We start from the raw sequence: 72,089 nt of genomic DNA, 5'->3' as shown, positions 1-72,089 counted from the left end.
AATTGTGAGCGATTTTCGGTCTCCTAAATATGTTTAGATAACTAAGTTTATCTATTTTTAAAATTAAGCAAATTTCGTTTTGCTCTATCTATTTACTTTGGCTTGAGAATTTCAAATTATAATTTTCTACTCAAAACTTTTGATTGGACTAAACTGTTTTCATTTTCCTCAAAACTTACCAACTAAAACATTATTTTTCGCAAAAAATAAAAAGTCACATATCTTCCTTTTTCAAACTTTAATTTCGCACCCTACAATGTTTTTCTAACTTCATTCAATGTTTGCTAACTTTCTGCTAAACTTTTAGAATGATTTAATAAATTCATCAGAAGTCCGAAATGTTGGATGTAAAATGAAAATTTAAGGGTATATAGAAAACAATTATCTTTGTTTTTATTTATAATTGCAAATTTATTTATATTTTTAAAATTTTACGTAAGAAGTAGTGACATAATAAAAGCTCATTTCCTTATTTTATATAGAATAAAAAAAAGTATTTTGTGGATAAAAAAACTTTTTTAAAAGTAATAATTTGTTTCACTATGTGCGTTGATACATTTACAATCACTCAAATTCGTACTCTCTGAACACAACTGATTTTATTAATTCATATTTAATAATTTAGTTTATATTATATTTAAATATCTTAATTCAATATTTGATTATTATTTGAAGCAGTTAAAAAATTATACAGACATAAAGTGCAAAGTAAACTCTTCCTTTTATTATAAATAAATGTATCTAAGTGAATGTGAGAAGAGAAGCCATCAATAATAATTAGCCCTAATTTACGTGAGACTGTCCTTTTATCATTATAATTGGAAAGATGTGATGAAACTTCTTGGTATATATCACTTTCATTACACAAGAATATGAAGCACCAATCAGATTAATTCCATATTATTTTAGTAATGCATTTCAAAATAACAAAACAAATATACAAATTTGAATGCTTTATTCCACATTTATGTTTCAAATGTGGATAAAAATTAAGCATATGATTGTATGAGTGAACCATATACAGTTCAGAAGTTCTTTTTAGCACTGCTAAAAGGTTTGAAAAGTTGTGAGTAAAGTCTCACACATGTTGTCCCCATAATTTGATCATGAATGACCAAATGGAGTGAATTGTTGAACTGATTTTAGGTTTTGGCAAAGTAGTTTCCAAATGACAAACATGAACACTCATCCTGCTTCTTTTTCCTGCGCAATCCAAGAATCACTCATCTGGGCATTACGTAATCAAAGAAAGAACCATTCAACGAAATGAGGTTTCACCACTTTAACCTTTCACCTTTGGTCCCACTCTGCTTGCACCATGCACGAGGTTTATCTCATCACCCTTCCACAACAATAATTCATATCCCCCTTGCTTCAACAAAATAATATATGAGAGAGACTGCATGATCATCATAAATAAAGACTTACATTATTCTTCTTCATGCTTTCTGTAAACATTTTCTTATCATAATTCCCTTTTTAATTATAGAGCATACATAGTAAGAAGGACAAACAAAAATAATGGTCTATTTCCAGCCATTTTTCAATTCACCCATTATTTTAAGCATAAAGGAATATCTTTTCCTTCCTTCACCTTTTTGAAACCTTCCAAAGCCCTCTCTCTCTCTTTCTCCTTCTCCAGGCTATTTCTCTCTCCTCTTTCTCCCCCTCTTATATATATATAGAAACACACCATTATTATCGTTATACTGAACCCATAACAAAGATTGGCTTACTTGAGACTCAGACCAACTGACACAGAGAGAGAAGGTGGCAGAGCAGACATGGGAAGGGCTCCTTGTTGTGACAAAGCCAACGTCAAGAAAGGTCCATGGTCACCTGAAGAAGATGCTAAACTCAAGGCTTATATTGAGCACCATGGTACTGGTGGCAACTGGATAGCCTTGCCCCAGAAAATAGGTATATATTCATCAATCAACACATGTCAATTAAATATTGTTGCAGATCAAGCTTCTCAATTACGTATATATAATGATTTAACTTTCCAATCTTATTTTAGAACACAGAAATGTTTAGGTTGTTTCTTATTGTCTTTGTATGTGTGTGGTTTAGGCCTTAAGAGATGTGGGAAAAGCTGTCGTCTTAGATGGCTAAATTATCTTCGACCAAACATCAAACATGGGGGATTCTCAGAAGAAGAAGACAACATCATCTGCAGCCTTTATGTCAGTATTGGAAGCAGGTAATTAAATAAGTTCCTTAATGATCTGCTGAGAAAGTTAATTTGAATTTGTTATTCTAGTTAATTAAGGAATCTCTATTTATGTAGACTAGAAATCCGATTAATTGATCGCTTAGAAGTCGCTGATACATGCAGGTGGTCAATTATAGCAGCACAGTTACCAGGGCGCACAGACAATGATATAAAGAACTATTGGAACACGAGGCTAAAGAAGAAGCTTCTTGGGAAACAAAGAAAGGAACAGCAGGCTCAAGCTCGCCGTGTCAGCAACAATCAGCAGAAGCAAGATGTGAAAAGAGAAACCGAGAATTTGATAGCAGCTTCTGAAGTCATCAATCAAGTCCCTTATTGGTCTGCAGAATATTCTTCTGTGCCTCTCCCAGTCACTGATGTTTCCTTTCAACACTACGGTCTGAACAATCAAACTTCTCTCAGGAACTTGATGGTTAACAGACTAGAGGGAATTAGATTTTCCAACGATCATCATCAGCATCAGCAGCAGCAGCCATACACCAATGCATGTGAAATTCCCTCCCTGCCAAACCAGGTTTTTCCAACCATGGTAAATCATGTGGCCGTGGTGAGTGATGAAAACAATAGCGTCACTTATCAGCCATCAAATATATTTCATGGGTTTGAAAACTTCCCGGGTGATTTCTGCGAACTGGTCTGCGCGAACTCGCAACAAATGGATCGGTCAATGGAGGGTTTTAACTACGGAATGGAATCCATGGACGTGATGAGCAATGGTGGTAGCAGCAACACAACTTCAACGGAAAGCACTAGTTGGGGTGACATGAACTCTTTGGTCTACTCACCTTTGGTTTCTGACTATGAAGGTTGCCGACAGGGAAATCCTCGAGATGTTGTTGCTTTCGAAGAGTGTAACTACTTTGGAATGCAGATGCAATAACAGCACTGAATACGAGGTGAAAAAAATTGGTATCTGCGAAAAACCCTAATGAGTTGAGTTTAATTCGCTTACATAATTTGTTGGTTTGGTAGTTTGTTTTTCATTGAAAGTGTTGCGAACATGTTCCAGCACAAGTGTTTTGTTGAGGATTTATTTTCTATATATGTATAACCTTATGTATATGGATGGTACAGAAGGAAAGAATCTTAGTAATAGTGGTAGAGGCTTGAATTCCTATAATGTGTCAGTTTTGTACTGCAGCTGGATGAAGTGCAGTTTGTTTGGATACGTGCATATGTTTATACCACAAGATGCAGTTTAATTATGGTGATGTACTTGGATTGAAGAATGAGGGAGGAAAATCTGAGTTTCTATTGATTGATTTGTATTTATCGCAAAGTTCATTTGAAAGGCGAAGGAAAAGCTGTGAGAAGTTTGAAAGGTGCATAACATTTTGGCTGTGAGTTAGTTAGCTTTAGCAAGAGAGGCATCAATTATGTGGCTGCATTCTTTTATAGTTTTGTTGATGTCTGGTATTTAGTTGGCGTACATCTCATGTGACTCCAACTACAAACTATAGAGCATTAAGCCTCGTTGTCCCTCAACTTGGATGCCTCATAAAATCCGCCTCACAATAACAACACATACTTACTTGCAACTAAAACTATGCACACGTACCCACTATCTCTTCTTTTCTTCGTCTTCATACATTTATTCAGACGACAACTAAATTTTGATAAATTTTTTACAATAATATAAGATGATATCTTTTAAGTAATTTTAAAATATATAGAAATGAGAAACTACTTAAAAGATATTATATCAAGTCGTAAGAAAAAATTGTTAAAATTTATTGTTAAAAACATATTTTTCCATTCAAAATCAAAAACCCTTCTTCTAAATTATTCTCTCCCTCTTTCTTCCTGCATAAACCAATTACTGTTTTCCAAATGTAATCAATATCCAGTTAAGCTCGAAAGTTTTCCATCAAAATCAATGGCCTTACGTAACATTATTAAAGTTACAAGTGATACAAGGAGAGAAGTTTCAAGTTTTGACATAAACCCTCAAAAGTACTTTCCAGTTCTAATTTGAGAAAAACAATTTTGAGAATCAGCGCATTTTTCAGCATTTTTGTGCAACATTTTTCTGGTTATGATTTAGAAAACAATTTGTTTACTCATAGTCTTAATAATTTTGTAAGTTGGACAAAGAGGTGAAAAGGTACAAGTTTGGACAATGAAGTATTTATGTTATTTGTTAATCATTAATTTTTTACGATGTTGATTTGTCAGTTTTAATTAAACTTTTTCATCAACAATACAATTTTGTTTCATATATGTAAAGATTAAAGATTTTACTAAGAGTATTTAATTTTGAAATGGATGTGTGGATTGGTTAGAGTTGATAACACAATTGTCAATCATTAAACTTGCGCACCACCAAATGTTTAAGGTTTTTTTAGTCCTTTTGTTACTTTTGTCATTGATAGTGGCAAAGTTGTTCTGGTTGATGTGATCCTCCGTGCATGGTTCCTTCGTCGGTAGATAAGGAAGACCCATTTTCCAAAGTGTCAATGATGTCGTAAAACTTTTTGTTTGGCTCACTTTGGTTTCTTGGGTGATTTATCAAAAGGGTTGTTTTGGCTTGTAACTCATTAGAGAACCTTGTTTAACTTTTCTTTGTTATCAGTCTCCCAAATTTTAACTAAACAAGTTTTCACAAAAGTTTTTTCTAAGTAATTATTAATTATTGTATAACTAATATCGGTTTTTAATAAATATTCTTCAAATTATTTGTGCGCGAGAGAATTTGATGAGCAAATATTTATACTTAGTTTGTTGATGTTTAGGAAAAAATAAAATTATTAATTTACGTATTATTGCTTGAAAATTATCGCAATTTACTATTATATATAGAACTTTTGGAATGGTGAAGACTCCATGAATGCCTATGACAAAGTGGGGAATGGCTTCAATTGGTGTCATGGTGAGTAGTTTTTATAAGACTTTTATTTGACTCCTAATACAAGACATCTAATTGTTAATGATAAAATAAATAATGAAACTCACAATTTGACATTTGTGTACATGTACTATTAAGCATGACTTTTATTCACCATTTTATTCAGATTATTCATTTCTTCCAAAGTGAGGATTATTTAAAGCTAGCGAACCAAATCTAAGAAACCAATATTAGAAAGTGACATTCATTTTGGATCATCCCTTTAAACAATTAATATTTTCTTTGGCGGTTTAGGTGAAATCTCTACCTTTTTATTAAATAACAGATTTATAGCCAGATTTCTTCGAATGCTTATTTAATGTGAGATTATATCGCTATAATTTAAGATCCATTGCGACACATTTTTTAATAATTTCTTCAAACATCCTCTCTTAATTATTTAAACTTATAATTATGAAAAAAAATCATTAAATAAAACACGAAATCCATAAAAATATATTTTGTATGATAAGGGTTTTACAACAAAAAAAATACTCTGACATATAACTTATATATTGGAAAAAAATATTATGCGTTATTCTGTATAAACCATAATATGTTATTGTGATGTTGTAGTTTAATGTTTCTTTTTCTAGTATTTGGAAGAAGAATATGTGTTTATTCCGAAAAAAAAAATTTCATAATGGAAAAAGTTGTCCAAAAGTTTAAAACCTATTTTCTTAGATGTAGATAAATAAGTTATTCCAACTATATATAGAATTTGTTGTTTGATATAAGAAATTTTGTGCGTTTATTTAATATCATAAATAAATGTCTTCGAACGGTATCTTGAATATAACAATTTTTTTTCTTGTACTATGTATTATTTTTTTTCACTCTTATAAAGAAAAATTAGGATATTTCAAAAGCAAGGGTCATAGTACCGTATTTTAATTTACCTTTTAAGAATATCGATAATCTTAATTATTATAAAGAAAAATAAAGACATTATTATTGACTAGTATAAATTATTATTTTTTATTTATTGCTGCGAAATAAATTATAATACTTAAAATTATGATTCTTATCTAAGATACTCTTATAATTTGAAAAAAAACATTATGTCATAAATTTTGAATATTTATGAGATTGAGCACACCCTGCAACTTACTGATAGGTCAAAGCAGGCCAACCCAACATTTGAATGATTGTTTCACAGCTGAGTGAAGGAGTTGTTCCAATGAAATTACGAGCATTTAATGTTGACTTTCCTCCTCAATTCGTTTGGTATGAAAAGCTTATTCACAATTGTTTAACGTTTAATTATTGATGTTGCTTTCCCACATAATCTTAGAACTGATTTGATATTGATAGTTGATTTGTCAACATTAGAAAACTTCAACTGCAGCTTATCTAACTTTCAAGCCCCTGTTAAAATTATTTTTTTCTTTCAAAACATTAAATAATCATAATTAAACATAAACATTTGACAATAAGGTAAAAAAATAAATATTAAGTCTATCGATCTTAGAACCGACTTTTATTAAGTCAACTTTTTTATTCCACTAATTTGCTTTTCAATTAATAATGTGTCGAGTATTTCCTTTTCGTATATTTATTTATATAAGCATTATTGGCTTGCCCATCATTAAAAAAAAAAAAAAACATGCATTTTATTTTTCAATTCAAGCTATAGACTTTAAACTAACCAAAAGTTAGAAAGTTTAAGTTATGTGGTTCACTTAAGTAAATCACAAAAATAATATGTCTAGACGTTGTCACTAATGTTACAAATTTTAGAAAGAAATAATTAATTTGGTCTTCTATATGGTTCTTTTGTCATACATTACAAGAAATTCTTCCGTTAACAACTAATTTTAGTGACAAAAATTTATTAGTCAATTTAGTGATCAATTTAGATATCAATTTGTAAAATTAAAAAATATTGATTACTTAAATAGTCACTGTTATAAATAAAAAATTATTTATTGTTCTCTAAACTTTATCTACCAAGGTTTATTTAACAAAGAAATTAGTTTATAATTTGGTCACTGAATATTAACTACCAAAGTTTCGACTACCAAAGCAATTTAGCTTCTAAATTAGTCTTTAGTTAATGAGTGGCTAATTATAATTTTTTATTCATAATAGTGACTATTTTAGTAACCAATAATTTTTTATTTTTAAATTGATATTTAAATTAGCCATTATAATGACTAACAATATTTTGTCATTAAAATTAAATATTATTTAAGAATTTTCTTGTGATAATAGTTATTGATATAAAGAAAATTAGATCAAATTCTAAATTTTATTTAACTGTAAAATCAATATTTATCTTTCATTTTTATTGTTAATTCGAGAACTTAAGTGACAATATCATATGTATATATTGGGTCAAAGTGATAAAAGAAAAAAAAATCTACAACCAAACAAAACATAAATTAAGCACTTTTGTGATTTTTACTACTAAAAATTTTCATATTACATAAAAATTTTCTTACAAATTTATTGAAAAAATTTGTAAGAAAAGACTTTTTTTCTGCTATTTTTTCTAAGAATCTTAATTGGCAGGTAATTCCTTTGTGAATAATTATTTCTTACAAAATTATAAAATTCATAAATATTTCTTTTAAAATTTATTGTAAAAAGTGTTTTATACAAAAAAAATTGACAGCAATTTCCTGAAAAAAATTTTTATAACAAAATTTATAAGATTTTCGTGAAAAGAAATTTCAAAACAAAATTAACAGAAAAAAACTAGTTTTTTTTTATAGTATTTTACTTAGTTTCAATTCAATGTGGCTGAAAAGATAATAATATTTTTCAGAGTGATGAAAATTAAAGGTATAATTAATTAGAGCTTTTTTGTAGGATGGAAATATATGAATATGAGAAAAAAAAATAAACCTAATTTTTCTCCATTTTATTTATATATTTTCACTAATCTTTCTATTTTTTTATTTTTCTATTTCTTTTCAATCGAACATATTTAACTTATACTTTATCTCTTTTACTTTTTACTCACTTTTTTTCTGATCAATTTTATTTTTCTTCTTTCTACCAATAGAAGCTTATTCCTAATTTTAGCTTGAATGAATTGGCGACCTTGAAATTGTGATTTATGAAATTGATACCAACATGGAGTATTATAACCGGAAATCATAGGGAAAGGTTTTTTAAGCTTTTCTTATTCAATATTTAGGAGGATGTATTAAAAAAAAGTGATATTATTTATTTTTTAAAATAAAAAATAAAAATGTATAAAGATAAATAAATTTAAAAAATATACATCCTTCACATGTGAACTTACCTATCTATTAAACCTTCAATTAAAATGATTCTCCCTTATCCCATGAACAAACCCTAACAAAGCATGATGTACCTTGTGAACAAAAAAGACTTAATAGACCAAGTTGTCGCTTCAGCCAATACATATTCGTGGACAAAAATGTACCGTCTTTACCGACGAATCTCCATTCTATCCATTACCTCCGACACAACATTGTTACAAACGCCACACCATGCATATACCTAGTTTCACTCCTTAAACTAATTCACATTTTCAACATTCCAAACCAACAGCAAGAAGACAAATGAATAAAAAAGGAGATTATAAATGAAATATTGAAGGACTCCAGCTTTCAAATTAATTTATTTTATGCGTCCTATCCGCGCGCAAGCAGATTAAAAAATAATAGTATAGCGTAAAGTTTACGATGATGAAGGAAGGACATCAAGAAGTTCTGGGTGACAGTTTTTGATGTAATTCAGAAATGGAAGCGGGTTGGGTAAGAAGTGCCATCAAGAAGAGAAGAAAACAATGTGGAGTGAACAATAATGGTTTCCCCACCAAATCGCTTTTGTGAATATTCAATTGAAAGGTTGATGAAGTGGGTAAGAACTCAGAGCATAATCCCTTGACGAGACCAACCATTTGGGAAACAGATTCAGAGCATACCAACAAACCTTTTCACTTTCTTTTTTCTTCCTATCATTCAAATTAAGATATGCTTTTAAATTTATAAGCCACATCAATTGTTTCAATACCATGCCATCACCATAATAAAGGCTCCATTAATTAAATCAACAAACACAAAGTGAGCCTTGATTGAAGCCTTCAGTCTCTTCAAGCCACGACAAAAAGCCCCATCACCACCTTCCTGCAAGGTTTTTACTTTTCATGCATCACCACCACCACATTATCTAAACATTTTCTTCTTCATTCTAATGTTTCTTTCATCATTAAAAAAGTAAATTTATTGATCCCTCGTTTCTCTCTGTCTATATACTATTTGTTTCTAACAAGAACAACGCTGAAATTTTCTTTTTGTCCATTTTCACGGTGGCAGACCCAAGAACCTATGACATGGTGATGGTGATGCTAACTAAAAACATTTCCTTATTATCTCTCACACACATGCACAGATTAAAACAAATATTTAAAAATTTAAGTTCCAATATGGAGATCTAAACTATGCTTTCGTAACACTGTTACACTTTCTCATTCTCTACTGGCTACTGTTAATATTCAATTGCATGCCTTCCGTGATTACCTTTTACATGTGTTTTTTCTAGGATTTTAATTCGATACTTTTGGCAATACTATTCTATGAACTAAATCTTTTCGGGGTAGACTCATTTAAAATGGAGTGACAAACCTATGTATTTCAATCTAGCTCAAAGCGTTTTTTAAAGTTTACTGTGAATATCAATTTCATGAACAACTTACTTATAGAGTTTGTTTTGACAAATAATCCTATGAATACTTTTACTAAAGAAAAGAATGCAATTATATTTTTCACAAATTAAAATTAGTTTTTTTGCAAGTTAAAAATTGAGAACTTCGATAAGGTGTATCAGAATTTTTATAAATTTATTTATTTTTTATAAATTATTTAAATATATAAATCAATTATTTTCCTTTTCTCTTCTAAATTAATTTATGAATTTTTAAAACAAAATATATATATATCGAGATCCCACTATTGTAGAAAAATCAAACAAACTAGAAGACCCTATCTTTACAAAATCCAAAACAACGATGCTAGTCAAACCTCTAATTCTAAATTACTAAAATAGGTCAATAATTCATGGGCTGGGTTGGCCTTTGACCCATTTAGAGTTACTAAACTGAGCCCGATCCAATATTTTCTAGTGGCGCCTTCTCCCTGCACCTCCAAGAAATCTCCTGTACCCCCAAAATTGACGCTTATGCCCTTATTTAATATACCGTGAGAATGGGTGAAAGTGGGTAGGGACGCAGTAAATTTCATTTACTGCGTCAATGTCCCTGCACCCCCAAAACGTTACTATACATTACTATTAGTATTCTTGTACTCCCGTTTCTTCTCCATCCAGTGTCTGCTTTCATTAAAATTTTTGCTCAGTTTCATTGTGGTTCGTGGTCCTGAGAGCTGTCCTTCAATCGTTCACTCTCTCTGTAGTGGTCCCTCTTCTCTTCATTCGTTCATTCTGTCTGTGGTGGTCCCTCTTCTGGTTTGTATGACTTTCATTTATTTTTTTTAAGGAATCCTATTTTGTTTATTCTGTTAGTGAGTATGCATTATTGTGATTGAAGGTTGATTCTTTGAAGGAAGGTGTTGTGAGTAACTACCTTATCTCCTCTCCAAGTGGTACTTCCGTCAATCCAGGTTAGCCTTCATACCACCTTAAGTTCTTTGTAAACGGCATTTGTTTGAAGCGATTGTCTGCGTTTCAAAACGCAATACAAAAGTTGTTTTTCAAAATGTATGGGAAACGGATTACAGAATCCGTTTCATAAAAAAATTTGCAAATTTTTGGAAACGGAATACAGAATCCGTTTCAAAATGTTATGAAACGGATTCTGTATTTCGTTTCATAAAATAATTGCAATTTTTTTTTGTGAAACGGAATACAGAATCCGTTTCAAAACGTTGTGAAACGGATTCTGTATTCCGTTTCATAAAAAAATTGCAATTTTTTTTGAAACGGAATACAGAATCTGTTTCATAACGTTTTGAAACGGCTTCTGTATTCCGTTTCCCATAAATTATGATTTTCACATCCATTACAAAATTACATGTATATATATATATATATATATATATATATATATATATATATATATATATATATATATATATATATATATATATATATATATATATATGTTCATTACTCATGTTCGTAGGTGGTTGTGGGATGCTGTAAGTCAAGAATACATTTGTTTTTGGTGTACGTTTGTTAGATGATAAATGAGAGTTGATAAGGAATCTGTTTCACAATATTTTATGAAACGGAAAGTGTATGCCGTTTCGCATAAATTATGATTTTTTTCTTACACCCATTCATAAAAAAATAACACGATCAACCCATTATTTTTAAATCTTACTTTTAAATGTTAGTGGTAAATAAACCTTGCATAATATTCTGTTAAAAATTACACCCACACCCCATTTCTTTCTTCTTGATTCCATTTCCAGTTCTGTGCAAAGAAAAGAACTCGTGAATAAGATTGTTGGCATGCATGTACGTGCTATCATCGTCTTAGAAATAGAATTGAATCACTTATTTCGTTGAAATTCCCGCTCCTTATTTGCATGGATGTTTTGTCCGACAGACCAAACACTTGAACAGAAACCAAAATTTTGTTTTTCCAAACGGATTACATAATCTGTGTCTTAAAGATGTGAAACGGAATATCTATTCCGTTTCATACTTGGATTTTGTGTGTTGGTGTGTATATTGTGTTATTGGGGAATTTTTATTGTGAGTGAATGTATATTGTGTGATTGGTGAATTTTCTAACGTAAATCATGCAATCAATATCAACATGCAATTAGTTTTCAATTTTTGATACGTGTTGCATTCACTCGTTTTCTGTGATACGTGTTGCATTCTTTATGCATTTAGATGGGTTATTTACGTATTAAAATTTCTTTTTTTATTATAGTTCATTATGAAGATCATCATTTTAGTTATTTGAGTTTCTTGGATTCTCAAGCGGATTCTCAACAAAAGGGAGGATGTGGGTGGGTGTTGTGTTGTGTGTGTGGGAGAAGAGAGAGAACAGGGAGAAGAGGTGTGGAGGATGGAGGTCTCTACACATTAAAAAAACCCTAGGTCAAAGATTCCAAGGGCAAGGGCAGGGGGTGCAGAGCAGGGAATCTGGTTTTGGGGGTGCAGTGCGGTGACTCACGGGGTATTTGGGGGTGCAGTGCAGTAAAAAATAATAACTCATTTTTTAACTATGGACAAAGACGAAATTAAGATAAGTTTTGGGAATATAGGAGAAATCATTGGAGGTGCAGGGAGAAACCCCCTTTTCTAGTTTTCAGTTATAGGCCCTCTACTTGGAATTTTCATTGCCCATTCATAATTGCGCTTTTCAGATAATCATTTTGTGATAGCATGAAAAGATTTTGGAAGCCCAATCATACCGACCTGCGACGGCTATTTCTTCCTCCACCATTCTAGTTTTTTCATACACCTCTGTAGAAATGTTGAAAAAGTCTAAATTATTCATGTTCAGAATACAAAATCTAAAAAAATATATTTTAAATTGTACTATTTGAAATGTATCTTTATATTTTAAATTTCATGATTTAAAAATATATTATAAATTACTTCATCTAAAATATATTTTCGAACTTCGACATATATTAAGAATTTTTTAATCACAAAATATAGAATGCATTTTGATATTATTTAATTTAGAAATATATTTTAAATTGTATAACACAAAATATATTTTTAGAAATAGAAGTATATTTAAAATTATACATAACAAATTTCCAACAGTATTGAATATTTCTGACTGAGAGAATTTAAACTTTTCCTATGGATAGACAGAAATAAAGTATATAAGAGGAGAAATAAAGAAACTGCCACGGTCAACATAGCCAATAATATAATGGGCCGAACTTATGCGCATCCACTATAAAGGACATTACGAAAACGGTACCTTTATGTTGGGCCGAGCTTGATTTGAAGTATGGGTCTTCAAAAGAAAATATCACGATGCTGTCTGTTTAGGGAAAATAGACAATGCTATCCATAAATTTTGACAAGGTATGTAAAAGGTATTAAAAAATTATAATTCACTAACTATATATCACAAGATATTGCTATAATTGGTTCCACAATTCTATATTGAGTAATGCAAAGCTTGATTTATGAAACAAGATTAGAAAACATGGTATACAATGGATGGCGAAACTATGGCATTTCGTCATCATCTTTGCAGTACTTATCTCATCATTTCTATATAATAATCCAATATTTAAAAAAAAAAAAAATCCATCTTCAAGTATTGAAGTGAGATACACGGGATAAGGTACAGTGTCAGTGAATATAGACACAACCTTGCTCTTTCTCTGTCATACAAATTTTAGGTCTTCAAAATGAATTAGAATTGAATTTTGTGGCAAACGTTGAGTTTTTGCTTCTTCTTTTTTTCTTCTTTGAATACGGCATTCTAGTTTGAAATAGTGCAATCTCCTATTGATTGTGTTGTGAATAGAGAAATCCAAAATGTTCACTTCCACATTAAAGTTCGAGGAAAAAAATCATGCTTTCTCTTACTCTACATGAAATATATATTTAAAATGCAGTTATTATATATATAATACTTTACAAAATACTAGTTAACAGAAAAACTTATCCTATTCGATTGTGAGATGCCTTTTAAATGTATATTTGCACGAAAAAATTAGGAATAATTTTGTATGATATAACATATATTGTCAATTTACAATGCTCAAATAATGGAACCATAAATAATATCCTATTTCGTTAATATTATTTTTAATATACACGTACATAAAAAATAAATAAAGAAAACCATAATAAGAACATGTGAATAATTATATACGATGTCCAAGGCCATAATGGTTTAGAGGAATTATATACGTACTACCATTAAATGCTTGGATCAATCATAGAACTAATAATTGTAACTTAATTAGCCGTCTTAAATATAAATCTTGAATACTCCAATAAAAAGCTTGGTCATCTCTTTTAAAGAAAGTTTGTATACTTCTTTTTTGTCGACTCTATCTCATTTTTTTTTTTGCTTTCCTTTTTCAACCCATATCTTTTTGCGACTTTCTAGTTTTACATTTTACCTCTGTATTACGTATCACTGTGCCAATTCAGGTTTACCCGTCCGTTAATTTATAATTTAATAATGGTAATAATAGAAGTGATAGAGAAATAGGGTGAGCATGGTAGAGAAGCAAGTGATTGAAAATGACATTAAATTAAGTCCGACAATGATCTTGCATGGAAGAAATTAGGTTTTGGTTTTTGGCATGACTATAGATTAGTATAATGAGAATGTGGAAAAAGCAAAACAATTTGAAAAGAATGTCCGAAGTCGACACACACACACACACCCCATGGCATGCACCGGAATCCTGCAAACCCTAAAGTTTCTTGCACCTTCTGTAACATATCACTCCCAACCGTACTCAAATTAATTAATTAATACCCGCAAAGGAAACATCCCACTCTTGCTCACTGACCCACGGTTTTCCTTTTCAGTGCACAGCAATAAATACTCCAAACGTTGAATCTTATAAGCACCTATTTCTTGACTCTATACCTCCCCTGCAATGTACCAATAACAATTGCAAACATTACATGCTGCTAATGGCGATGCAAGTTCAGAGATCCAAAGAGATCCACGACTATATTTTTTCCCTAAAGAGAAAGAATCGATTCATAGTCTTCCTTCTCTGCTTTCAACATAAATGAATGCAATGTGGATGAGACCTGCACTGTGCTGTGTGAGCTAGCTTGCAACTTAGTCATGGTCATGGTTAACTGCATTCGCACCAAGAAAAGTAAACTCAAAAGGGGTACTTTCTTTTTTTCTTACATGTCTCAGAACCACTGAAAGCCAACCAATGAATCACAATTTTGACTAACCAAACCATGCATTATTGCCACTTTTACGTTTTTCAAAAACCCAATCTTTTCAATCGTTCTACCCGAGGGTCTTTGTCCAAGTCCCGCTAATGAAATTTTAATTAGTTTATTTTAAATTAAATTACTAATAATGTCAGTGGTACATATATTTTTTCACACACCCTTTGTTTAAAAATGTCGGGTTAGTTTTATTAAACAAAACTATCTATTGTTTTTACAAGAAACATTAAAAAAATTATTCAAAAATATGTTTATAATAATATTGAAATATATAAATATATTGATATGGAAAGTTTGACATATTTAAGTTAATTTCATATTATCCCCAATTAATGTTACAGGACGACATTTTGTAGAAAATTCGTTTAAAATTCACAAGAAAAATCTGCATGGCTCAACTTATATTGTACAAGTTTTCTAATAGCATAACGAGGACCTAAAAGTTATAACAAAATTACATGATGAAGTATTAATTAATTAACAAAATAGTGAGTATGTAAAAGGTAATTAAGTCAACTACAAGGAATTGATGTTATCAAAACAAAAATTTAAAAGATATCAGCATAAAATTATCTAAAATCATGATCATAAAGTTATTAATGAATAACTATACTTTTTTTTAAACTTATACTCTTTAAATAACTAAAATCATTAATAATTAGATTATAAGGTATTTTAAACATTATATGAAAATAACTTCTTTATTAATATTAACTAGTTTTTTTTTCCAATAATTATATAAAACATTTATAAATGTTTGGATAAAATGTATCAATCAGTACTTCACACACCTAGTAATCTAAATGAGATCTATAAATTTATTGTGATAAGATTTTATGTTGGATGGTGTCAATTTTATGCAATTTAAGTTCAAGTCTCATTAATATTATATTTTCTTTAAAATATTTATTTTGATGAGCAGCTAAAAAAAATCATATATGTTTAGATTTCTTATATTTTCTTGAAAGACCTTTTAAACAAATGTGTCTCATTCCTTGATGTTCCCAATAACAATAATATTACTCACAATACTATTAACTACAAATTATCTACTCCATCTATAAATGGTAAGAGCCTCTTTTATAAGTTCACACATCATTGGCATTACATCACTAACTTTTCCTACCTCTGGTTATCTATGTATTAGTTCAAAATGTGGCACTGAACAAGTAAATTTATTTTAATAATTTGCACCATTATTTAAAGTTTGTATGAAAATAAGGTCATTTGAAGTTCAGGATAAAAAAAAAGAAAACGAAAAGATGTTGTTTTTTAACAAGCAAAAGAAGAACATAGTTTTCCGTTAATTTTATGTTTTATAATATGGTTTGATTTTGAAGTGATTGGAGAGTGAAATAGTCCCGACACCGGAGAGACAACGTAAATTAATTTGACGAAGAAGGTAATGGATAGGGTGGCTCGCAATCGCATCGCATTAAAGAAATAAAAGAGACAAAATTGGATATATTATCATGGTAACCAAAAACGAAGACAGTGTTGTAATTGATCAATCATTCAGTGACATGGCAAGGGTGTATCTAGCAGACCTATGGGTCCCAGGATTAGGGTACTAAATTTCTTGCGTGGGTTATCGGTGAGAGAGCATAATTATGCGAAGCAAAGAGCCATGTTCGATTGACCCTTCTTGTCTCCGTCTGAAGATGATTCACCTGTTCACTTTGCTAATTACCTTCTCTTCTCTCCCACCCTCCACATTATTCAAATTGTGCAGTGCAGGTATTCTATGTTCCCTAGCATCTGCTACATCATGTGAAACCCACATGTGACTTAATGTCACCCATACCACGTAATCAAAATTGTCACATCTAAGCCAGCCCCAAATTTTTAATTATTAAATTCATAGGATAAAATCTCATCTATGCCTTTCATTCTCAATTATTTTACATGCTTTTCTTGAAGGTGGAGGATAATTTATCATATTCAATATTATTCAACTACATCCATCATTTTCCATACTTAATCGGTGTAATCAGTTTGTGTTTATCCTCATCATGTAATTTATAATCTACTTTTATTTATAACGGATCTTTAATTTCATTTTTTTATAAAATATTTTCTTAACTCGTATACAACCAATCCAAAGATATTATTCTACATGATTTTCAAAATTTCCTATTTATGGATTAATCACTTTATCTTGCATTTTGATAAATTCTTTGTAGAGTAGGGGTAGGGAGAAGTCTACGTGAGAATTTATTGAAACTTACTTTCCTCACTCTTGCATGTTCTTAATGCAAGATGAGTGATTATAACTTGTGATAGATTGATATTATGTGATTAAGAATTGAGTAGAACATAAATAAGTAAAAAAAATCTTATGTACGCTTTACATGTATGCATAGGATAGTTTTTATAACTCTGTGAAATTTTATAAAAAGATGAAAATAATATTGGTAGATAAAACTATATACTATACTGGTTAGTTTTATAATTGATGAACAAGTTTTTTCTGAGTAAAAGGTTAAATCACACCAAATACTTTATTTTTAGTATATTGTTTATTTGTCTATAAACAAAATATATTATATCAAACCCTAACATCCAAGATAAAAGGGAGCCACGGTGAAAGAAGTTCTCCTCTTTTTAAAAAGGAGTGAAGACTTGAATGAAAGAAAAAATATATGTAATAGTTGTGAGTAACCTTAATACTAGAATAAAAACCTTATTATCATGGTGGTTTTTTTTTTTTTTTTTTATAATTGCATATTCATCTCAATGAGATTAGATAGTGTTATGTGTTGCTTATGTAGGTTTCTTGTTCACAAAGTTTTATATACTTAATTTCACGTTAGAGACATTTCTCTGGTTATAAGCTTTTATCTAAGTGTTCTCATTCATCATAATAATTACATGCCCAAACTTTGTACATCATCCTTTGTCTGAATTCATTAAGTTTTTTAACAACATATCGTCATTCAATTGAATTCATAAGCTTATTAGATGTTATTTACTAAACAAATTTATATATAATCAATTTAAATATAATTCATTTGCACAATTAATTAAATAATTGACTATTCTAAGCATAATATTTTTTTTTTCACTTTTATTGTTATATTTAATTGATTATTTATATAAATAATCAATTAACAATGCATATGTGGTCATACTTACTCGATATATTTTATTTTTACTAATAATAATCAATTATCATGTAAAAAACGATTATTATAATTTAAAACAAGTTTCAGAAATAAAAATAATCAATTATCCATAAACTATATTCAATTATGTTTTCTTCACATTTTTATGAGTATTTATTTTTCAAATATTTATGAAAGTATACACAAAGATACACCACCCATAATTCTAAAAGAGTTACAAGCAAACATATACATATTTTAAATATAAATGCATACTTATTTCATTACAATTAAATCTGATAGAACGCTCTGCTTTACAAAAAAAATGAAAAGAAAATTATTTTGTACATAACAGTTATAGAAAACAAATGGAATCTCTCCACCTTCACCTACTCTAAAATTTGGCTTACTGGAGGAAAAATAGAAAAGGTTTCCAAAAGCACATTTATCCCTCGATCATCAAACAATAGAAAATTTGGACACACGATTTGACCAATGAATTCTTTTATTAACTTAAGGATAAGTGTGAAATGAGGGTTATATATATATGTAAGTAAAATAGCAAATAATTTTTATATAAAATCTATTTAGATTAATTATATATTTTTATTCATAATAATAATAATAATTTTAATAATTAATAATTTTTTATTTTATAAATTGATATTCAAATTAATTATTATAATAATTAAAAATTTTGGATCACTAATTAGTGAAATTTTTTTTAATGAATTTTTCCTAAACATGTTCAAGGTTTCTTTATTGTTGTGTGAAAGCAAATTTTCAATTAATTATATTATTTTGGATAAACTTACCTAACAAAAAGCTTTTTAATTATAAGATTGATTTATGTTTCACAACAACTCGATATTTTCAACCTACCAACCATAATTCCATGTTCCAACTTCTAACACGTTCATTGGTTTCTTGAAAAGTGGCTCGACTAAAAGTTGCTTGAAGAAAGTTCGTAGATCGTACGATAGGAGTGATGGCCAGCACATACACGATACTACAAACACCGCGTAATTGTTTTGTTTCAACACAATAACTTTTTCAGCAGTGATGATTACTCTCACAAAGTTCAACAACTAAGCAAGGCGTTTTCAACTTTATTTGTCGTTGAAAACACCTCTAGCTTTTTGTCACGAGTTTCTGATAGCTTGCGTACTTGGTGACCAAGTATAAAACATTTGCACGATTCACCTTTTAACAGTCACATCTATTGATTTTTTTCTTTATTTTTAATTTATCTCATATTATTTATATGAAATAAATAGTTTTAATTACCGATAAAGTAATTAGTAATGGTTTAATGCTTTCATAATTTATTATATAACAATATTAGCAAATAATTTCTTTCACCCATAAGTAAAGTTATTTATTCTGTCTCTTGTGTACATGAATCAATAAAAAAGAATAAGATAGATATAAAAATAAAATATGTATTTTTTTATCACGCGTTTTTCTATACCATTATATGTTTGCAATATTATGACGGCAATTCAAAGAATCTCACAAATTAAAGGAAGATAATGCGAAACATTTTTGCTAAATAGTACTCTCGTAATCTTAGGAATGTCGGGTGCATATCCCCTCTATAAATTAATCAGACTAAATAACAGATTTAATAAATATAAGTCTGTCAATTAAATGAATGTTGTTTCATATACATATAGTGTTTAAAATTGTATAATTCTTCTTTTAAGTTTAGAAATACTCCAAGTCCAACTTTCAAAACAACAGTTTTTATTTTCCCGTGGCCCCACATAACCTTTAATTTCCTCCTTTGTAAACAATAGAAATAAAAGTTAAGTACCTTTGTTTGACTAAGAAATCAAGTTGGTATTCACCCCGTAAAATGGAAACAAACAAAAATATTTATAAATGCTATTTAATTCATTATATATATTTTTCAATTAGCATCGCTTTCTTTTATTTTGTAGTTATATGAGAAATCAAACATGTGATGTGTTTAGAAGAGAGAAAGAAAAGATGGAAGAAAAAGAACATGTATAATAATACGTATTTTATTTGATGAAAAAAAGGAGAAAAAAATGATATCTAAAACATAAATAGTTGTTTTCCTTTTCACCTTTCTCTTCAATACCAAAAATGGTGTGGGTTATTGACTTTCTGTTCTCTGTCTCACATAGTAGCTACAACGTGTTCACTCCTACTGATACGCCTTGAAAACTGATAGCTTGTCAGTGAAAAATTCTAAGAGGATCAGTGAGTGAGTAATAACGGTGTCAGTGTCGAGGGTCCAGAATTTATGCTTTGTTGAACTTCCTTAAATCTTTTGGATTCATACGATAAAATAAAAAATACCGTGTCAGCGTCGGCAGAACCAATGGTGTGTGACGCTGATCTTGCCGGTGCTATTATATACGATACATATGTAAGCTTTGAAGCAATGTGAGTGTTCACACATATACATAACATTTTTTTTTCTTTTTGTCGACGTTCCCACCTATGTACCATATATATCATTCATTACTAACTAGAAATAAACTCAGGCTACACTAATTGATAATTCATAAATTGCACATTTCAAACTTTTCATCCAAGGTACACTAATAAGATTTTTCATGCCTAAGGTAACGATGATTGAGATGGAAGTTGTACAAACGATGGTAGCTCACTAACTAAAAGACAACACTTTACATCCACATGGATAGAGTGCTCGTCTTCTCTAGCTACAATTTCATCATTTAAAAAAAATAGTAATAGTAAATAACAATAACTATAGCTACGTAGTTGTAACTCCACCAAGAATATTCGGGGAGGAAAAAATAATAAAGTTAATTGTGCGTGCGTTCAGACTTAGCACAGTTCACGTCACCGCCGGGCTATCGTTCTTCTTGTTCACGATGTTCGCGAGAAGATAGCCGGAATACCCAATTGGAGAGTGACTTTCTTCTTGAAGACTGAACTCTTTTCGTGGTGCACCCGTTGTCGTGAGTTGACTCTTGGACGAAGGTCTTCAACCGTTTCATGGCTAGGTTTAGAGTTTCTTCGGACATGTTAGCAAAGCACATCCGGAACCAGCCAGGTTCGGTACAGTGGCAGGACGACCCTGGGGATATGTTTAACCGAACCTCGTAGAGTATCTTCTTCCAGAGCTCCATCTCAGCTTCGAATGTGTTGGAATGGAGAAGGTGCCTCATGTCAACCCAACAAAACAAGCCTGCATTGTTGGTCTTAAGACAACTAATGCCTGCTTTCTGGAGGCCTGAAACAAGGTTTCTCTGGCGTCGTTTCAGCCTCTTTAGGTTCTCAGAGATGTAGTTTTTAGTGAATTTCTTATCACCCAGCATGGCTGAGAGGAGGTACTGAGTTTGTGAGGAAACCAAGCCAAAGCTTGACATTTTTGTCGCAGCCGCCACAACGACCTCGTTTTCAGAATAGATTGCGCCCACACGGAATCCTGGTAAACCCAAGTCTTTGGAGAGACTATACACAACGTGAACACGGTCCCAAACATTGGTACCACAATCTTTAAGGTCATTTCTGTCCTTAAGGATTTCCATGATGCTGACGAAGCCTGGGGAATTGTAAACGGTACCGGAGTAAATCTCGTCGCTTATCAAATGCATGTTTTTGTCTTTGATGAAGTCAACGAGAAGATTCAATTCACTCCGGGACATGGTAGTGCCAAGTGGGTTGGATGGGTTTGTGACCAACACGCCTTTGACTCTGAGATTGCGCTTCTTCGCGTCTTCGTAAGCCAGTTTCAAAGCGGCTTCAGTGATTTGGAAGTTATTGGAGCTAGTGCATTGTATTGGAACGATCTCCACCCCAGTTCGCCACTTGAGATCTCTATCGAATCTGCACAAGCGCAAGCAACATCAGAGATATGTATGGGGAGCAAAAAAGAACTACCACGTGGTTATGTGTGTATGTGTAATAGGATATATTGTCTTTTCTTACGTCAAATTTTAGGAAAATAAGATCATGTTCAAATAGTGCATTTGTCTCTCTCCTTGTAGACAATAAATAATATTTATGGAGAGAGATTGACACAACATTTAAACATGATATGTTATTTAAGATGTGAGATGATGATTCCTGTTTGTGGGCATTATTTATAGTATTGCAAAAGAAGCATGCAGAATGTTATACAAGTTACTATCGAAAAAGATGAAATTAATACGCACCCAGGGTAATAAGGAGTGGGAAGGAGAAACGCATCTCCTTGTTCAGCAAGACAAAACATGAGGGTCTCGTTTGCTGACGTGGCACCAGCTGTTAGAACAATGTGGTCGGGATCAAAAGTCACTTTGTTTCCTCGAATCTCTGCCATGAAGTCCACCAATGCCTTCTTGAAGGAAGGGAGGCCATGGTAGTCCTGAAACAGAGCAAGCTCTCGGAATATGGATTTGCCATCGCTCTTGAATCCCGCCACGTCAGGGTTTTTAGCGAGCCAAGACTCTAGGAGATCGAAAGAGAGCTGAAAATAATGACAAAAAATTTCATTAACTCACCACCTTAATTATTAGGATGTCACTCGATAAAGCTTGATAAGATGGCATGTCGAAGCTGTAGCTAGATTCATATTACGCAAAAGCGTATACAGTGAATTCTGCTTCTTTGTTTCTTTTCGGTAGTTCTTTTTTTGTCTTTTTATTGATTATTATTCATAATAATAGAAGGTGACTGTGCGCATCAAGAAACAATATTGTCACAACGAGAATTAATTCCTAACCTGATTCTCTGCGAGACCCATCTGAACAATTCCTTCGGGATTCAGAAGCTCATCGTAGGGGTTTTTCTCGTATTCCTGCCATCCTAGGAAGTATGAGGAATCTTGGCCATGAGAGTTGCATGTGGCTTTTGTAGACAACAACTTCATTTTTTGTTTTTTCTGGGTAAGAGTGGGAAAAGGATGAAAGAGATGTCTGAGATTTGCTATCAGAAAAGAAGTATGAGGAAATTAAATCAAAGCCCCTGGAAAAGGAGAAAGGCTGAAGCAATAGAGTAGCTTTAAAAGCGATTTGAAGAAAGAAGGTGTATGAGAGAGTATAAAGTGAAGGTTCTAAATCCTTTTGTACTAAAATGTTGAAGAGGATTGGTGGGGGAAGTAGTGCACAAGGCATGGTATTTATATGTAGCAATTGGTGGGGGAAGAGGGATATAGGTGGGGTCATGTATACATGCCAAAATCACATTGGCACATAGGGCCACGTGATGTTAAATATGACACTTTTGACCGAGTAGTGTCTCTTTGCTTACGAGGAGAGAGAATTGCTTACTAGAGAGATAAGAGGTGGCAAATCCTTCAAATGAATGTGTTAACTGTACGCACTTTCCCCACCGCCCATCATTCTGTCACTTTAAAAATTATTAATTAGTTATCAAACTTCAAAAATATATAAATTTAGTCACTTTTACCCTAAAAATCATCATTGAATATTAAATTTAATCATTAAAAAATAATATACATATATATGATAAGTTTTATACCTTTATAAAACGACTAAAATTACAAATTTTAAAAAATTGAAAAAATGAACTTAAATATGATAAACGTACTTGAAAAAGAAGTAAAGAACTGAAAAGTAATTTTTTAGTATTATGAATAGTAACAAGTGTGTTGCATGGGAACACCCTCGCGTGGTATACAACACAAGACATCCTGAGATTTTTTTTCTTATATAAGTTTCCATTACATAAATTCAATTGTATTAAAAGGGGTAAAAAAAAAGAGAAAAAAAGAAAACAAAAATGGTGTAAGGTGATGGGAAGGGAATACAGTAGAGTGTGTAGCGGCTGTATATGAACAGCGTACCGACAGGAAATTACATGGAAAATGGGTTGAGAGCGAGAGGGTCCAGAAAGCTGAATTTGGATCCTAGGGTACCCACAGCATGGACCGCATTGCTCCCTGGTTGCCCTCTCATTTTGTCGGCCAATTTCTTCATTCATCCCAAATCACCTCTCTCTGTTTCTTTTCTTAGCTAGCGTCTTCTAATTTTTGCTGCTACCACCTTGACACATATCTTCCTTTCCTACAGATACTGTCACGTAACCATACAACTAAATCAAATACCAAAATCTGGTCAAACTTACCTTTCTCTCTCATCACCACTGTTACCATTCTACTGGATTACCCTCTTCCTCATTTATCCCTTTCACACTTACCGTTTACTTATTTACCAATATAACACAATACCAAAATTCAATAACCTCTTTTGAATCGCTTCACGCTTTTTACCTATTGTTAAAGTGAAAGCCAGATCATCCAGTTTTAGGTAGTTAATCTCTCTCTTTCTTTGTAAAGTAATTGTTTGATGCAAAGAAAGAAAACCTAACTGGGTTGGTAAAGTAGTTAATTGGTGCGGATCCACGAGTTATCCGCGCATTGATTTGTATAGCCCCTAGTTTCCTTTTATCCTTCTTTACATTATTTTCTTTTTTTAAATAATTTCATTTTCCCCTCTATTTATATCTTTTTCTAATCATACCATATATTTTAAAAATCTACCATTTTTAATTCTCTCTCTCTCTCTATATGGATAGAGAGTGTTGATTAATATTTTCAATGTCCATAAATCATTTTGAAATGGAGGATTTGAGGGTCTTTTGGCAACTGTACAAGCTCTTTCCCTCGTGTGCTCTCAGCTGGAGTACAACTCTTTCATGGTCAAAAGGATTTGAAATAAAGAGTTTTAAATGATAATGATACATTGTGCAGTAAAATGTGTTTTTGATGTGTGGATTCCTACCATTTCATTCAAAACCATGAAAAGGCTAAACAAATTAACCATATCAAGTACCAAATTAGACCTTGTTCATTACACAGTATTTGTCACATACGCGACTAAAGAATGCTACCTATTATTGGTATAATAAACTATAGTAACTAACTATATTAACAGAGTTAAGATCTAAGTTTTCAAATAAGAAATCTTAATTAAACAATCTTACAGTCTAAACTAATTTGTTATTGTTTAAAATATTAAACTATTGTTATATTAACTTTTTTAGATTGGGGATAATTCTTTACCATTAATTAGGTTGATTTGAAACAGTAAGCGTAATAAAAGTTTACACTAATTAAGTTAGACTATAGTGATATCAGTACAGGACATGTTTGACTATACAAAGTATAGCAAGGTTCAAATCGTACACTCAACCAAATGAGAATGGATAACTAAATTTGACATTTTGAAAATGAGTTCCATCTCCGACCAATTTTATGCAAGATCGTGAAAACTATGTAATAGACTTCCTTTATATCACATTTTTAGTCAATGACAAATGACTTCCTTGCTAGGTATTGTTTTTCTGTCTCTTTTTAAAATGATGCATATCACAATTTTAATGAATATAGTAGTAATTATTACACTAAGTCCCGATAATGAAAGTTTGAAAAAGTAAAACCCCATATACCAGTTTTTAAATTAGGTGTCCATTAAGTTTTCAAAACAATTATTTTGTTTAAGAAATTTTTATATTTCATGAAGTTTTTTTTTTTCCTTTCAAATTAAATAATTTACAAGAAATAAGTTTTCTTTATAATTTTTGTAGTCTTACTAAAAGGTTCTACAAAATATAAAGAATTATAAAAGTTTAAAGATTTAAGCACATCATTTATAAAATATCTATAAGATAGTGTTTTGGTGGAAATTTTTAATATTTTAGAATGCATGCAAGTATACTATTTTATTTATAGTTTGTGTGTCAATGAGATAATTTATGTTGATAAAGTAATTTTAAGTTTTAAACACTATGTAGATAACATAAACTCAAATTTTACTTCATTATCAAGTACTTATTTTAAAAACTTATATCTAAGTTAAAAATGAGACAAATGCTTTATGACTTTTTAAATCCATGTGCAATATATATTTTTTAATTATAATTTTTTACCAAATTTTATATATTATCGCTCTTATGCTTTCAAAACACACTGATAATAATTACTTTTAATGTTTTAAAAATATATTAAAAACATTTTTAAAATACCAACATCAAAGTATTTTTAATGTTTAACAAAGACTGACATAAAAATATTAGTAGACATAAAAAATATCAGTAGAGAATCTGGATTATATTTATTTATTTATTTTATTAAAAGAAACATGAGTGATAATTTAAAATTAACCTAACTCTAAAAAAAGAAAGTTAACTCCATTAAATAAAAGCAAGGAATGAAATTTGAAAGGGAAAGATGAATGAGTGGTATAGAATAAAGACAAAGTAGTTAAAGTCCCCACCCTTTAATTTCACTCCGGCAATCTAGAATTAATAATGTGAATTAGTGCATTGAGGAATTAATAATGCGAATTAATAATATGAATTAATAATGTTGTCCAAATTGAAGTTTGAAGGACAAGGGTGGGAATAGGGTACCCCATATAATTCTTTCCCAGCAAACAACAACAAATTCGGTCTTTCATTGAGGTAGAACGAACTGATTGATGCAATCGATTATATTTTAACTCTAACAAACACAACTCATGATCAAACCAGTGTTACATGGATACAAAATCAAAATCCTTCCAATTTTGTTACACCCAATATTGGAACACCCCCAAATCAATGAATCATTATTAGTAAAAATGCCAAAACATATTTTCTTCTTCATCGCGTAGATGCCTCTGGAAGGTTTTAAGTTGCTCTGGCCAATAACAAACAACTATTCTTTTCAAGAAAATATTACTATTTTTTAGTGAAAAATGTCTTTCAAACCGGTTTCTTTTTCTATCTTTTGAATTGAATCCAAAATTTTATTTAAGAGGAATAAATTTAATATAAAGGATGACATGTTAAAAAGTAAATTTTAAATTTAATTCAATTCTCACCCATTTATATACAGTCAAATTGATTTATTTCAGAATTTCCAACCATATAATACCTGATGCAAAATATTAAACAACCCACGAATGTGTAAATTTACGAACTTCATGTTACAAATGTTTCAATCTGGATATGAGAAAAGAGTAGCCACATAGGTTAAGAATTTGCCTAAAATGTTTGCAAACACATCATGCTAACATTAATTAGTTCATTATTCACTCACCGGAAAACATCGCCATGATCCACATTGCTGATTGTTTCCTTTATTCAATGTAGTAGGTTCCTTGGGACCCTGCCCATTCTCAATGCTTCTCTATCTTACTCGTGACTTCTCAGTGAAAAACCAAATTTGCTCAATCATTGTCATATCCATTAATTAGTACATTGAGGTCAACGAAAATTACCTCTACCAACTTTAATAAATATATTTCTCACACATTCAAATAACAAGAAAGAATATTAATTCTCAACATCCGCTCAATTGCATTCTCTAACCACTGTTTTGAACAAAATTCCAACCATACTGGACTCTCTCAACAAAAAAATTGATGTTGTAAAAGTGTGTTTCACATTGGAAGTCTTACTTAATAAGCTCCTTTTTGGGGTACAACACTTCTAACTTTGAACTTTAAATTAATTTTCCCAGTTGTCCAACGTTATTTTTGACAAATTTTGTAGCTAGAAAAAAAAATCCACAAAACTGTCATTATTTCCTTCACATAACAATATTATTTAATATAACTTTAATCTGCTGGTTGATAACCTTTTTATTCTATAAATTTAACTAAATGTATACGTATCTACCGATTCTTCCTACTGATTTCCCTTTCTTTCATAGTTTCGGGTCAAAACAGTTGATTTCTTCCTCCAATCAAATTCAAGTTAAGAAAAAATAATAAATTATTATTATACATACATATACAAAAGTTATTAGGAGAGAATGTTTTAGTTTAATCAATACTTTCGAATTAAACGTGATATCCAGTGATATAAATAAATTCTGGAAGATGCATCATTAAATTAATTGAGATTTTTATTTGAATAAAAGTAATGAAAAAAATATAATTCTTATTAATAGTGAAAAAATAAATAAACAAACATAAATAAAAATGGCACACCAAAAAGACCTTCACATGCAAGAGAGGCGCGCACTCTTCATGCGGCCCGCACTCTATTTTCATTTTCATTATGTCCCACCTCGAGCTATATTATTTCTCTAAATTTTCTTTCTAATTCACAATGCAGAATTAAAATTTTTAATTTTATATTATTTTTTATTTATTTACTTGTTTAATATTTTTAGGTTACTTTTTCTCTCTCCTTTAATAAGTGTGAATATAAAAATTTACTAAAATAACAGTAAATAATACTATTGTAATTTTTTCAAAGTATATATATATATATATATATATATATATATATATATATATATATATATATATATATATATATATATATATATATAATTAAACCAGCAATTATAATCTTCTATTTAATTTGGGGTTAGACCAGACATGTAACTGTAGGGTATAATGAATTTTAAAGGTGGTTTATCTTCGTTATATTAGTGTATGAATGTACACGACCTTTTTTTTTTTCCTTTATTGCTGCAAGCAAAGCTTTTAATATTTTAAATTTAGATAATGATACTTTTAATATTTAGATAATAAAACGTGATTGATATTTATTTATTTTCATAAAATATTTTACTAGTTTTTCTATTTTCTCTTTATGAAGATGATAATCTTTTTGAAATAGATATGTCTTTGTCATAAAAATAATAATTATTTCTAGAAAAAAATTGAATATTATTTTCATATGTTTTCCTATTATTATCTCGTGCTTTTCTATTTTAGAATGTATAACTAACTATTTTTTGAAAAAATAGTTAGCCTTTCTTTTGTGTTGATTTAAATGACTGCATGTTATTTATTAATCTTGTTGTAAATCGGATTATGAATGTTAATGTTATATAAGAGATTGATTACTTGAATTTTGAGATACACAAATGATCATTCTTTTTTTTAATTCCTTATGTTTCACTTTTTTCCTAGCCTTTTATTTTATGGGAATATTGTTTATCAAAGTTTAATATATTTCTAACTTTAAATGCATAAATTTAAATAAGGTACAATATATTTAAAAGTTTGTTTTCTTTCCAACAAAAGCATGTGATAAATCCATTTCTAAGTGGCCAAAGCCCTATTTCATGCAGCATGTCCATAATCTATTTTTTCACCAAATAAACCGTGCATTATAATTCGTGTTTTTTTTTAAAGGAAACAAAAAAAAAGTTTAACTGGTGATTCTGACCCAAGGTTGTAAGAAAATTTGGCCCTCATCAGAAAGTTTTTTACTGCTAAATCTCTATTATCTGAAACTAATTGTAAATGTGGGAGATATTTAACTTGAAGCATGAAAAGATGTTGTTGTTGAATATGAATAATTGAAGGCAAGTTGTTAGATGAAAGTCAGAAGCTAAGAGATGAAGGAGAAAATAAAAGTCAGAAGGAAATATTTATGAAGTGAAGAGTGAGTGGGATCCTAGTCCGACATAGTTGCTACAGTCCAATTGTTAAATTGTCTTATTAAAGTCACGTGGGTCCGAGTGAGTAAGTGTGAAGAGAGAAGATGGAAGTGAGTGTGGGCTATGCATATCACTAACAAACCAACCTCTTCCGGAAAATTATTTCCATCACCTGTCCAAATCAATAAGAGAAGCCCAAATGGGGACTCCTCCAGCCCAACATGAAAGCGAACGCATCTACTCTTCCCAGGCCCACTTTCCACTTCTTCTTCATCTAGATCTTTCCTTTTTCCTTTCATTCTTTTATTTCTCCAACTCTTATTCTATGCCCTTCTCATCTTTCAACACATCACGTTAAAAAACAACTAAGCCACTTCAACAAAACAAAAACAAAAAAAACATTATTTATTTTCTTAACAGGTATAGCTGTTAAACAGAGACGCTTGATGAAGAGTTATTTGTTGTGTGTGTTATGATATCCCAGAGCACAATAGCATGAGTGGTAACAATCAAGAAAGCGATTGCAGAAGTGAATAGTTATGTATCAGTTGTTACGATCAAAGTTCCAAACAACTGGATAAACTAGGAGAAACATGTGATGTTATAAAACATGTACCAAGAATTTCTCCGCTACACTCATATCTATAAGGTTCTTATGGAGGATTATTATGCATGAAATGACCAGGTGTCGCCACGTGGGGACATTCAGATTAAGAGTCATTAGGTTTTTCCATTTGGAGTCTGAATTATTGGGCCAGCCTATTGTCTGGTTTGCCTTTTTAGTAAAATTGATTGGAGCGTTGGGTTATACTCACTCCGCTTGGGCCCAAAGACATACCAATACCCGAACAAGATGCAGCCACTGCCACACTAGCCACTCCTTCATACCAAAAAAGAAAAAATATCCGGGTCTTGTTTCTTTAATGCTTTAAAACTAATTTTCAGTTTTCTAAAATTTAAAAACTTACTAGGTCACTTGGAAAAATGCATTAAATATCAATACTATTTTAAAAAAAAAAAATCATGAAAACAGCTCAAACTTTTTTTCGTTCTCTCGCTATTTTAAAAATAAATAAAAGTTACAAAACAAAGAAAAGATATTAAACAGTCAAAAAATTTTATTTTTATTCTTGAAAACATTGGTTTACGTTTTTAAACAAATTATATATTAGTAGGTATTTTCGTGTAAAAATTAAAATTATACGAACAATCATTTATCATGGTACGGAAGTTAAAGTCAAAATACTTGCAAGCTTAAATCAGTTTTTAATCTTTATAATTTTATAAATATGTAATATTAGTATTTTTTTTTTAAATTTAATCACATACTTTAGTCTTTCGAACCTGAGAAATTTTAGTTAATTTTCAGTACATCATTTAATTTCTAAAAGAAAGATGCAATTTCATAAATATTAAACCTTGCTATGATACTGTTAGGAGGATGAAAGGACCTATCAAAATTTTATTATTAATGGTGGGCGTAAATCGTAATTATGTAATTTAAAAATTTAGAGAATCAAATATGCAATTAAATGTTAATGGGAATTGAAATTATAAATTAGTGAATCTAAGACTTCTCCTGATATGAAATTGTTATGAATTAATGATTGTCCATTGATTTGATATATTTATTAATATGATTCATTACTCTTTATGGTAAATATTTGTATTAACTAAGTTGATTTGTTTCCTTTCTGGATTACATATTGTATCTATAATTAGGACTCTTCCTATCAATAATAATACACATATGAGTTACTCCCTATTCTCTCGTTCTCTATTCTCTATTGTTTCTTCTCTTCTTTATTATCTATTATTCTCTCTGTTATTCGCTTTATTTCACAACACGTTATCAGCACGATGCTCCAACGAATTGAGGACTAGTGGAAGCTTTTTCTCTTTAATGATAGTGTTATGCGTTCTCAATCCAGGCTCTTTCTAATCCTTTCTCAATTTATAGTTTTACCTTATATTCTTCCTCTCTTATGATAAGAATTGTTTGAATTTATCAATTTTCATCTCTCTCTTATTATTTTTATTATGATGGTGATTATTATTATTATTATTATTTTGATGATGATTATTATTATTAATATTATTATTTTATGTGCTAGTTCTAAACACGCGAAACGTTGCAAAATTTAGATTTGTGACCCTTGATACTACAAGGAAGAATTCCTTATATTGGATTTTAAATGTTGAAATACATTTAAGATACAATGGATATTGGGATACCATTAAATAAAGAAATAAAACATCTAAGCAACTAATTTGCTCATGCGACAAAAATATTGTGAATAAGGATTCACAAATATTATGAATTTATTTCATGCCTATGTATGGCTGGCTGGACAAAGCAATAAAGCTTTTGATGAAAAATCATGAGATCCGCCTAATTTGCTCCATTCCCAGAAGTGAATGCAACAATCAATATTATGAATTTATTTCATGTCTTTGTATGGCTGAACAAAGCAATGAGCTTTTGATAAAAAATCATGAAACCTGTCCAAATTGGTTCTGCTCCATTCCCAGAAGTGAATGCAGCAACATTTTATTTATATTTTCATGATCGATCATGATCTTGATTTTGGACATGGTTATAAATAAAATTTCAAAGACACATTTTGTCACCAGAAGTGGCACGATAATGTGAAAAAAGGAAAAGAAAAATGTGAAAATATTGACAAAAAGATGAAGGTATATATTATCATTACGATGGTAAAGGCCATTTGAGTTGTACTTATTGTACACCAGAGCATCTTACAAATAATGAGAAGAACATAGAAACACAATTTGCTTATGAAGATGGTAATTCTGATTATGGCCATATGGATGCTACTCATCTTGATATTGTTATTTTCTTTGCTAAAGAAAATGGAAGCACTGATCACCTCATTGATTATGAGAGTGTTACAAAAAAATCTCAGATTGAAATTTACGTTTATATAAAAAACGAATGTTTGCACTAGTATCAAATGTGTCTTATTGATAGTGCAACAACTTATATAATTCTCAAGAGTAATACATTTTTCTCTTGTTTGATAATGCGAGACATCAATGTTTGTATTATTTATAGTACTACAAATATATTTGAAGACTTTATAAGAGCTATTATACTTCTACCAAGAAGTTGAATAAAAACTTATTAAGTTTCAATGATATTTGTCTAAATGGATATTATATTGAGACAAACAATGAAAAAGATATGAAATATCTTTATATCTCTATGATTGAGTTGAAAAAGAAAGTGTATTGGAGAAATTATCAACATTCTCTTATAGTTTGTACTACAAGTTTATTAGTACAATTTAAATGCATGTCATGGTAAACCAGAAGTTTACAAATCAAAATGATTGCCTTGTTTGACATGATCAGTTATTATGATGCGGAAAAAAAAAGGGTTGAAAAACTCATGTGAACACGTTTGAAGCGTGGTAGACCTATTGGTTCCAAAGATAAAAACTCTTGAATGAGAAAAGGGGCTAATATGCAAAATAACCTAATCGAAAAGGTTGAAATCCCAAAAGATTCATTTGACATAATTAATGATTTGGTTCCAGAAGAACCTCAGGTACCTGAAATGGTTGAAAATGATGAGATCTCAATAAATTATGTCATGAATCATATAATATGGAACCAAAATGAAGTTAACATTGACGAAACTTTTACTTATAACATAGCGATGAATGCTATGAATGACAATGAGGATCAATAAACAATGATCATTGAAGATTGTCGGCAAAGAAAAGATTGACCAAAAATGAAAATATGCAAAGAAGCATAATTATATTTGTTTGCTAAACGAAAGGTTTTTGAACATATAGTTCGCACACCTAAAGTTATGAAACTCATTGGGTACATATGGATTTTTGCGCAAAAATCAAATTAAAAATGATGAAATTGTTAGATACAAAGCATAATTGGTTGCTCAAGGTTGTTCACAAAACCTTGTATTGATTAGTGAAAAAACATGTTCACTAGTATTGGATGCAACAACATTACAATATTCGATTATCCTAGTTGCACAACAAGGTTTGCATTTACATCTAATGGATGATGTTACAACCTATTCGTACGATTCTTTTGAGAATCATATTTATTTGAAAATCCCTGAAGGATTTTATTTGTCCAACAAGACAAACTCTAAAGAGGGTTATTCAATAAAATTGAACATGCTCTTTTATTGATTAAAGAAATCAAGACGTGTGTGGCATAACCGTCTTATTGAGTACTTATTAAAAGAAGGATATAAAAATGATCCTATTTGTTCTTGTATTTATATGAAAAGATCCAAATAATGAATTTGCCATAATTATTGTTTATGTAGATGACATAAACATCGTTGGAATTCCTAATGAGCTCACAAAGGCAATTGATTACTCAAAGAAATAATTTGAGATGAATGATCTTTGAAGGGCAAAGTCTTATTTGAAATTAGAAATTGAGTATTCAAATAAAGGTGTTTTTATACGTCAAGAAGCTTATATAATTAAGGTGCTTAAAATGTTCTAAATGGACAAGTCATGTCCATTATGCACTTTAATAGTTGTGAGGTCGTTAGATGTTGATAAAGACTCTTCTTAGACCTCAAGAGAATGATGAAGATCTTCTTGGTCTAGAAGCACCATATCTTAGTGTCATAGAAACACTAATGTATCTTGCGAATTATACTCGATCTAATATTGCATTTGCTATAAATTTGTTAAGCAAGATATAGTTCTTCAACTACAAGAAGAAAATGGTTTGGAGTAAAACATATACTTCGTTACTTTAAGGGTATTACGAATATGAGCTTATTCCATCCAAATGATTCAGATTCAGACCAATGGGTTATGGATATGCATGTTATTTTACATACTCTTACAATGTTACAATGGTTGATCACAAACAAGATGTTTGTACACATGTGGTAGCACAATGATTTCATGAAGGTATATGAAACAAACCATAGTAGCAACATCGTCTAATCATACAAAATTACGAGAAAAGTTGTGAATATGTTTGGTTAAGGTTTATAATTCAACATGTGCAAGAAACTTGTGACTATCCCCGAGAAAGATGGAATCAACAACCATATATGAAGACAATAGTGTATTGTTCAATTGAAAGGATGATATAGATATCCAAAAATTCGTTCTTCTGAAAATATGACAAGTCTATTTGTAAAGTTTTTGCCAAGAAAAACTTTTGAGCAAATGACTTACAAATTCGGACTCACCTTAATGATGTAAGTTTACATGAGGGGGAGAAATAGAATATGTAATGAACAATATTGTATTAAAGAATACAGAATGTTGTACTCTTTTTCCTTCACTAAGTTTTTTATCCCAAAGGGTTTTTCCTAGTAAGGTTTTAACGAGACACATTCTTTATCAATGGACACTCAAGGGGGAGTGTTATGAATTAATGATTGTCCATTGATTTGATACATTTACTAATATGATTCATTACTCTTTATGGTAAATATTTGTATTAACTAAGTTGATTTGTTTCCTTTATGGATTACATATTGTATCTATAAATAGGACTCTTCCTATCAATAATAATACACAGATAAGTTACTCCCTATTCTCTCGTTCTCTATTCTCTATTGTTTCTTCTCTTCTTTATTATCTACTATTCTCTCTGTTATTCGCTTTATTTCACAACAGTAATGTTTTATGCTGTTTATATATCATATTCTCCACCAAATGCCTCTCGATCCAGTGGCATCCAAAATTAATTTTACCCTTTAAATTAGTTTTATACTACCAAATTTCTTCATGGGTCGAAGGTATCCAAATGTAGCCCAATTCATTCCACAGTGAACTTTAGGAGATTTCTTTTTATACCACCATATTTTTTTTTCTACACACTATAAATACGAAAATTGTCCCTTTATTTTTAAAAGATTACTTTTGAATTGCAAAACTTAGAACATTATTTTACTTATAAATTATACAATTTGAAGTATTTTTTTAATGAAACAAAATTAAATAACATAATACGAAATTATATTTTCATAAAGTGTTTTCCAAATTATACATTCTAAAACTCATTTTCTAACTTTTATATTATACAATAGTAAAGTTTTTTTTTATACAAAAATTATTTCACATTAATGCATGACACACTCTCTACATTGAGTTCATCTATAACAACACATAGACAAGAGTGATTGCGACGATGACAAAGGGACGACAACGACAACCGAATGGTGACAACTGGGGGTCAATTTGGTCTTTTGACTACTCCCGTATAGGGCTACGGAAAGAAATTACCTGGATTGTAAATGTTTTGAAACTCCAACTGCTATTCTCATCGGAAGAAATAAAAAAAAAGAAAAAAAAAACTCTCAGGTCCAACCAACCCAACAAGAGAAAAATAGTGGAGTCTCGTTTTAAATGACTACAAACAATAGTTCCTTCAAAAGAAATCAAAAGTGCAACTTTCTTATACCAGTAACAATTTTTAGTTTATTTTATTACAATAAACACACATTGGCCTTTTAATACTGACAGTATCACTGAGATTTTACTAAGAAAGTATACACACCCACATTATAAACCAATTTTATACTATTGCCCAGTCATAAAGCATTATTATATTTACTTTTCCAATAATTATGATAAAAATCATTTCAACGATAACTTATGAATAATTGCCTGTATATAATCATTAAACTCAATTTAAGACGGGCTTCAAAATGTGAACAGGTATCGGCCCAATCGTATCACAAAAAGAAAATATGTCACTGGATTATAACAGTTTTTTTTTTTTTATTATTATGGAAAATCCATCATCAATTAGCTAAGGTTTATGGAAGAATTATAACATCACCTTACTCAATTTTCTCATTTTGTTCATTTTTATTTAAATAAAAACTTTTAACTCATACTTCAAAATGTAAACAAAAGAAGCGGCCCATTCGTATCAAGGAAAGAAAAAATGTCATTGGACTATAGCAGTTCTTTTATGGAAAATTCATCATAAATCAGCTAAAGTAAGTTTATACAAGGATTACAACATCACCTTACACAATTTGTTCGTTTTTATTCAAATAAAAGTATTTAAATTTTCAATAATAATAATAATTAGAAAAAATTGAAATTGAATATCTTACATAAGACCAGGTAGACTAATAAGCGGGGATAAATTATATAACTTAAAAATGGAAATACTAAAATAGAAATCACCTTGGTTTTATTTTGTTGTAATCGGATTTACAAGTGTGTGGGGGAAGAGTGCATGAATAGGGAGATTAATTCTTTTCACGCATATCATCCCGTCACAGTGAGAAATGTTAAAAGCAAGTGCAGTTTCCTTGTGAACGTAGAAAATAGAAGGTATGAGACGAGTGAGAATGATGAAATTCCATTAATTAGGTAGGAGCAACTGGGCCAAAATATCCTCTGCAATATTTTTAGGGCATAAAATAAAACCAACAACATGGGTGGGGCTATGGCCCCAGTTCCATCATCACATTCATGCCAATCTCGGAGAACCCATTAATGAACCCAATGAAAGCATATTTGACTTTAACCCCAAAAACAATAAAGCACCCTTGACCATTCTCACTTTCGGTGTAGGTAACTTCAGTAACCCTTATTTTTTTATACATCACAATCATTTATTATGGAATACACAAGTTTAGCAATGCCACTCCAATCTTAGCAGTACATGTTTCTTTTTCTTTTCTTCTCCCCACATTTTACAACACAACCAAATTCAATCCTGTCATCTGAATCTAAAAGTGTCCAATTAATCATCACCTTTTACTAATCATAGCAACTCTTTCATGTATCTAGATTTACTTGTCAAGGCTTCCATGGATCACGAATCCGCTTTCACAACTCACGTATATACATTACTTCCTTTTCCGCGGGACAATATTATTAATCCCTTAACGTGCATAAGACAACATAATTATTTTCCAACGAAGAATATATACTGACATGAATTTAATCACCACTTTTGAATCTGGACAAATTACAGCTAAATTCTATCGAATATTTACCCTTTAAAAGTGTCGGGATGCAGCCCAGTCAAAACTTTGTTTTCGTTCTCGAATAAATTCAGTGTAATGTTTAAAGAAACGAAAATGTATTGTCAGTTTGTCGCAACAGGAAGCATATGCAAGGATTCCACATTTTATTTTGTTGTGAGCGATGATTCCACATGAACAGTAGCTTTAAAAAGAAAGCAAACCTGGTGCGAGAGACCAGGCCCACTTAGCTTTTAGGAGAAATGGAACCAGGCCAGAGGAAGAACAGGAGAATAGCATGAGAGAGAGCAAATAAACAAGCAAAGGAACCCACTAGCCATAATTATGGGAAGCACCACATTCACGCTAACCCCTCTTAACTTTATGCCTGTAAATTTTAATTTTTGCTCACACTTTCTCCAACATCATCATTCATAAAGTAACCATTAAATATACATAAATAACAATAAACTTCTAATTAAATACACCATATCACTTAATTACTGCTATATTCTTTTTTGGCTGGTAGAACTGTTTACGAATATTTGATACAGTTGTAATGTAAACCCAAAATGAAAGTAAGAAAAATAGTTAATGATTTTATATAGAGTAGCAGTAATTAAGTGTAATGGTTTCACGTGTTTGGTGGTAAAGTACAAGACGTATATTAAGTGTTGTGTAGTCTAAAAAATAATGACACGTAGACACGTAGACACATAGGCAGATTCTAAAGAACAGGGTTGACCGGTTGACGTTGGACTAACAAGTGAACAGCGGAAGAACAAGTGATTATGTGAGAAGACAAGTCCCAATCCATGTGGCTCTGTACTACCGTTGGTGTCCCCCGTGGCTCCACCACCACCTCCCATACTGAGAGCAAAACGCGGCACTCTTAAAAATGGCACCAGCTGTTTCTGTTGCTTTTGATATATTTTAGCACACTGCCAGACAGGGTTGCAGGTGAACGGCGCAGCACTGCTTCTTCATCTACCATCGCAGTAACCTACCCTACCCTTCGGCCATGCGCCAACCCACCCACACATTCATATTCATATAAAAATTACGAAATTCGAGACATTGCATTGCCAATCCATGCATCATCACAATAGCCAACAAAATTAAAGCTGCACAACACCAGTACCACCTCTTTCAGTTTATTTTCAAGCTGCTAATCCTATTCGATAAATGGAAACAACAATAATACAGCCAACCAGAATCGGGTAAGCGCAAAATTTTAAAAGAGTCAATACTTATGATTGAAAAAAAAAGGAGAGAGAGATTATAAATTTATAAATTACTATAAAATAAAATATGTCCCCGTGATCGATAAGAGACAATGATCTGAACCACCCATAAGTACGAAGAAATTAGGGGTAGCCCACACCCAACCTCGCTTTTATAAACAAAAGAAAAAAAAAAAAGAGTACCTGGTACGGGCACTATTTTTTTTTTTGGATGCAGTTGAATGAGAGATAGGTTGGAATATTTGAAAGTATTGTAATTTGTGATTAATGTTCAATAATCAGGCATAAGGTGGCTGATTTTGCCTTCCTCCAGCGCCATCTTGCGCTCGGTAATTTTTAACCAGACACAAACCCCGGTGAAGCTAAGTACCAAACTGGCGAGGCCACTCCCCAGGCCAATCCCAACAATGGCCAAAATGGACAACCCCCTATTCCTAAGCGGCGGCAACGGGTAACCGTAGAGATCCTTATTCCCCAGGAAGGAGCTGGCGTTGAATCTGGGCAGGTTCCCGCTCCGGTTCGATAGGGAGACGGGGATGGGCCCGGTCAACCGGTTATTGGACACGTCGAAGGCGGAAAGACGAGCCAGCAGGCCAAATTGCTGGGGAATAGGCCCGGTAAGCAAATTATCGTGGAGGTCGATGATGTTGAGATAGGCGCAATATGCGAGCTGCGGGGGGATATCCCCTTCCAGACGGTTGGACGAGAGGTTGAGAACGGCGAGGTTGACGAGGGACAGGAGCTCCGGCGGGATTGGACCGGTGAGGGAGTTGGAAGAGAGGTCAAGAGCTTGGAGATTGGTACAGTTGGAGAGGAATGGGGATATGGTGCCCCTGAGCGAGAGGTTGTTGAGAGAGAGCTTGTAAATGCGGCCATTGTTGCAGATGGCACCCTGGAGAATGGAGGTGGAATCGTTGCAGGGCTTGGCATAGTTCTCTTCCTTCCAGTTATGGGGCAGGCTGGGGGAATCTTGCAAGGACCTGCTGAGGTGCGTGAGACATGCCTCGTCGCTTGGATCTGATAAAATCCCCGGAATCAAAGTCAGGCAGCACAGTAACAGCACGCACCCCACATCCATTATCTGATAAAATCCCTGTTATTGCTTACCTTGTGGGAGGAGAGTGGTGGAGACAGAGATCAAGATTCATCCAAGCGGAAGTAATTAAGAAACATATGAAGAGTGAAAAGTAGAGAGAGAGAGTATTTAAGGGTTCCCTGTATCCAAAAGAAACAGGGCAAAGTTGGGAAAGCGAGAGATGTCGGATTTTTTGATGTTGTTATTGTTGTCTTAGGCCAAAGTGAGAGTTTGAAAAATGGTGACTGGAGCGCGTGCGTGTGAGTGTGAGGAAGGTGAAGTGAGTTGATGGAGAGAGGAAAATGAAAGGGTTTGTTGTCTGTGTGGGACCTTTCCGATTAGAGTTTGTGGGGGGGCGATGACCTGCAAATATGAGGCCTAAGACAGCGACAATACGCCAAGGACATTATTGACTTTTTCCATCACCACCTTTTTCTATTTCCACGCCACTCTCATTTCCACACTACTACTAACTGCACTTCCCCCTTCATATCATACCTCCTTTCTTATTCTCTTCTCTTTAACAATCAAACCCTGTACTTCTACACTGCTTTCTTTATCATCTTCTTTTATACTCAACAATATATAAATCAGATAAATTATTTATATTTCTCTAATTTTACATCTTTTACATGTAACGCTTGTTATTATATATAATTAATCTGGTTGTGTTTAGATAGAAGACTGTTTGTACTTAACTTCTTTGCTTAATTTAATTATTATGTTTTTATGATGTTTTAAATTGCTTTTAACTTTATTAATTTAGTATTTAGTAAATATTTTAATAGTGGATGGTAAGGTATGTAAATATATATATATATATATATATATATATATATATATATATATATATATATGTTGAACAAATAATGTATTATAGAATTCAAACATTCCAAGTAAAAAGAATATGTATTATATGAGACTGAGACGTAATAATTTGCACCATATTTATGACTACGCCTGCTGATGATCGATCAATGACATTAAACTAATCATATCATTCTGTGTCTGGCATTCTGCACTCTTTCACTCATTTATTGGGTGAAATTGATAAACTAATAGTAGACTAATTGTTTATACTATTTATCTATGTCACAATTTTATATTAATCTTTAATTGTTTTAAAAAAAATATTACATCACTATTTTTTAATATTATATTACTTTTTTAAAATGTTTATTGCACTAAGTTTCTATTAAAAAATTTTGGAAGTATAAAAGAAACTGTTTACAAATTCTCTAAGATATATAATGTAATATAATCTTAATAATAATAACGTATAACATATACAATTAGCAGTGTTTTTTAGTTAATTAGTTTAAACTATGAGTCATTCGTAACATAAAAAAATGACAGATGAATCCTTATTATGTGTGAAGGATTTAAACATTAAAAGAACTTGCAAATACATGAAAACAACAATCACATAGATATGGTATATGATTTTATATATATAATATTAAATTTAAAAGAAAGTTTTGATTTAATATATGTGTGAAAGTTTAGAAATAGCTAAAAACATAAACAAAATTTATAAAACGCGAAAGTCATGATTAATAGTTATATTAAAACAATAGTATTATAAACATAAAACGGTTAAATATATTTTTATGGAAACTAAAATTTGTTTATTTATCAAAATTCATGTAAATTTCATTTGTATATTTTAATAATGTATGAAATATGTTTTTTATGACCACGTTAACGGCGTTAACGACGTTAACTTTTAAGCTATATGCTTAACAATTATGTTAATTGATTTAAAATATTATGTATCATATTTTATTATTTTTTAAGATTAACGTACCGATATTATATATATATATATATATATATATATATTTATTTTGTATCTGATATATATGTATTATAAATTTGTATCGATATGTAAATATTTGTTTATGTTATGTATAATATTAATATATTAAATCGTCTTTTGCTTATTTATTTTTTTCTTGCTTTTATCCTAATTCAGTATCATCAAAATTAAAAGTTCAGTAATGACTTTTCTATATTTTGTCTCACTGTTTTTATTGTTATGATATGTGTATATGAGTTGAAACATACAAATGCTTCATTTAATATATTCTTTATTGTTTATAAAAAAAAATAACGTCTTTAGCAACAAAAACCTTTTGGTCCTCCAAGAACATTGAAACTATTTATTTCTCTCAAACCCGATTGAGAGTTATGTCTGTAAGCAATAAGTTTTAGCCCATGCGAGAGGTAAAAGTGTTTTGATGAAATAAAATCATTCAAGTGTAATTTTGATGTCTTAAAATATGGATTTAACATATACAAAAAAAATGTGATTGTTGGAGTTTTAAATGTTTGAATGAAGTTAATGTATTAATATAATATTTTAATCTGCTAAAATGTTTTTTAACCATTTAAGAACGTTTTAATGGAGTACAACTAATTTTAATTTATTAAAGTAACAATTAATATTTTAAATAAGGTTAAAACACTTTTAATAAATTATCTACTTAATCAAAGTAAGAATAAAAGCGATCAATTACAATATATTTAAAGTATAAAAAAAATAATTCAGGTTCATTGAGCACAAATGGAAATATAATCTCAGATGTAACGTCCCATTTAATTATTAAACGAAATTAAAGGAAACGTCACGCGATAAAGTATAGCAGCGTAGTCTTGGGGTCCTTAACGCAATCCCTACAACCTGGCACACCACGATGCCAACATAAAACAGATACAATTCTAACAAGGAGTGTAGAGTAAGAAATCGTAAGACGATACAGGGGCCATAGCCCTAAGGAAATCATGAATAAAATGACTCCAGCCCAGATGGCTAAGCTGCTGAATCACCGTTCCCTTGCTGACCACGAGAACCTTGCCCATATGCTCCCATCAACCAAGTTGATGATCATCGCAAGGAAGAACAGCCACATACAACACAACCATGCAACAAAACGGGTAAGCTAGAGCCAACACATATTCATCATACAATCAAATATATTTTCATCATCTCATAACCATATAACAACCAAACATGTTATGACTCTTCATTCAATACAGTATGACTCGACTCGACTCATCCGGATACGTATAACTTGGTCAGATTCAGCGGATGCTTGCACTTGTGGTGGATACCTCTACTCGACCCTGAGCTGCTCGATCCTGAGCTATGTGTTACAAGTGTTACGATGAATCAAATCTCCCTCACCACAAGGTTAGCCCTTACTGGATTTCAGGCCTCCTGCTACCCTCATCACAGGAGTCAGTCCGCTCTAGGTGAGACTAACTGGCTCCTCAGAGTGTCAGGATACAACCTTACCTTGAATCCTTACCTAGTTATACAAATGGGGCACCACCATGGGCACCCACTAACAGGGGCCATGGGATTACGTCCCGACCACTGAAGCGTAGCCCCGAAGGTCTCACCTAGAGACCCCAAGGAGTTACACGCTGACACGGACCAACATTCATAAACAACATCAGGAGAACATCAAAAGCATGTTTACAATTCCATACCCATCCATGAGGTTTATCCCTCATACGCATCACATTTTAAATCCATACCACTGATCATCACCATCCCATGAGTCTAGGGTCTCATCCCATGTCAATACCATCTTCCTTTAATTTCAAACCACACATTCATTTCACATGCTAAGTCTCATACTAACCCATCATCCACAATTCATGAATCATGCCAAAAGTATACTTCATGCTCCATTATATACAGATCACTCCTCATATAATCATACTCAATCAAAACAGATCATTCAGGGACCAATAGACATTCAAACACAGCACAGTCTCGCCCAGCAGCTCGCTCAGGCTGAGGGGTCTCGCTCAGGCGAGCCACCCCCTCCGCCTAGGCGAGGGCATAAGAACAAGAACGTGGGCAACGCGGGATCTCGCTTAGGCGAGATCCCTCTCGCCTGGGCGAGTTGCCTGCTCGCTCAAAAGCCACAGCAGGTCGCTTGGGTGACCATTCGTGGAGAAAAAGCTTAGGCGAGCCTCTGTTAATCTCGCCTAGGCGAGACTAGCTAGCTTGGGCGAGTTTATCAGTGCCCGTCACTGTTTTCACCTACAACAGACGCAAATACGTACCACAAGCCACAATCCCACCGTATCATACATCCATATCAACAGGTAAACACAAAAGAGAATCACCAAGTACACAAAACAGCATACTCGCACCAAACAAACAGAGGATTCTAGCTTTCCCGTACCTGGAATAAGCTAGCAAACGACCCAACACTCCCTCGACACCGAACACACGAGCACAATAGCTCAAGGAGCGAATGGAAGAATTGAAAGGATAGAGAAACAGGAGCACGATATGGGTTACTTGGAAGCCCTAACGGAAAGAAACGAAAAGGAACAATGGAGACGAGAATGGCTAGCATAGTACTTACATGGAGTAAAGAATAGCTTCGAGCTAGCTTGAAGATGGCAGAAACCTAACCCTAGCAGAGCTTTTCGTGAGAGGGAGAAAGGGTTGACGGCTGGATCTGTGAGAATGAAAATGAGTGTGGGATTAGGGCAACATGAAAGCTTTTATCCTATGGGTCGGCCTTTAGGCCCAATACTGTAGGGCAGCCCACTAACTTTAGGACATAAATAAAAATGGGGTCTTACATCAGACATATGTACTAATGTTGCAACTTCTCAAGATATTGTATCAAATATACATCCCATGATTTCAGGGTCTATGATTGGTATACTCATGATCAAAACCTATGTGGTTGGTTGCTATCAATTTAAATTATGATTATAAAATTGAGGCAACCTTAGTAAAACAAGATTTAATTAAACGTGAATCTTTCAAGTTATGCAGATAATGTATGATGCTCTTATGTTTAGTAACACCTGGTGTCTCGCAAATTTATCTCATGCCACCATTGGATACAAATGAATTTTTAAACTTTTAAATAAATTTTACAAAAGAAAAAAGAAAGAAAAGAAAACTCAACAAATAGACTAATTAGATATAATCCAAGGGAATCTTAAACAAGATTAACCCAACGCATCAATTCGTCATGTGAAAAACTTAAAAGGGAACAACTTCTTATCAATTGGAAATAAGAAAAGGAAGGATCATATGGTTATGAATAAAATATAAGGAGGTAAACTTTTTTAGTTTCGTATTGTTAAACCTGCGACAATTTTAATTCACTGCAATACAGTAAAAGGTGTGTATGAATAATTTTTTAATCATAGGTAGGGTATTAAAAATCAAACTCCACTTGGAGGAACATTTTGTTAATTATATATATAAGTATGTGTGCATTGGGAAGTACCTGTTGGTAACACCTAAAAGAAGCGTGCATGCTGCACCTTTGAAGACTGGCTATAATAGCTACATTTTCTTTGTTTTGCACCCTCCATGAGAGATTGCGGATTGGGAATTGGTCCAAATAAAAATATTACAATTCATTAGTTCATATCGAACAAAGGATAAAGGGTATTGCAAAATATGTGTTTTTATTAAAGAATTCATACTAATTTTATTATTAAAATTCTTAAATATTCGTAGAATATATTAACAAGTTTCAATAATTTTTTTTAGTTCCGACTCATTCACTAATAATATCTCAACATACTGCCAAACAGTGTAAGAAAGTAAGAGTGGTGGTGGAATTTGGCCAAATCAAAAAACCCTAATCAACATCAAAATGGATATGCATTGCAGCACCTTCCTTATTTTCCGTATAGTCAATAAGTCAAAGGTATAATTTTTAAATGGTTGCATTGATCTGAGGCTGTATATAAGTATTATAATACAACATGGCTTACCAAGTGTTAGAAGTTCCTGAAGAAGCGCAATTTAAATTTGTCACGCTACTTACGCACGCATTTTTCACTCTCTTAGTCTCTTTTGGCGGAGCATTTAACCCACAAAATCCAACCTATTTAGGATTAATTCTTTTGTTTTGTTTGGGTCATACGGCTTCATCTAGTTGGGCTTTATTTATTAGGCAAGGTGGTCCCATTCCTATTGGGCCCATATCTGCCTCCGTCGGAGGTAACAACGGGCCCAACCGTGAGTGTTGTTCGTAGACACGACAACATACTCTTGGGGACGGCAGCTAAGGTTGGAACTGTAAAACAAAATTGTTTGAGGATGATAAAGGGGCCCACGAGCCTCGTGTGGTTAGAAATACGGGCCTTGAGTTGAATGCTGAAAATGAGGCCCTGAAATGTCATGGATCGTGCACCTCCCACAGCCCAATATGGTCCCACAACAATAGAACAAGAGTAATCTTATTCTTGGCTTTGAATTTGATGGATAGCATCTTGGTTTTGGTTTATGCGATAATGCGAGACAATCGGATATTTTTGACTTTGTCTGTGACACTGCTGGATGTGACCTATGTTTAACTAACCAGAAACAGTATATAAATCAAATCTTAATTCTCTGTTCTTGTTTGGTTGGTAGATAAACATGATATTGATTTTTTCTTTATTTTTGAAAAAAATAACAAACACACACGTCTACTACTGTACCACTTTCATGATCATTGTTTTAAACTATAGTTTTAACAAGGGATAAATGATCATTTTCAAAGAAATATAATTTGTAACATTAACTTTTATAGAATTGTTTTAATATAATGCTATTATCATGTACATTTATAATGCTATTTTTCTTTCTATATTCTTTTCATCAGCCTTCACATCAATTATATTATCCCGCACTTCTCCCTTCTTTTTTATCACTTTCCTTACTGTAAAAAGAATAGTACAAAACAAACTTTCGTTTATAATCTCCAAAAGCATGTTCCTTGTATCTCTTTAGTTTTCTACTATTGATTTTACGACTAATTTTATTAAAAAGAAGTTAGGATTATTTTCTTGAAAATTATATTCAACATATATAATTTAAAAGATTTGATAGGAATTAAGAAGAGTGCATGTAGCGACAACAAAAATAGGGTTTCCATGTAGGGTGTGTGTAGCAATATACAAAAAAAGATGGAGGGGAAGACAAAGTCGCATTCTGGTTGTTTTTGGTGTAAAGGGTTTGAGAATGAAAATAGCATATCTTGATTCGTGAATGATACTTTGGCGGCATAATGTTGGACAAACTCTTTTCTTTTTGGCCTGAATGGGATATTCAATAGAAGATGAGGCACACAAAAACCTTTTCCTCTTCGCATTAAAGCCATGCACTACGGGAGAATGTCTGCACTAAAATGATGGACACCAAAATCCTCCTTCTCATTAAATGTCACTCTTCATTATTCATCCACATGCACAACCAAACATTTCTTCTCATGCATCACTAGGATTCGACAACACCTTTACAATAACTTTTTTAATATCACAAAGGACCACATTTTAATTTCAAAAACTATATTTAAAGTTCCATTTTCAAATACTTGCCTAAGTTTCTGGTTGTTGTGCTATTTCGAGTCTCCTTTAATGGTCACGACAACAAGAAATTTCAGGTTTATAACCATCCATCTGAAAAAAATTATGAGTGCAAACAAAACCTATGTTTGTGGTGTTATCAGCATGTATTATATGACATTTGTCGAGTTTTAAATTATCATCACTTTTTTTTAGTGTATTTCTCAATTTTTGTTAGTAACTGCACACCTTTAATGAAAGTATTTTGCTTGGTGTAAACTATAGTCCCGGATTACTGTATGGGAAAATAAAGGAAAATGTTGAATAGGTAACTAAGCCTTGAATTTCTAATCAATGTGGTCGTGTTTGGATAACCATTTCATAGGCTATTCTCTTAAAATTTTGCTCATAGTTAACTTTGTTTGAAACTATTTACCATAATTTTAACTCACCCAATAAATATTTTAAAGAAAGAGTATTTATGAATATAAATTTTTCTTGGTGAAGTGAAAGGGGCCTAGCCCCAATACAGAAAAAAGTCATATATTTATAGAACAAACAATTTGTTTAGCCCTTCTTACTTTCTTGAAAAAAAAAAAAAATATTAAACAATACAGATGTGTTTTTGCGAAATGAGTTAGAAATAAGAAAATGATATATATTTTTTCCTAGGAAAGACGGATGAAAGAGAACCTGCCCTAAGAGATTGGCATAGGCCTGTGGGCCCGCTGCGGTAGAAGTTTCAAATTATTTACTTCCACTAACTTCTTTCTTTTCTTCAACACTATTGATTATTAAACATTTCTAAATGTGCTTATATCAAGTAATAAAGTAACATTCTTTCCCATGGCTCGTGTGTTTCTTTCTTAAAATCCCATTGAATAAACTGTGCTTTACTTTTTTTTTTTTAATTAAGCTGTATATCAAAATATTTTAATTAAATATAATTAATGTTAAACACCCACACATGCGATGGAAATTGAGAATACCTCATATAATTACCCACGTTGGACTAAACTTACTCATATTGTTGAGTGATCAGTTGCCACAGCCAAACCCCATTAGAATATAGATGAGAATGCTTTTATGAGAGCACCATCATTAAGATTACAGATAGATTCTGGAAAGGAGTTTTCAACGATTGGACTTTCTTTAAAGTAGCAGACAAACTGTAACTCGATACAGGTCATTAATCAGATCACCTTAAGCTTATTCTCAAGGAATCTATTTTTTGCACATAACATAACCCTCTTTGATTGAATTGGGTAAGGAATGTCATGCTGCCTTTAGACAAAGTTCAATCAGAATAAACGATTAAGTAATCATCACAATGCTCGTCAAGAACCAATTGCAATCAAATCACGATATCGATTATCAACCTCAAATAATAAAATAATATCAAGGTCAGTCTTTTAGTCTTTAAATCATTCTAATAGTTTATTTGAAAACGACGCTCATGATTTATATATATTTTGGAAAAGGGAGAAGAGGGATAGTGATAAACACGGTAAATGATATAATATAGTTAATAAGAAGAACATAATGATATAACATAAACAGTGAACTATGAGAAAATTAAAATCAAAATCTATTAAAAAAAATGTTAAATATTTAATGAATATATGATTGAAGTCCCCAGGGAATGCACTTGTGATAAATTTCCACATGATAAAGAGAAATCCCAGGCCCAGCCTTGTATGATTGAGACTCATAATGAGCTGTTTTGTACTTGTGACGACCAACAAAGCAGAAGATAATGATGAATCGAAACGAATGACGAATAGCGTCTCCCCTCTATTGCTCAAGATAATTTTATCTTCTCAATCATAATCCTTTTTAGTCTTCTCGTAAGTTTCTAATCATGCTTTTATGAAATTTTTTTCCTTCTCAGAAGCCATTTTTGACATCTGTCTGGTAAAGCTCTGATTAATAAAGAAGATCATTCTTTTATGTAAGGTTTTTCAATTTTTGTATATGAAAAAACCACACTACCTAAACGTGATTAGAATTATAGTTGATCTTCCAAATAGCTTTTAGATGACAGATTCCAAAAAATTATGATACGAATTGTGTTGTGGGATCTAAAACTTAGGAGTTACTTACTTCTTCTCATCGTACGAGCAAAATGATTAATGTAAGTTAACATTTTAAACTTGTTCACAAGCTCCCTATTGTACTGCCAGCTCGAAATTCACCTGTTCTCGTAAACATGCATGCAAAAAGCAAGGTTTTGCCATTTTGATAGAGGAATAAAAACATAGAAATATTACGCATCGGTCCAGGAAGCAAAAATTGGCATCTGAGGCAAAGAAAGAGGTGGCCTGAGATTGGACGATAGCTCCCAAGAATCCCCGTCACTTGTTGGAACGTTAGTGAACAATTTAGACACTGTTGAAGGCATTCCAAAGAGCATTGGCAAGCTTGTCTTATCTGGGCTCTCTTCTCTTGAGCTACTCAAACTTGTCACCAGAGAAGAAGGATTTGACAAGTGTGTTCCCATGTTACTCGATTCCTCTACTTCTTGATGAAATACGTTATCTAAAGCCGTTGAGAAGGAATGAGTTCTGCAATTCTCAACTCTTGGTGGATTCTGTTGAAGCTGTTGGGGTGGATAGGGAACCATCTTGCAGCTTTTCTGCATTACAATGGTTGTTTCTTTGGTGTGTTCATATGTGCAAGGATTTTGGTTAACTTCCTCCTTCTCTCTGCTCCGCTTGGCTTGTTCACTGCTGAGAAGGTTCTCGCTTGCCATAATTTTGTCCACATCATATCTTGTTATATCAAAGTTAGTAACAGCATTACCTCCTCTGAATTTAATGGCAGCAATATCATAGGCTTCTGCTGCTTCCTCTTGGGTGCCTAAAGTTTTATTTCAATGAAGGTAAGAATTAGCTTTTTCCGTACCGACAGTGGATGAGAATTATATTATTGTTTGGCCTAAAGCATGAGAATGAGAATGAAATCAGAATTTTATAATTAAAAATATTAGTTGAAAGCATGATTGTTTATCCTTCTGAACTAACACAGCTTTGATAAAAGCTGCCTTGAAGGCTAACAGTGTTCTACAATATTAAAGTGGCTCATGATCAGCCTTATATATATGTGACTGAAAAGAAAAGTTCAATCAAAGATTAGCTTTTAAGTCATAAAGCGTCCTCTTAGTCATTTCCTATTTTTAACCATTTTACATGAAAAGAACAGTGGCAAGTAAGTAGTGAAGGAAATATTATAATGATTTAACTGTAAAAGAAAAGAATAAAGCAGATAATTTGAAAGAACTCACTGAAGGTTCCAAGATATAGATCTTTGTTTCCAGCCACTCTCCCAATTCGAGCTTGCCACCTTCCATGTTGGTGGTGCCTGCTACCAAGTTAATAAGAATGAACCGAGTTTAGAACAAAGTTAATTATTCTTCAGATTTCAATCGTATTAAGGTAAATTGCAATACATATACAATGTAAATGCTAGCCTGTGAGACCTTGTTACTCCTCTATACATGGATGCTCCTCTTGAGAATCCGCTGCTTTTCCTGATGATTGGATTTGAAGTTGAATGTCATGGTTTAAGATGATGCAGTTCAAGATGATGCAGAATCAAAGATATTTTACCTTCGTAAATGAGCAACATATTCTTGTCTCGTCATGTTTTTCATTTCCTCAAGTTCATTTTTATAATTTTCCAACTGTTAAAAGATAACGTAAGTTACTGTCAATTAATTCCTGGTAGCTGAATAGAACCTCAATCAGAAGATAAATGAGAAAGAAAGTAATCATTACAGGGAAATTTATATGAGAGGAGGGTCCCCAATACTTGAGTGCGGCCATGTCGTAAGCTCTTGCAGCTTTTTCTTCCATATCATACCCCCCTACAATAAAAATTTTGGAATTACTTGTGTAAATTGATTTTCTTCTTTAGCCATCATCACGAGCAAGATATAAAAACGATATCTTAAACTTCGACTTAACCTATCTTTAAGAACATATTAAAGAAAAAAAATAAAATTTCTGGCGTTGGAAAACCTTACCCAGATACACTGAGATGCATTGCATGTTCGAGTGGAATCATCACCGAATCAGAGACAGAAAAAAAAAAAGGATCAGCACTAAATGCAGAGCTTTTGAAAGGGGAATAAAAATGAAGTCAATGGATTTGTTTGACCAAAAATATTCACCGAAAAAGAAAAAAAGGTAAAGTGATGGGAAAATAGTCGCTTTCTTACCTTGCCTTCCTTTCCTTCCTTGGCCCTCTTTCTTGCAGCTGTTGTCCCATAGATGAGCTTCATATCTACCAGTCCACCTATGCCTGATGAACAAACATTCTTAGAAATCGATGCAAAAAATCAAATATGTTGTTGGCATTGTTCTTGCATGAAACCTGACAAGAATCTTAACTTCTTAAGCAAGGAGAACAACAGAAGTAGAAAGTTATTAAGCAAATTAGCGACATCATTATGGCCTTATCGTTTAAAATAAATGTGGCTGAAGACTGATAAGATTTATAAATGAGCAGAGGAGCACAGACCTTGTTACACCTCTATATTGAGATGTTCTTTGCCCAAAGGTGTCTATGGATTTCCTATGAACTATTTGCTTCTGATTCTGGTCCACCATTTCAAGCCCCCTTTTCTTCGTATCAGTGATAGCAGGCGAACCTGTAACACAGCTTGATCGTCTGGTAGGGCTCACAGACAAATTCAACGAACGTAAATCCCCATATGCTACTGATCCAGTATTGGGTCCAGATTTGCTTCCATTATCCTCCAAAGGAACAAACATCCTTGACTCCTGCGCTTGACAAGCAGAAAAGTCCCTTGAGAACCAGCTTTTCAGACAAGCAACTTCATCCTCAGCTATACAAGGGAGTTGCTGCTTAGACCCTTCTAAAATCACATCATGGCTGTTTCTTAAGGAAGAATAATATGGCAGCTGTTGCTGGCTGATGTTGTCTTGTACATGGCTTTGGTTATTTGGGTCGTTCGATCCATGGCATGAGAGTTGGTTGTAAAGCATACTATCCAAGCTCAGAGGTATTGCCGAAGTAGTTGCCATTTCTTCACAATGTATACATAAAAAATAGAAAAAGTATCGAACAAGTTGAATTATTAGTAGAGTCATACAAAACGATTAACCAAAGCAAAACAATATAGCAGAAGTTTGAGATGGAGCTAACCTTGTGCTTGTGATCTGCTCACAGCTTCTATTCCATAGAACGAGACACTGGATTTAAGGGGCATGATAGGCAAGGGAGAACACATTCCAACATGTTCACCTTGGAGTAGTCCATAGTTATGAAGAGGTGTGTGGTGGTAATACGTTGGTGGAACGGTTTCAGCAGCAGCAGATGAAGGGTGTGTTTGATGAGAGTGTGAAGGAACAGTTATATTCATTTGCGGGAAGAGGGAGAAACCTAACCAGCTATTTTGATAGTTTATGTCAACGGTTTCGCCATTTTCTATAGGCTTCATGATCTTGTAGATTCAGTATATATCACTAGAGTACTTAACTTCACTAGCTAACAGAAACTGTAGACAGATTTAAGGCAAGACAACTCAATGATTGAAAAACAGATAAACTACTAAGTCATCATTCACACAGACACACATATTTATATATCTATCTAACTTATGATTTCCTCCCCTTGAAACCGATTTTTTCTTTGTTAAATATACACCTATGTTTTGTTGGTTGCAGAAGTGAATAGGCCAAATCTAAATTCTATGGGACTGTGTAAAAATAAATGAGTTTTTGAGCGTGTATAAATGAGGGTGTGAATGGACAGATATGTGTATGGAACAAAGCTAAATGCTTTAAACTAAACAAAAAGAATGTGTTCCAGCAAGCATTGCTAGGTATACTTCCCGCCTTCTATTGGGATCCGTGCTTGAGAAAGACATTCCCTTTTGCTTTATTCTACGCTCCCTGTCCCTTCTTCACTTTCCTTTTTCTCTTTTACTCTTGTTTTTCATCTTATGTAACTCACCATATTTCTCTACTCTCTTCTATATACCTTTTATTTCATTTTTTAAATACTCAATTATAGTGGTAACTGCAAAACATGACACAACATTTATGCACTCAATTCTCATTTGTTTGTTTATTTAATTATTTATTCAAAACATACAAATAACAATGTGATTAAATAGGTTCTGGAATTTTCATGTAACAATTATGACGTCACTGCTAGTTATGAATCTTTTTTTACCTTTTTTTAAGACAATGATCTCACTTATTTTAGAATCTAACCCATGCATAGTTTTGTAAACCCCTCGTCTTCTTAGTGGGTAAATAAATTTATCTTTTGCTTTTTATGATTATTTTATTAGCGTGGGATATTTATTGAAGTAATCTTTATCGACCTTATTTTATTTTAAAATTTGATTTAATTAAATTTTTAATATACATACTTACCTTAAATGATAATAAAATGAGACAAAAGGAAAAAGTTTATTAAAGTGTGAAAAATGTTATTATTTGATGTTAAAGCATTAAAGCAACACGTAATTATCACCATGCTTAATATTAGTAAGGGAAAAAAAAAAGAGAGAACGAGACACGAAGTCCTGTAGTGCACCCAAGATAGAGTGGACAAAATTTATTTACGATCTTTAAAGTTTTTTTCTTTACTTTTTGTGTTACTCTCATACCAAAAGGAAAATTCCTATTCAATATTTGAAGTACAAATCTTTGTTACCAGAATTTTCAAAACTAAACTTAAAGTTTAACTAAAAGTTAATACCAAAAACACCTAAACAATTGTATATATTTTTAGTTTTTTTTTTTTCTTTGGGTACAACTATACCTAACATTAGATGCAACTACCAACTGAGCCACTAAAATTGAATTAATGGCGAGAACAGAGGCAGATCTCGGTTGTGATGACGTAAGGAATCATGCCTCACCAAACTTTTCCTTCTTAATATATGCATAACATAAATTAACACATTTATCTGTATATTTAATATATATATTTTTATATTAAAAAAAGTTTTATAATCTTTTTTATTATTCTACTTTATTAATATTCATTGAGTGAAAAATAGGGAATATAGTTGATTTTCTTAATATTTATCCTTTACAAACAGCGATAAATTAGTAAAAATAAGAATATTTATTTTAACTGACAATTCGTTGAACCAGGTCTGTATTTGATTATTTTATTGTTAATTGTTACATGAATTGTAAAAGAAAATATGTTGGAGTAAATGTTTCTGAATTTTATTTAAATAAAAAATTAAACATCATCGTACACAATTCAAGATAAACATCATTATAGTTTTAAGAAATGGAAATAGACTGGTTCATTCGAGACTTTTTAATTATTTTAAATAATATCGATTTATTAGAAAAGAAGGTTAAAACTGAAATCTACTCGTTATTTGTTTTTCTCTAAAAATGTTTGTTTCTTTATATATTTCTATGCTTTAAAAAGTCTAACATTGCACATTAGCTTAATTAAAAATCTATGTTACGAAAAATAGTTGAGAATAACATAAACGACTTCAAATATGTTAATCCCAAACCTCGAGGGAAAGAAAAACTCAATAAGCTATACAGAAAAAAGTAATAATTAAAACCACTGTTATTTAAGACATAAGACAAGAATAAAAATAGGTTTGAAAGACATTGTAAAAATCATTTGTAAATTACTTATATTATAACACAAATTTACTTTTAACATAATTTACTTAAAAGTATATTTTACAATCAAGCTTATAATCAAATCCCAGTTTTTTAGCACGCTGATAGTAGGGTTATATTTAATATATCTTTGAAATAACTACAAATGTTGAGTATTTGTTAGTTATTGGTTTAAAAAATATTAGAATTAATTGTATTAAATGCACTGATTCAAATTTCTTTTTGATGAATTGATTTTTTTTTAACAAATTTGGCATAATGCAATCTCTTTTGTTATTAAGTAAAAAAAAAAAAACTATATTTTAGGACAAAATTTTCATTGATAGACCTGTATCGCTTATGAACTTATTTGGACAATTTTTTTTCTAAATAACTTAAAAGATTTTTTTTTCATAAAGTAAAATTAATATTTGCAGAATTTAAAAATAAGAATTAGAAAAATTATATAAAAAAAATTACGAATATATATAAGATAATTCTAAATTATGTAAGAAAACAACTTATAAAAGATATTTTATTATTCTTTTTCTTCTAAATTTTTTTATCAACTTGAGCACTATAAGAAATACAAAAACTTTTGGTATTATTGGACATTCATTCACGACGTGGTTTTCATATTTTCATTGCTTATTAAATAAAATTATTAATATAAAAAGTTATGCTGAAGATAGATAAAATTAAATTATTATTATTATTATTATATTTAGCTATTAATTTGAAAAGGGGTTATTTAACTTAACTTTAGGTATGACCAATATTTGTTCAAAGGACTGGGATGTCTTTATAACTTTTAATTCCAATGAGCTGTGGGGTCATCTTAATTTAGAATTATTTTAATCTCCTTCATAATGATTTTCCACTCCTTCTGCATCAATCACTGAACTTATTTTACCAGTGTTTTCACAAAACGTCAGATTTTAATACAAGATTATGTCTTTGTCTTGACAGAAATTGTGAAACCTCTGGTTGTTGCATTCAAGAACAAAGCAAGTTTCACCATTCTAGAGCATGCAATTAAGGTGAATGGTGTGATGTTCTACAACATGTAATGGTTGCTGAAGAAAGTGTTGCATTATGATATCTCATAAGATCTAATCTGACCCAATGTGACATGGGTAACCATGATTGCATAGAAGTAGAAGAGCCTCAACTTTTCTTTTCATGTGCTTTTCGCCATTATTTATTTCTGCTCAACACTCGCATTAAAACCAAAAAGGGAATATTAAGTCACAAAACTCACTACTCCTGCACAACCTTTCTTTTAATTCTTCTTTTCAGTTTTTTGTTTTTTCACGAACCATGTTTTCAATATATTTATATAAAGCACTTCTCATATTCTTTGGACATTCCCGACGCGGGTCCCACAAAGGTATCCCAATGAAACATGGGATATATGAATTCCCTGAGTGGGAGAGAAAAAACTGTGCCACTCCACTCCATGTGGTGCAATCCAATAAAAAAAACGTAAAAGCACCATTAACGTCAAAAAATGTGTATAGGTTATTGTCTAAGCATATGGATTGGTCAATTTGGTCCACTCTAGAAAGCCATGTTCTGGAGGCTATTAAGAGGCACGTCATCGGTTTTGAAACAAAAAAGACCATGTAAGAAGAAAGATCACTGCAAAAAAGATGAATAGGAGTTAATACAAAAGGATAAGAACACCAGTTTCTATCTTATCTCCTATTTCATGTAACTTCACAGACAATCATTCATATATACTATGAGTTATACACAAACGCAAAAAGTTAATCTTATAAAAAGAATTATGATGACGAGGACAAGAATAAAGATAATGGTATATTTCTGATGATGACCAGGAAGATATTGATAATGGTTTTTCTTACCATTAAATTGGTCTTAGAGTGTGCCCTCTTAATCAAATTAGAGAGAAATTGCAGGAATGATGAAGTGAAGGACATTAAAAAAAACGTACTTTTTATACGGTACACACATTAACTTTTATAATTAGCATATAATAATAAAGGCTTGCAAGACATCGTCGCTGGTTATTTAATATCAGTACAGACAGTAAAGTACTGGAATCGCTAAACAACAATATCCTTTGAGGTCCACATGTACGACAACGCCATAAGAACCAAAACAGCAGCAACAAACACGAAAGAATGCATACGGAGTTCTAGTGCTATTCAAGTTTCTTTTTCTTCCTTTTGTTTTTGGCCTCACAAGTATAGTTTTATTAGTTTTCTATTACAAATTTGCAGTTACAATTTGGTAAAGAACTACGTGTGTTAGGGATCAGATTTGAATTCGACTTGGCTCCTGTGAGTCTCAACTTTAGAAGCGACTCATATACACTTTATTTCAGTCTCATACAGCGTGTGCAATTAATGGGGAGTGCCCATACAAAAACCTTAAATTTAGATTCACTTTGATGAATATCATCATTAGTTTGCATGCAAATTTGCGTGACCAAGTTCATGGAGACAGAAATTCTAGAGCCCATGATTTGGTTTGAGAAAAAGAGATGGGTGAGGGGGTTTTTGGCAGTGAAAAAAGAAGCAGAACAAGACTAGGAGGAATGTTGAGAAAGATAAAGAGACACTCTTTTTTATAGTGGTAATGATGAGTATATCCACTCACCAAATACCAGAGACCAATTAACAGTTTGCCTGAAAATTATGTGGCATATGGCCAGTAAAGTAGCTTCTGCAATGCCTCGGCAAACTTTGCTTTCTTTACATTTCACCATCCTTTTCGTGTGGGGCGATGGGGAAGCGTATCTTCATGCCTTTTTCTCACCATTGTTGCCTTTCAGGTATATCACTGCTACTGCACTCATAAGTCATCTATCTGGGGTATCATTTTCTTAAATATTAAAGGGTGTTCATACTTCTTGTTCATCTGTATAACTAATGGCAATTGTTATCATCAACGAAATTATGTAGTTGTGAAAAAACTCCATTGTAATCAAATTAGAAATATTAACGAGGTCTGATGATGTAGTAATTAATAACTGTCATGAGCTACGTCTTACCTCATCTCTTTGATTATAAAGACCTGAATAGCTAAAAGACAATCATTCTAATCTTAGAGACTTAGTAATAATCAGAAATGGGAGTAAGCACCCTTCTCTTCTTTGTGCTGTTTTCTCGTCTTATCATGCTGATACTATTGCTTTGATACTATTGCTTTGTTTTTGGATGGAACTGCATATGTTCTGTTGTTTCTATCAGCCTTTGATACTCCTAAAGTGGGCTCGAACAAGGGTACCACTAAAAGTGAGAAATCAAAGTTCTTTGAGGACATCGTTTACATACTTTGACTTACATAACATTAAGACCTTCAAATTTATTGAGCAAAGTTATAGGAGAGTAATACAAAACAGAGCTCTCGGTGTAGGAAGAAGCGTTATAGGAACAAAATCTAGACTTTCAATTTTCAATAGAAAGATTGCTATATCGTGATCCTGCACTCTAAACATCTTTTTTATCTGGATTGATTGTGGGTATACGAAAATTTTAGAATTTGACACTGTCCTTTAAGTTGATCAACGACTGTATCTTCGGAAAGATTTAAGAAGCTGGTTTTAGAAAGATATTGATACAAATCCTGAAATCCCTCCCTTTAGACCTTAACACATGGATAAAGAAAAAGAGAAGATATCTCGTCCACATGAGACAGGCTAGACCTTAAGACGCAAAACAAAGAAATTAGTCAAGTTTATCCAAAAACATTCCTTGCAGCATTCCTACCGTATCACATGGATTAATGGATATAGCAGCATTCAATGCAGAAGATAGAGCAAGTGATTTGACGAGGGAACTAACGATTTTACACCAGAAATATAAGAAACTGCAATTTAACAAACTGATGAAATGTTTTGTCAAATTGTTCCAACAGTAACATGAAGAAAAGTTGAAAGGAAATGGTAGGCTCAGACACGCACAAACACTGTCATCACAGAGCAAACGACTTGCTTTGGTTTTTATCAGGATCGAGAAATGTTATCGGTCATCACAGCCTTGATCGTAACAAAAAAGGGGAAAGAACGTGCATTGAAAATTCAAGATTTGCAGAACCGAAAATTAAAATGTAAAAAAAAAAAAAAGAAGAAGAAGGAACAAACACAACGAGAATTAGAAATTAAAAAAAAAAAAAAAAGAGGCATTCAGGATACGAGAGAGACATGCCCCATGAAAGAAACGCTCTGCAGAAAGATTTCGATACAGAGCGACGCAGAGTGAAGACATAACCCACAGGATAACAAAAAACCCTAATTTGAAATTATTTTATTTTTGTTCTCTGGACCCAAGTGAGTCTACACATGAGAATTGGGCCACCATCCGAAGCAAAACAGCTTGAAGGCTAAGGCCCATATTTTCAAATCTATAGAAGCCCATACTATTTAGTCAATTTTACCTATTTACATCGCCTTCCTTTATTTATTTTTACCTCTTTCGGCAAAAACAATCCTACAACAGACATCCACAAAATAATAAGTGAAATACGGATTTAGTGCTGAAATTATCTTATACTGTCATATAAAGGCATACTTTTTAGTTTGATAATGTTATCCTTTAATAAAATTTATATTTATGTTTATTGTAATTATTAACAAAAAAAATTATTTAATAAAATGTATATCTGCACAAATAATCTCATCAATTATCAATATATAACTTCCCACTTAAAATAACTATTTTTTAGCCATTCTTTTTGATAAATATATACTTTTCTAAAAAAAGCTGTATTTTTAAATAAAAAAATGAAAAGAAAACGTGTTTTCATTAGTAATAATGATAGAAAAAATTAGTTTTTAAAACTAGCAATATGGTTTTTATAATCATACATTATCAATATTAGGATTTTAAAATATAATGAGCAATCAAAATATTTTTTGCAATAAATTAAATGATAAACAAATTTTAAATTTTAAATCATCAATTTAATTAGTCTGTAAACTGTAATAGTTAGTAAAAGTGTTAACCGATAAAAGTTTTAGTTGCAAACTTTGCCTCTGAAATTTTAAATATTAAAGGATTGTACTCAGAAAAAGATAATAAGATTTTTTTTCGAAAATAGTATCATAAAAAAAACAAAAACAGAAATATTAAATAGTGAAAAATTTTCCGCGAAAATGCTATAAAAGAAAGAATGATATTTTCATTATAGACAAAATTGAGGGCCTTTACTTGATGATGGATCGTGATACAAATTCAATTTAATTGACTTAATTTTATTTATACTTGGTCAAAAACTAATCTAGCAGAAGTAACTTATTATTGTATGAATTGAGTTATGAGTTTTTAGTATGGGTAATAAAAGGTAAACTTAAAACCTATTTTTATATGTATTTTGAAAATTTGTGTTACATATTGTTTTGACATCTCTACCCTAGTCCAAATCTAATCTGTTTAGTAATAAATTGAGTTTGATCGAATTTAAAATAAAAGAAATGTTAAAACTCAATCTAACTTACTTAATATTTTTTTAATAGGTAAGATAACATATTTGTTAAATCCTATCCAACTCAATGTGAACAAATAAATGTACCAAGATGGTTCAACTTGGATGAAGGCATATGACAAATTTGCAATTACCTACGCGATTTGGGTATAAGTTATGACAATGACAATTTCGCATTGTTTCTTTTTGGACAGAGCAATTTTTCTTTGTCATCCTATAAGAATTAGGTATGATTTGAAATGCCACCGAAAAGGTGTTTAATATAAAATGTGTGAAATAATAGATGTCTATTACTAATAAAAATAAAACAAAAACACCTTAATATAGCCTCTGTAGACTTAAATTTTCGGAAAAGTCCCATAAACTTCTAACATTCACGGGATGCAATTTACTTATTTATCTGTTTCTTAAGATTATAGGGATCATTTTGTAAGATTCTTATAAAAAAAAGAAGAAAATTATTAGATAGTCTTAATCATAAATAAAATGAAAACAACTTTTTCTTGGCTGAAACCTTTATTATATTGTTGCTATTGTTTTTTATTAATAGCATTTGTAAATGGGAAGATTCCTTTTTCTTAGTATTATATGCAATTAAAATGATTGATGTGCAAATAAAAAAAAAGTTAAAATCAATTAGAAAGTAAAACTGTAAATTTCCAACGGAAAATATATATTCAAGAAATAAAGTTGATATATAACATCATATATCTATTTATGTGATTTTAGATTTATCAAGCAATTCATTGAAAAAAATTTACCTTAAAACACATAATAGTTTTCAGCAAATAATTATCTTTTTTCAACTAGAAACTTGTTTTTACAATGTTGAGTCAGAAATTTCTAACTAATTTTACAGTTAATTTTGCCCCCACGTAACTATAAATAAAACATTAAAAATTCTTGATGGATGATAATGTAGAGGAATTTCGGGGGGAGTATAATAAGACATTTTTTATGCTACATTATATCATTGAATTTTGACTCATTTATTTATATGGATAATCTTCAATTCACCACCTACAGTTTTTTGCTCTTTACTATTGGAAGAGGGTAGAAATTACGCCAAAATATTGAATGTGTAATTATTTTAAGTTGAGCATAGTTAATTATAATCATGAAAATATATTAAAATTGTAATAAAATAAATGGTTAAATATGTTTTTGCTTCCTTAACTTTTAGTGAATTTTGAAATTAGTCTATTTCGAAACTTTGGACCAATTTAGTCTTTCATTTTTTGAAATACGTGAATTTAGTCCTTTTAATAAGATTTTGTTAAGTTTATTTGACATTTCAAACGCGTTTCTTAATAGTATTTGACTTAACATTAAAGCAAAAATGTGTCAAAGAGTATAAACAATTCAAATACAATCCTGAAATGCGTACGAAACATCAAATAAACCTAACAAAATTTGATTAAAATGACTAAATCTACGTATTTCGAAAGATGAAAGACTAAATTAGTCCAAAATTTCAAAATAGACTAAATCCAAAATTTACTAAAAGTTAATGGACAAAAAACATATTCAACCCTAAAATAAACAAATTTCTTCAAGTCAAAGTTTAATTAAGACAACACGTTACAATAGATAGGTTAGCCACAAACTACGGCTATAAAGATGCACCCACTTAATTGAATTAAATAGTGTAAGGACATTTTGTTTAGAAAATTTGGATGATGTAATATTGTTATTTAGTAAAAAAATTGTTTTACTAAAAGTTTAATTTTTGAAATACTATTTTCTAGTTTTTATATTTATATTTATTTTTTACGAATTATTTTTTCTATTGTGTAATCTTTTATTAATAAGATATTAAAAATTATAAAAGAATATATTTATTATTATTATTATTATATTTCATAGTATATATAATTTATTTTAATAACTATATTATTTAAACATTCATTTCATTATTTTAAAACTATATACTTCAATACATTAATATTGATATTGATAGATGGTAGTTTTTTTTATTTTTATTATTTTAAAAAATATTTCGTATTAAACTGTTATCCGAACTCTATTTCTTTCTTTATTTTAAATATTTTATATTTATATAAAAATTGCATTTCTCTTGCTTATTTTAAATCGAAGTAGAAATATTTAAATTTACAAAATATATACACAATATAAAATATCAATAATAATTAAAAATGAAATAAATATAATTTATAAATATATAAATAAAATGTTATAAAATTTTAAAAATTAATTAAAAATATATTTTATCAATAAAATAAAATTTAAACTTTGATAGAAGTTATTGCAATTGATAATTTCACACAACTCCTATAATTTAATGATGATTCATTTAATGTTTTTTCTGTCAACTCTCAGTTGTTAAATAGATTTTTCAGTTTCGAGTTAGCTGTTGGAGTAATTATTTTAGTCTCTATCTATAGAGTAGCAATAAGATCTTTGGTGCCATTACTTTGAAATCTTATGAGGTATCTATTATCCTTTGTAAGCCATGGATAATCTTCCAATATACCTTCACTCCATTTTAAAGATTAAAGTTCTTAGTTTAAGGATCCAATATCCCGGGTAATCATTAAAGCAAGTTCCTCAAATTGAGGAGCAGAAGGTCTCAAATTAATAACATATGTTGTAATCATTGTTTATAGGACAAAAAATGTCTTAGAGGCTAAGGCACTTCTACCAATGGACATAACCTTATTTAATCTCATACTTTATCTATATATAGAGAGGTGAAACAATCTTATTTAGGTAGATAGTTTATGGTGAAACAATCTTGTTAAAAAAATGTGCATGGAAGGAATATATAGTTTTTGTTCTGTTTTTCATATACTGTTCTTCAAACTTTCATCTAAAACAAAAAATAGTATAAAATGCACCCTACAAAAGTTGTCATAACATTTTACATAGATTAATTAATTTACTCTTCATTAATTATGAGAAAGTGAAGTAATGGGGTAGGAGTATTGTCTTAGTAGTAGGAGAGGCATGAAGCTAAGGATACATTATTGAAAGGAAAGAAAAAAAAAAGTTCTAAAATTTATTTTTATTGAAATTCATAAATTTTATTAAATTTTTCTAATATTTTTATATCCAAAATTTAGTTAATTCGTTAATTTGATCGTTTTATAACTTTTGAATTGATTGTGTTAACATATATAACTGTCCTGTCATAAAATATGTTGAGATATGAGAGGTTAAAATTAACATTTCAAATAATTTATTGCGAAGGACCAGATTTCTTCATTTATAATTTGTTTGCGTTGAGAAAAAAAAGAAAGAAAGTGGGAAAAAGAAAGAAAGAAAAGAGTGAAAATTGATCTAAATATAAACATAAACCTTTTTCTCATCTCCTATTCATTTTTGATAGTACATGAATGGATCCAAACACATTTTTAATTATTTATTTTGCCAAAGAAGTTGTTTGATATTTAATACATAGCCCTTGCATTAAAACATTTATATCTCCCTTAAATGTAAGTTTAAAATAATTGATATTTGTCATTATCGAACACTTTAAAGAGCTGCATGAGTTTTTCCTTTGCTTTAGAGAAAGAAAAGTTTGATAAGCGGTGCAGAATGTAATCTGGAAGTAAAGAAGAAGAACACGCAACCAAGAGAGGACAAAGATTAAGACGATGGCATGTTCAGAATATTTATTGCTGAGAGTGATTAATTCACGATTTGAAATGGCTGGAACTCATACCTAACTCCACCGATAGTGACTCACTCCATTCTAATTGAAGCAAAATGTTTCCAGGATCAGAATTTATATTTAAAATGGATTGTTTCCATTTTTAATATAGATTATGTAAGGGTTAGGTTTAGATGTGCTTTCAATTACATATACTTCTAAGTAATGTAGTCAAAGACATCAAAAGGAAAAACAAAAAACAAAAACTAACTAAAAAGTATTATATCGCATTCCACTCTCAATAATATACAATATGTATTACATTGATATATACATTGTTACATAGATGAATGATTTTTTTCACAACAAAAAATTAACATATAAATTAGAACCTTAATTGTTAATAAGACATCAAAAACCTCAATTAAATCTAAATGCATGACGAAACTTATCAGATGATGTATATTTATATCATACGTAGATAATTGTGTTGATCTATATAACTAAAACAATGCATTTAAATAATATTAATTTGCTTATAGTCATATGCATGTAACTTGAATGTAAAATTTATTTTTCTCTTGTTACTTAGAATTACAATTAATGTGGGATAATTGAATTTAATACACGAGTAAATGGGACGCAAATCGAAACGCTAAATTCATTATTAGTGAATTTCCATGAAGTGTTAAGAAATAAGAAAGACTTCTGTTGTTTCCCACGCCTCATTAACAGTTAATATTATTTTTTATATAACTAGAAAACCTTAATGTGGTGACTTTTACGAAAGCAGAAGGATATGCATGCCTTTTCTTTACATATTTTTTCTTAGTTCTTTTTACCTTTTTTTTTATATTATAACATATGTACTTACTTTTGGCATACCTACTCTCCATTACTCTCTTCAGTAAAAAACAATTCTCGTAATTATATATATTGTTGAGAAAATTAAAGCTCGAGACATTGTTTAAAGAATCTGACCCAGTTTTCACTGACTACGTATTAATTATAATATTTGTTATTTGCATACAACTGTTTAGGAAAATTTTGGTAATTATGTTGCCTTAGAAAAATAATACCAACATTAACTATTTAGAAAAATCAGCAAAAAGTATTTCATTGCATAGGTACGTTGTACCTTATTAAAATAATTTATACTATTAGTAATAAAAAATTAAAAGAATATAAAAAATTTCAAGACAATGTTGTTAGAATAGTTGACAAATTAATTCTATTAGTGACTCATTTGAAATATTATGATGTCCCAATTGTGATTTAATAAAATTTGAAGATTTATTGGTTATTATTATGGGAAATGATAATAAAATAAAATAAACTAAAATAAAATAAACACCAACTCGATGGACGTTGGTTTATAAAAGGGATTGTGGTCCTATCTCTGGCCATAAGGTTTTTTTCACAGTAACCCATCAAAAACATATGAGAAGAGAAAGAAAGACAAAGAAATAGTTTGGAAAACGGTGGTCGAAGAGTATACAAAATTATAAATTAAAGAATGCATATTCACATGATCTCTCATGGATCAAGGTTAGTGCGTGCTCTATTATGTTTTTTGATCGTGTGAGAATCATCAATCTTAACGACCCTTAATTAATTTTACAAATTATAGACTTTCTTTCTTCTTTAAATGTTATTTAATTTTTTTTTATCTTTATTTAATATAGAATTTAAACTCATTTGAATATCTTACACTATTTAGATTTGAATATCCTACACTATTTAGAGATCAATATGCTTATTATTTGTACTCATACCAGTTCATCATCACATCACCTGAGTTAAACAATACTCAATTTGTTGAAAATTTAAGTGTGAGTCTAAATCCCAAATAAGTAAAAATAAGAAAGTTGAGCATCATATAAGAATAAAGATCCATAAACTTCTCGTCTTAAGGTTTTGGGTTGAGGATAATGTCAATTCCTTATGTATGAGTTAGATTCATATCTTATTGATGTTGTATCTTCCTATCATCTCTTGAAAGACCCAACGCAATGAATGGAAGATGGTTATTTCAAATCTATATTGTAATTTCCGAAATTAAATTAATTTTAATTGCCATTATTTTGGACAACTATTACGTCTATCTTTTATTGTAGCCAATCTAGATGCACATATTTACTTAAGCCAACTTTTGATCTGTTTTTATTCAATTAAAAAGAAGAAAGGTAAAACAACTCCCCAAGTTTTTTACAATTATAACCAATCAAATGCAGCAGTTGTGACGAAATACGTATCACTTAAGGATGTTCACACTCTCCTTCCTACAAAATATACCTCAGAATATTCATTTTCCACACCTCTGAAATCGAAATGTTATGCGAAACTAAAGTAGTGAAAGAGATATATAACGTTATTATACGTGTAATTAATCATATATTATACTTAATTTCTTGCAAGACAATCAAGTTAATTAGGTGTAGAGATGCTCTTTGTTTATTTTCATTTAAAAAGACTGTTTATTGATTAGTGATTTTATTTACTACGTCTCTGATTATATAGCTCGGACCCCTCACGTTTAAAATAAATTACTTTAAAGTCATGCACCTATCACTTTATAATATATTAGTATTACTTGTTTCTTTATTAATTGATCTCAATCGAAACCAATCACCTATATTAAAGATAAAGAGGGATGAAGTTTTTACTTTTGCTTGATTAAAGGGGTGACGTACTAGGTTTTCATGAATAGTATATATAGACATATTTTTATTTTTTATAATTGTATGTATAATTAAGACAAATACACAAAGTTAATAATATTTAAGTTTATATACAAAAACATGGAGTTCATTTCTATATATAATCCACTGTACCATTACAAAAGGGATAGCCATATTGAATATTTTTTATCTAATAATTAGTCTAATTTCAGACTTAGCACGAAGAATAATATATCATAAAAATAATCTACAAATTTATTATTTTAAGGTTTTTAATTAAAAAAGTGGATGGCTTTATAATTATGGAGATGTTTAAGATGACCAATATATATGAAACAAACATAAACACGTTTATTTAAATTTCTGAGTTAAATGTGTCGTCAAATCCATTATATGGATTGCTTTGTGATTCTTCATATTCAAATTCGAATTTATTAAATTAGATACCAACTATAGTTTGCATGAGAGTCCAACACAAGATAAATCCAAATATTAAAAATAATATTAGCCGTCGTATAATATGTACACGTTCACTTCAACAGGAAAACAGTAGAGATTAGGGAAAGTATTTGGACATAAAGAAACGTTTAATTGAACATTGCTTGACAAGCAATATTGGCACCTACTGTTTTGCATGACAGCTATTAGAATTGAGTTATAGAGCAATGACATAAACATTATTATAATTCATAATATATATATATATATATATATATATATATATATATATATATATATATATATATATATTAAATACTTAATTAATAATTACCACTCACTTTCATTTTTTTATTCCATTATATCACCAATTATAAATGATTTAGTTCGAGCATTCATGCAGCGCACGTCAGATCTATGTTGATTTGATCTGAGTGTGCGTATTTTTAAGGCATTGGACTCGAATTGGGTCAATATTATGTCATCTGATTTTCTGTTTTTATTTTTTCCCTTTTACTCTCGGCTTAGCTGTCATTTTGATTCTTATTGCTATGATTTGGTCTCCGCACCACAACCTTGCGTTAACGACATTGTTTGTAACTCAACAAAGTGAACAAATGAATGTATAATAAGACAATATAAATATATGTATACACATAAATATGCATAGTAATTTTTATGACGGCACTATTTTTTTTTCTCTTCGTCACAATAATTCTTTTAATTAAAGATTATTCATTTCTTATTAACATTTGATCAGCAAACAACCACAAAAAGCTACATTCACACTAGAATAACTAAAACACTAAGTAATACTTTACATAGTAATAACTAATAACCCTTCTGGTTTTGAAAAAAAATAGCATGTATTTTCCAAAACCGTAACCGTGTTTCCAAAAAAAGAACCGGTACCACCCACCCTACTTCACCTTTAACTGCTCTAAATATTAACCGTCTTTAGTTACTTAAGGAACGCTGAATTATGATTAGTAGTTTATGTGGTTAATGGTGATCAAAGCTTTATTCTGCCATGACAATATTGCACGGCCATGCAGTGGAAAATGGTTGCAATTGTCGGAAAAGCAAAATTTGATTTATGTCGGCCAGTTTTTGGCGGAGCAGGGTTCGTTCGGACCGGAGCCACTCGTTTTCGGTTCGTAGACGGTTACAGTGGTGAAGGAGGAACTGAAACCCGTTGTTCAGTTCCCGGTTTTCAACGCGAAACAGGTTCGTCTGGTTCCGTAAGTTCTCTAGGTGTCTCTGTTTACGCATGCGTGACCTTCGGGCCGAATCCCGGTTCGATATCATCCTCCTGCGTTTTCGCTCCTCCGTGAGGGACACAACGCGGTTCGACTGGTCCGAGGCCGGTTTTTGGTCGGCAGGGGTTGGGTTGGGGTCGTCCGAAGCGGAACTGGAGGTGACGGGGTTGGGGCTAGTGGGCTTGAAGCTAAAAAACTCAGGCCCATCCCAGGGCCCGAGAGCATAGTCGAAGGCTGGGAATGCATTTCCCAGCAGAGAATCGGAAGAGGGAAGAGCAGAAAGCATGGGTGGAAACTAGGGATGGGGAAAGGGAGGAGGGAGAAAGGGAAGAAACGCAGCTTAGGGCGGTCGTATTTAAGGAGATGCGGTAGGGCTAAAACCGCGTAATTGGTTAGGGTTAAGAGGGTATTATGGGGAAAATGGTGTTGAAAACCTATGTTGTACATGGGATGGCTTTTGAGTCAGTGAGCACTAGGGTGGTGGAATTACTTTTTTATTCGGTGACCTCAGCTAGTGGGTCCCTTCATTTTAAGCTTACGGGCGAAGGTAAAATTACGAGGCGGGGTCCACGCTTGACACGTGTGGGAGTGTGTCTATGAATGTCCAATGATTGGGAGTATATGTTGATGACGTTGATCCCCCATTGCAACCCAAACCAGAGCTATAGCAGTAGCGGGTGTATCAACTCACTGCACTTGTGCTCCACTTAAACCATCTCATTTTTTTCATTCATTGACATCATAGTGAAAGCTCCTGTTACCACTAATTAAACACACAAGTGGCTGGATTTGGTCCTAGCTCATCTTAATTATTTATTATTACGTGTAGGATTAGTGTATCTCTGTGTATGATTAATGTAATAGTATATGGTTTTATCTTTAAGTTAAGCTATTTTATCAGCTATATCCATCTCCCACTATGTTGAAGGCGGAAAAATTGTTAACTGCAATTGTGAAATTAATTAGTACATGTTATACTTATGATAGAACAGGATAAGATATGGATAATATGTTAGTAGTTTTTAACTATTAAATCATGTGTATGATATTTGCGTTGCAACATACACCTGTACGTGGTACCATACGTACGTATTGTATTTGGAAATGGCCGAGTAGCTACGTATGTGTATTGTCCGGAGTATATATAATATATATATATAATGGCAGTTAAAGTCTGAGGTAGGAGAATCTCTAGGTTGCTAGAATCAAAATAGGAGTTGGAAACTAAATATATTTTGAAAGAGATATATAAATAATTAACGTAGTTAAAAGTTAAAAAGTCACCTTCAATTGCTATTTAAATAGCTTTTTAAAATTTTTGTAACATAATGAGATTATAGCTTATTAATTATATATTTTTTTGTTTATTTTTTTTATAAACTGATTAAATCAATATAATAAAGGGAAACAGACCTGTGAATCTATATGATTCAAATTAACCTTTGTTACAGTTAAGTCCAATAGGCCTCTCTTAGACCAGGCTACTTAAGGATGCCACTATCCTGTGTGATTATGTTTGGTGACTTTAAACTTCACTTTGGAACATCAAGATATTGTGCCTTACACATGTTTTTATATGTTTGGTTGTCTCAAGGAACCATTTTATCGTTAACATTATTCCCTAAATAGAGTTTATTTTGGAAGCAGAGATTGACTCATTTTACATTTTTTTTTTATAAAAGTTTGGATTTTAATAATTAACCATCTATATTACTCTTTTACAAATTTGTATATGCAGTCAATGTTATCCCTTTAATAAATTTGAGACCCTTTTGAGCCACTACACAATTAAAGTATTCTTGATTAGCTTTATCCGAACAATTTTCATTTCATTAAACATACTTTTGGACAAGAAATATCCAAATATAAACTGTGTTCTACTAACTTTTTTCTGGACAAGATTAAGTTCTCATCATACTTTTAACTCAAACTTTCGTTCCTCAACTTTAAATCAAACATTAGAAACATAGGAGAGTATAATTTGCTAAACTCCCCTTAACCAATTTATGTTATTACCTTAAATATTATTATTTTGCATATTACTAAGACATATTTCTTTTTCAGGTAAAACCTCAGTTGAATTTAAAGTTTTTGTTTTTAGTAATACGAGTTCAACTAAGTTTTTTGTCGTTCCAAAGGAAAAACAAGGATACCTAATATACCATTATCTTTTTATTTATTATTGTAAGATGCACTTACTCCACTTTTTGTGCATAAAAGCTGATATACTTTTGTTTATCTTACATAAACCTCTTTTTTTTTTTTTCAGACACCTTTAATTATGTAAGATTAAGCTTTGCTTCAATTGATGTTATCTTTTTGATAAATTCTATTTTTACAAATCTAAATTCTTCTCTATGTACATAAAGAAACACAACATATACGGAGTCAAAATTTGATCTATTGATCAATTTCCTCTTCCTTCTATTTTTTCACTATCATTAATGGAATTTTTCATATTTGATCGACTTTCTAGTGATTTATATGTGGATTTTGTATAGGTCCAAAAAAAATTCCCACAAAAAGGTCTAGAAAATATGAAAAATGTATTTGCGCGTCAATGTGAAACATCGTATATATAAAACTGTTTCATGCGGAACGAGGAAAGGAAACAGAGCGTTGTTGAGATTGTGGTGAGTTAAAGACTTTAAATATACAGTGTAACAATTTTGAGGAATGTTCTGAAATGATTATTACAAAGCATTAGAATTGAAAGAACCAGGCACCATGGTTGTTAAAGAAAATGAAGCAAGGTTGAAGAGTCTTGGGTCACATGTGGGTGGCTTTATTTTGAGGGTAGAAGTACAATGATTGGTGAAAATTATGGTAAAAGGAGGAACGCGGTAAGCAAAACCATGTGAACAGGAAGGAGATAAAAAGTGAGGAAGAGAGAAAAAAGCAACAAGATATTTGGATGCAAAAAAGTAAAATTGTGAAGAAAGAGATTTGCAAGGGGTTACTTTAGGTACCTCTATTTTGCTTTTGGCTAGGTAGTCTGGTCCTATTATGTTGAAGGAAACATGAAGCACGAGTTTATTATTGAAATCGCCTTATTCACGTGGATGGACATGGGTTTCCTTTAACACACACTCAATTACGTAACCATCGCCTAATTCATTTAGATACGAATCATACCCAGTGTCACTTTCTTTACTTTATAAGCCAAAATTAAAAACCCAACCGCTTCATTTTCTTTCGAATTCATCCAACTTGGGCCTCCATTTTTGTTTCCATCTTTAAACTTAAGTTGGGCCTCCATTTTTGTCTTTTTTTCCGTCGCCTTTGTAAACCAGGCTAAACAAAAAACTCTTTCTATGTAACCACATAGTACTTGACCCAGCTAACGTTGACTAGCAATACAAATATTATAACTAACCAAAACACACTAAAGAAAGAAAGAGGAAAAACCAACAAAACCTAGTAGATAAGATAACAGTGCGATCTTGTGTGAAAAGAGGTTTAGCATGTTTGACTCTCTGTTGAAGAGTTTGTTTTGTAGATTACATACAGCTTTAATTAAACTTTGCCGAAAGCTGCATCCTTAATTTGACATAAGATATAACACTGACACTGAATGTGGATTTCGAGTTTTAGATCCTCACGCCGCTGGAATAGATTCTTGTTTTTTTTTTTTCTCTTTCTTGTTTTTGGTACAAATATATTTTGACATAATTTCTTAAATGAATTATTCATTTTTACTAATGGCGACAGAAAATTTTGTTATATATGCATGAAAGAATTTGCAATTATTGATTAAACCAATTAAGAAGCTCAGTTTTAGGAAGGAAAAAGTGGCTAAAATTGAGCTTGAAGAGATGCATAAAGACAACATTTGTGATATAGACATAGATTAATTGTCCTTTGGAGATGATTTATGTACATGATTTTGTTGTTGATGGAGTGTTAGGGATCATATTCCACTTTCAGTAATCCTGTCTAGTTTGTCAAGATTCATGAATTAGAAATCCTAGGCTTGACAACTCATCGTCACACGGGGACACATGTTATGTATAAT

The 72,089-nt window shown here is 31.2% G+C and overlaps 5 protein-coding genes and 1 non-coding gene across 8 annotated transcripts; 1 reads left to right on the top strand and 5 right to left on the bottom strand.

Annotated features, from left to right (window-relative positions):
- The first annotated feature begins 1,611 nt into the window (after positions 1-1,611).
- LOC114173051 (transcription factor RAX3-like) lies at positions 1,612-3,563 on the top strand. The gene is made up of 3 exons (XM_028057248.1): positions 1,612-1,920; positions 2,074-2,203; positions 2,339-3,563. Exons 1-3 carry the CDS (start codon positions 1,785-1,787, stop codon positions 3,114-3,116), a joined length of 1,044 nt encoding a protein of 347 aa, XP_027913049.1. The 5' UTR covers positions 1,612-1,784; the 3' UTR covers positions 3,117-3,563.
- Positions 3,564-20,628: 17,065 nt separating this feature from the next.
- Positions 20,629-23,135, bottom strand: LOC114173267 (1-aminocyclopropane-1-carboxylate synthase 3-like). Its single transcript, XM_028057542.1, has 3 exons — positions 22,785-23,135; positions 22,237-22,529; positions 20,629-21,907 (listed from the first exon to the last, which is right to left on the bottom strand). Exons 1-3 carry the CDS (start codon positions 22,929-22,931, stop codon positions 20,929-20,931), a joined length of 1,419 nt encoding a protein of 472 aa, XP_027913343.1. The 5' UTR covers positions 22,932-23,135; the 3' UTR covers positions 20,629-20,928.
- A 15,495-nt stretch (positions 23,136-38,630) lies between these two features.
- On the bottom strand, positions 38,631-40,234 carry LOC114174366 (receptor-like protein 57). The gene has a single exon (XM_028059205.1). The coding sequence runs from the start codon at positions 39,691-39,693 to the stop codon at positions 38,887-38,889; it is 807 nt and encodes a 268-aa protein (XP_027915006.1). The 5' UTR covers positions 39,694-40,234; the 3' UTR covers positions 38,631-38,886.
- An 8,800-nt stretch (positions 40,235-49,034) lies between these two features.
- Positions 49,035-52,807, bottom strand: LOC114169862 (AP2-like ethylene-responsive transcription factor ANT). 3 transcript variants are annotated; one of them, XM_028055216.1, is made up of 9 exons: positions 52,186-52,807; positions 51,538-52,066; positions 51,236-51,318; positions 51,041-51,049; positions 50,793-50,881; positions 50,625-50,698; positions 50,471-50,545; positions 50,300-50,376; positions 49,035-49,875 (listed from the first exon to the last, which is right to left on the bottom strand). In XM_028055216.1, the coding sequence occupies exons 1-9, from the start codon at positions 52,478-52,480 to the stop codon at positions 49,283-49,285; spliced, it is 1,824 nt and encodes a 607-aa protein (XP_027911017.1). In that variant the 5' UTR covers positions 52,481-52,807; the 3' UTR covers positions 49,035-49,282. The 3 variants fall into 3 exon arrangements, with proteins under 3 accessions (XP_027911017.1, XP_027911025.1, XP_027911033.1); XM_028055224.1 differs by having other exon boundaries at positions 50,300-50,379; positions 50,495-50,545; XM_028055232.1 differs by having other exon boundaries at positions 50,495-50,545; positions 52,186-52,806.
- Positions 52,808-58,546: 5,739 nt separating this feature from the next.
- On the bottom strand, positions 58,547-58,640 carry LOC114174785. Its single transcript, XR_003602746.1, has one exon. It is a non-coding gene; the product is annotated as a small nucleolar RNA snoR126 (small nucleolar RNA).
- An 8,865-nt stretch (positions 58,641-67,505) lies between these two features.
- Positions 67,506-68,756, bottom strand: LOC114173076 (bZIP transcription factor 53-like). The gene has a single exon (XM_028057294.1). The coding sequence runs from the start codon at positions 68,358-68,360 to the stop codon at positions 67,836-67,838; it is 525 nt and encodes a 174-aa protein (XP_027913095.1). The 5' UTR covers positions 68,361-68,756; the 3' UTR covers positions 67,506-67,835.
- Between the last annotated feature and the right edge of the window lie 3,333 nt (positions 68,757-72,089).

The sequence above is a fragment of the Vigna unguiculata genome, chromosome 2 (assembly GCF_004118075.2).
Source record: "Vigna unguiculata cultivar IT97K-499-35 chromosome 2, ASM411807v1, whole genome shotgun sequence".
Lineage (NCBI taxonomy): Eukaryota > Viridiplantae > Streptophyta > Magnoliopsida > Fabales > Fabaceae > Vigna > Vigna unguiculata.
This window is presented reverse-complemented; position numbering and strand designations above follow the sequence as displayed.

Excerpts from the sequence above, each read along its gene's own strand:
- LOC114173051 (XM_028057248.1), top strand. The coding sequence starts at position 1,785 with ATGGGAAGGGCTCCTTGTTGTGACAAAGCCAACGTCAAGAAAGGTCCA. Across the intron at positions 1,921-2,073 it reads AGCCTTGCCCCAGAAAATAG|GCCTTAAGAGATGTGGGAAA; the intron begins GTATATATTCAT and ends TGTGTGGTTTAG. Across the intron at positions 2,204-2,338 it reads TATGTCAGTATTGGAAGCAG|GTGGTCAATTATAGCAGCAC; the intron begins GTAATTAAATAA and ends TGATACATGCAG.
- LOC114173267 (XM_028057542.1), bottom strand. The coding sequence starts at position 22,931 with ATGAAGTTGTTGTCTACAAAAGCCACATGCAACTCTCATGGCCAAGAT. Across the intron at positions 22,530-22,784 it reads TGGGTCTCGCAGAGAATCAG|CTCTCTTTCGATCTCCTAGA; the intron begins GTTAGGAATTAA and ends CATTATTTTCAG. Across the intron at positions 21,908-22,236 it reads CCCACTCCTTATTACCCTGG|ATTCGATAGAGATCTCAAGT; the intron begins GTGCGTATTAAT and ends GCGCTTGTGCAG.
- LOC114174366 (XM_028059205.1), bottom strand. The coding sequence starts at position 39,693 with ATGGATGTGGGGTGCGTGCTGTTACTGTGCTGCCTGACTTTGATTCCG.
- LOC114169862 (XM_028055216.1), bottom strand. The coding sequence starts at position 52,480 with ATGAAGCCTATAGAAAATGGCGAAACCGTTGACATAAACTATCAAAAT. Across the intron at positions 51,319-51,537 it reads CAATATAGAGGTGTAACAAG|GCATAGGTGGACTGGTAGAT; the intron begins GTCTGTGCTCCT and ends TTTGTTCATCAG. Across the intron at positions 50,699-50,792 it reads CCTCTCATATAAATTTCCCT|TTGGAAAATTATAAAAATGA; the intron begins GTAATGATTACT and ends ATCTTTTAACAG.
- LOC114173076 (XM_028057294.1), bottom strand. The coding sequence starts at position 68,360 with ATGCTTTCTGCTCTTCCCTCTTCCGATTCTCTGCTGGGAAATGCATTC.